Genomic DNA, 60,231 nt, shown 5'->3' on the forward strand with positions numbered 1-60,231 from the left:
TGTAATAATTAGTACCATAACTACCATTAGTACTAATATACCATTGTATAATGTAATATCTCATAAATCACAATGTAATAACGAAATACAGTAAACTAATATAGGTAATTATACGACAGACTCGGCGTTTTGAATTTTTCAGTATTTTGTGTTTTTTAAAATTATTGCTCAAGATTTATATTATTAAATATGGTCTAAAAGCGTCTGTTCAATGTTAACCAAAATTAAAGATTTGATTTCATATACCCATTACCCATATGAATTATGAGTGCCATTTTCTTCAAACTAGAATGACAGAACATTAATAACACATATACCCATAGCAAGGTTATTAAGTATAATTAGAACATTGCACAATAACCAGTCAATGGAACGCTCGACTTTCTTGTATATAATATTATACATACGCAGTTTGCTCTCGACAGTTTTTACGGTACTGTTATACACGTAAAGTTAAATATGAACAATAATTATAATAAACAATTAATATTCAGTGTGACTGTCCTATAAAACTTCATATAGCATGTTTGTTACTTACGATCAAACAGTTTAATAATAATATAACTATAATAGAAAAAAAATGCGAATTGTTTGTTATTGTGCTGAATTAAAACGAGAATTTTAATTTTTGCAACATGTCAGTATATAGGAACTTTATTAATCGTTAACTTAAAATGTAGTTTTCATTCAAATTTTTAAATTTAATTATTTTTTTAAATGATTTTTGTTGAATATCCACTCGTAAAAGTATAAAACCAATTTTCTCGTAAAAATTACACCGCTAAGGCACTATAGCATCATAATATGATTGACATTAATTGCTATTATGTACTCGTATTATTATATATTTATAAAGGTACATTTGGATTTAGAAAATAAGATATACTGTTTAATTTGTTTATTACGAATTGTGATGTATAACATAATACGCGTAATCTTCCAAAGCCAAATTAAAATGAAATGTATTAAATAATATCAATTTGGAAGATAGAAGCTGAACTGTGAACGGTCTGTCGGTTATAAGACTATATATTATGTATAATATAATGACTTTTTTATCTTCTTTATCTTTTTCATCTATTCTAGACTAATATTTCCGGGATAAATAAATATATACATTTTATTGTTCAGAATTGCGAAATATTCGTCAGCTATATTTTTATGTAAGCCTTGTTGCATTTGCAAATAAAAAATAATTATTGTTTAGAGTTTTGTAGTAAAAAATATATTTTATTTTAAAATGGTTTTTTCTATCAATGTTCTTATATTTTTTAAACTATTAATATTTATAGTATAACATACTTTACAGAAAGCATTATTTTTTTCGTCGGTTTATATTTACGATGTACTTGTGTTCAAAATATTTATAAAATATTAAGTATTCTTCGTTAGTAAATGTTTTAGCGATCTTACATATTATTGTATTTTATGTATACCTAATACTTCTTACATTTATTCATATAACTATATACCTACGAGTATATAAGTGAGAATAAAATATTACTTTAAAAAGTAATAAACTTTTTGGATAATTTTCAATAAGTTATGAAATGAATGTACGTAGTATAATATCTATATACATTGTATATTAAACATTTAAGATTGTTTTTTTTTTATTAGTGTTTACTCATTGAAACAGTTCCAATTTATTATGAAGTATCATATCGTATTCTATTTCGGAACGAGCGTAATTGACAAATCAGTCGATAGGATAGAACTTACAAAGTACTAATAAAATGCGTATACAAATGTACGAACATGTTTATATTGAAAATTTAAAGATATTTATTGTTTATTTATTTATCTTTCTAGTCTTTGGCTCCGTGAGATTTATCTAAGTATTTTAAAACATCGACCAAGGAAATGTTATTAACCGAATATTTTCATTCATTTCCCGTATGTGATATAAACGCAAATAGGCACAATAGGAAACCATATATTATTTATCGGCCGTCTTTGTTAGGTGTGATTTTCAACATGTGAAGTATTAAAGTATTACATGCGCGTATATACGATTTTATTATATTATTACGGCGCGATGATCGGGACGTCGGCGTTCGTATTAAGTTCATTGGTCGCGCATATATGTAAATATGGTATTTACATTAGGTAGGTATATATATTGTACAGGATGTTTGTCCTCAGAGTTTAGGTTTGCAGATTTTTTTTTCTACTTGATATTTTTTTAAATGATTAAAACATATATATTAATGAGTCACAGTTGTTAACATTTATATATTGTTTAGTGCAAAAAAAAAAAAATAATTTTTTTTAAATTTTGATAATCTGCAATTTCTCAACGAGTTATTTCATCTAAGTATTAAAATGGTGAATATAACTCATTTCCGCGAATCATTCAAATACAATTCCTTGTTCCATTTTTTACTAACTCTGTACTAACCATAGACCTATTATATGTCTATGGTACTAACTATAACATTATTAAAATAATTCTCCCCTTAAACGTCTTATATGCTTCGAAAACGAGAACCTATATTTATTTTATCTTTTGGCTATCTATCGTTTAATATTTATTAAGATACTGTACACTTCAATCTTATCAATAATAATATATACCTACGTTGTTAATAAGGACAAAATTCCGTTTTATATTATTATTTAATAAAATAAAGTCATCTGTACGGACTGTACGTTTTTAAGTTTAGATATAATGCTGCGGTATAGACTTTATCGCGGTGATGGGTCGTAGGTGCGAGGACATACTGCACTACTACGTTTAGATACCCTGTATGTAATAAGTATACAGTAGGTATGTATATACGTGTATGGTTTTCAAAATATGTTTCATATAATTGTTATTATCGTTATTATAATATATTGTAACAGTGTACGGACGACGCGTGAGTATAATATTTACGTAGGTACACGTAATAATATTATTATTAAAAATCTAGAGTTTCAGCAGTGCACGTATCAAGTATAATAATATAATACTATATTGTAGAGTATAGGCCAGTGGTTGTGTGAACGGGTTCCTGTACAGTTATCCGTCGTCGCCGTTTCTCATGGTGACCTTGTTGTACAAATAATGTATTTACTATTTTGAGACTACGATACACACATAATATATATTATTGCATTACGTTTGATTTGTCATTAAACTAAACAATACTATATTATGATATAGAGCGATTTATATGCTAATTCTGATTTTTCAATCATAATGATCGCCCTCCATTTATGCTTTGATTATAGCAAATAGTATTTATTTAAGTTTTGATTTTTGGGATATTTAAGTAAACTGATAATATTTTCAAATGTTTACAAATATATTTTATATCGTTTAAAGAGTCTTGTGTCATTGTGTCACACAATACATTTTTTCTTTATTACTGTAAATTGTTATAACCATTGAATTTTTTTTTGAAAATATTTATATAAGTATTTAAATCAAAATTTGTACAAATATTTTTAAAGTTTTAAACTTTATGAACTATAGTGTATTATAAAGTTAATGATAAAAATATCTTGATATTTTGAAGGCTATGGTTATGTGTATAAAATATCAAATAGACGTAATATTTAGTTTAGTATTTTGTACACTCGACAATTTATATAAATTATAAAATAGGTATCGTAAATAGATAACTGTTTATTTCTATTATTTCTAGATCATCGTAGTATAAAATATAAAATATTATCCTAATAAATAAAATAATGTAGTCTAATGATTGTATGAGTTCCAATGTAGATAGTTTTATCTATATTTTAAAAATAATCATCTATTTTTACAATTTTTTGTAGAGAAGAGTGATTTTAATTTTGAAAAAATAAGTTCTTATCGCCACAAGATACTCCTTGAATGAAGAAAAAATAAGCAATCTATTTGAAATTATATCGTCTTTAATCTTTAAGTGTGCATAAAAATTCTAAATAGAGTTTGATTAAATGCATATAATCAACGGATAAATTGGGGGCTATAGTATGTTTGGCGAATCACCCTGTATACTAATATAAGATGTTAGTATAATACGTATGTGTATGCCGCCGCAGCTCTTCCTGTCGTAATGTTTGCATTACATACATATTTATTGTGTGTATACATCGTTTTTCCGATATATATATACAGGTACCTAAGTTAAACAGGCATACCTATATGGGTACGATTAAATAGGTACCTACGCCCTTTCCTGCAGCAGTGCGCCGTTGCCAGTCATTCCGAAACGATATTACCGCATGATGATACCTTGATTTGTATGTAAACGATAATTAGTCGGTTTATAATTCGAATCGTATAGGCATTGTCCGCGCTGACGGTCACGGTGTGCGCGAGCAGTGCGACGAAGTCTCGAAATTGGGTCGCCTCCTCCGCCCCCACCAGGATGTCAATTTAGGTTAGATAATATGTTATATATATATATATTATACGAATGTGTTATCGTTTATTATAAATTTAAGTGTGTATAACCGTATATGTGTGTCCATAAACATTTATTATACACTGTCTACCGTGATAATAATATTATCGTCGTCGTCGTCGGCGTATAAATTGCCATTTAATTAACCGTGGCGGTCGCCGAATCCATGATCATTCCGATCACCAAGGTTATGCACGGCTTCCACGCATCCACCAGAAGCGTGTCTCTGGCAGGTACGTCTGTCGGCACTATGCGGTCCTCAATCATACACATGAGTATGTCTTTGATGATCTGAAAGACACATACAAATTACAACAACGATAACGCTTACTATATGATATAATGTTGTTACTTAACGATATAATATTATATACTGTATATAATGCATTTTAATATTCAAGGTGATTATTTCATCTCAGTCAGTTTTTGGTACATTTATATTTTTGTACTTGTTATATTATTTATATAAAGTTGCAACTTATCAACTATTGGTTCGGTATTTGATTTTTACATAAAATGTCTTGTAATACGAGAAAAAAAAAAGGTTTTCGTATACAAAAAAACGCTCGTTAACCGTCGAAAGAATCATCTGGTATGACACGTTTCCACTCGCGTGGCAATAAAATGCGAGATATAATATCATGGCATTATATTATTATTATTATTATTATTATGTAGAGCGACACGAAGAGAATCAAACTGTCGATATAGGGAAAAAAACCATTACCTATTGTATTATATTATATTACCTATTAATATAGGTATACTTTTTTTTTTTTTTTTTGAAACAGTCCCGACCGCAATATATATTTAATATTTATGCACTCGAGTGTCTATCACTGTCATATACATATTTTATATAGTCATAAAATAGCTTATAATATAAAATGTATATAGCATATTATATACTTACCTAACCTAACCAGGTACCTACGACTGTAGCACGTTTCGTGGGATTTCCGTTAGATCGTTTGACACGTCCTTATATATAGATTATAGACTATGTGTATATACTCTACGAGTTTAACACAGTTATGTAATTTTAACGCGTTTCTATGACTCGCTAAAATTTACGACACCCGTACGGCGCACACTTTTGAATCTTCTTTCGTCAATTTTATCACTTTTTTTACGGTGCGATCGTAGGGACTGTGTAATAATTTTACCCTAATTCACGGTTTTTAGTCGTCTATGTTACATATATTCATAATATGAGGTTTCGTTATATTCTATTGGGGCTTTCGATTTATATTACGTATTGTTTTTATTATTAAAAATATTAAAAGCGATAATAATATACAAGCCGCACAAGGCCAAAACATTTTGTTAACTTAAAATTAGTGTTATAGTTCTAGCGGGGGGCTACGACTCACTAATCCAAATGTAGACCCTAGATAATCACAGTTAATTCCTATACGGTTCTATTTAACGATTAGTGAGATATACGAATAAAAAACAAATCTGTGGCTGGGAATATTACTATATTATAATAATTATAATAATAATATTAAATATTATTAATTTCACTTAACTAAAATAATCAAACAGTTTATAATTATTATTTAATCAACGGACCACTGAAAATTTATTCAATTCGTATTATTACACTATATATAGTGACGACAAATTAACATAAATGTAATACATTATAATACTTCCACGTTCAAATATTTAATTTTAATAATTATTTATTAAAATATTATTATTCATAATTATTCGTTTCTTTGTTAAAGTATTGATATGATTATATAATATAATATATTTATATGAATACTTATGTAAACTAGCATTATGATTTACCGAGTCACACTCTGGTTTTCAGAAAGTTGTAAGTTTAATATTTAATTTATTATTTATATAATTTATTCGAATAAATTAAAAATTTCAATAAGTAATGTAAAGTTGATTATTGTGAATAATTTTTAAAACCGTCATGCATAAATCAATCGATTATTTCGTTTAATACAAACGTTTACATCAGATTATTGTAATTCACATTTGCAATATTATGAATTATTATAATTTATATGTAACACTTACTATTGTTAAGGCGAAAGTATTAAATAATTCACGAATAATAATCAAAATTAAAAAAATCGAACCAATATATTACAATATTATACTTTTTTGGTTACTATTTACCTCAAAATGTTCGGCCGTAAGATGGAACTTGCGATGTTTTTCTCCCAAATCCACTAGGATTTTGTGTAACTCATCGGGTGTTTTCAAGTGTTCAATAGCAGAATTAAATGCAAATCCGGTCCTAAAAGAGTGTGCCAAAAAGTGAACGTTCGATTCAAGTTCTTCGAATGGGACATGAGCGAAGCGATCGAACTGTAATTGATATGATGGACTTCTCTTGAAAAGACTTCGCAAAAAAAAGTATATGTATATATATATATATATATATAAAATTCCATACATAATATGTGTAGAGTGTACTTAATATAAATACATTTAGAAAGTATAGAACACTCTTGTATACTTAATATAAAATGTAGTCCAAAAATTATTTGAAACTATCATAGGCCATGATTGTTGCACTAGAATCGTCTGAGACTCGTTCAAAAATCGTGTGGACTTCATAGTAGTTGTGTAAAAAATACAATGAAAGATTAGTAAATATAAACGTACCTATATATTTTATATTATATTATTTTTAATATTGTTTAAGTTTAGATAAGACACGTATAGTTAAGAGTTTAATAGTTAAAAGGAAAAAAATATTATTGTTACCTCACTATCTAAATATGGAAATCGATTCATATGAAATACATAATAAATAGATAAATAACTAGTAGAAGCATTTTCGCTCGTTAAGTATTCATGAACTTTCTGTAAATAAAAATAATGAACCAAACATAGTCAACTGCAGGTTGTCTATTTAATGGCATATTTTCGTTAGTTTGGAAGCTTTGTCATTACGGTGATCTATTAATTAATTCAATTCATACATTATTTCGAAATATTTTCTTCCTTGAGAATTTGTTTAGGAACTTAGTACTTTTCTATTTATAATGATTATTTAATTATCATAGGTTGAACAAATAATTTCCTGCATTATTAGGCATTTGGTCAACAAATACAGTATTAGTTTAGTATTACTGTTTTAAATTTATTTTTAATAAAACATAAAAAGTTTACGATTATAATTTATAATGGTTGTTTTTTTTTTTAATGAATGAGTGTCATTTAACTTTACTACTTTAGCCATTACAGTACAACGATAACGCGATTATTTTCTAAACAACAATAAACCCGCATAATTTAATACATTTAATGTGTCATTTATTTACGATTTATATCAAAGGCCTTATTAAATTATTTATTTGTGTCAATATTTAATTAATTTTTCTAACTAAAAATAATAATACAATTTCAATGAAAACGAAAATGTTTAGGCGATACTGTAATAAGTATATTGTTTACTGTTTGAAACCAAATTCACGTAATTAATTTACATTTTCTGATTACTTTCAAGGTTTATCTATCAAATAATATTGTTTGTTTTTTTTCAGGATTTTCCTGAAAAGAATCAACTTTATACGTTCATGTCGTACATGCACGTTGTTGTCAATTGCGTGTTTACAATACATTGTTGTAAAATTGTAAAGCCGCTTTAAAGTATACAAACATACAGTATTTATACGTTGTCGAGTAATAGTACACAATATTACATGTATAAGGGTATAATGGTTATGGAATTAAAAAGCATGTTGTCGTTGCTGTCTTTGAATTTGAGAAACATATTATCCTATTGTGAAGATAAAGTAAGAATTGTATATACCATTATAGATTTAACTGTTGTAAGCCAGTAAAGTTTTTAAAATGCTGCACTGCTTTTATTTTCTCGTGTGTGCACCTATTTATTGATAGACTATTTAAAAAAAGTTCTCATTATAAATTAATAAATATGTACAATAATATGTATAGTTACTATGCGTAGTTTTTTTTTTTTAAATATTATTTTTGTGGTTATAAATAATTATTTTTTATATAATATACAGTTATTATTGAGTTATTCATATTATGTTAGAATTGTAGAATTTATTTAAATTAATATCAAGAAGATTACTGGGCCTCACTGAGAAAAACTCGTGTAGAGGCCAAGGTTATATTGATTCATTAATATAATATGACCGGGTAAATAGTTCTATGATATAATTTTGAATACAATCATTATACTTTTTATAATTATGTTAGTTCTAATAAAAATAAAAATAATAATTGGAGGGATAATTGATGGAACATTACAACCAGAGATACGTCTGCAAGGCAAAATAACTAAAAAAGGAAATACTCCAAAGATTTGTCGAGTAACACGTGGGTTTGGTAAAACGTGTAAGTATAGATAAAGTATTAAGTAGGTAGTAAGTACATTAAATTCTGACTCTCAGCCAAATTATTCGGTATAGGTATGTATTATTATAATATTTATAGTGTAAAAATGTAAAATAAAGAATTCGAATACGCTAGCTAATGGTTTTCATCTAATGATCTTGTTTTGTGGTCAAGATGAAAACGTGTTGATTTTGTTGTTTTTGTCAACTAGTTACACGTTTAGCAATTGAATAAAATACGGTTCTTTGCATCTAGGTTAGTATTATAATATTTTATCGAAGAATTTAAACAAGAAATAATTATCCACATCACCAATCTCTGTCTGTATTTTTTACACAGTAACAACAGTTCATATTAAAAAATTGTAAATTTGTTTGTGAATCGTTTTTAATATTAAACATTGTATTGATCTAAAAAGTTTTAATTATTTTTAAGTGTTTCGTTTTAAAAGTTTCACGAAAAATACTTCACGATTCACGAATAATCTCATTGATTTTAATATTCAAATAATATTACTACAATATATTATAATCATATTATATAATTTATTTATGTTGTAATTCAACAAGTCGATTTTGTCGTTTAATGTAAACATTAATACAATAAAAACGATATAATATATAAAGATAAACGACGATTAACTCGCCGCGTGAGCAGTAACATCGATTATTTAAAATAATAATAATACATACTTTCATGGTCGTATATGAATACAATTGTCCAGGATCGCGAGAAATTGTCAGATTCGACAAAAACAAAAAAAAATTCAGTATTACAGTCATATGCAATTAAATAGTATTTTGAATTCTTTTCACATACTTACATTCCAAGAGAAAAAGAAGTCATTATTGTTAATATTTTATTTTATTGCACGAAATACAATAATATGTTATTGTATGGTATGTTATGGTTGATATATCATTAAATTATTATAAATTTGTTGATTTTTCCCTATCTGGACGGGATATAAATATATAATAATATGTCAACAATCGATTTGATATACCATGCATAGTAATATAATATACAATCCAATAATCAAAATTAAAAGTAAATACCAGTAGTCAAAACGAATACAATGACCATATTTTATATTATCTATGATCTTTCTGATATCGTTATCGTTAACTCCAGAAAATTTCGTTTTGACTAATGGTTCTTACTTTTGGTTTCGATAAATTTCTCAGTAGCAGAAAGTTGTACGATATTTAAATGTTATTCATAAGTCGCAAACGGATTACTCAAATTAAATATTGCAATCACTGTATCTTTAAAACTATTTTTTTTTCAATATGTTTATAAATTGGTTATTTTGAATTTTTTTATTTTCTGTACAAAAAAATGAAAATGAAATAGTTTAAATTATACGTGTACTATAAGAGTCAATTAATTTCATGAATAAATATTGTTGAGGACACTAGTTATTTAATTGTTCAGGACTTCATGATACACTCTGTATATAATATCGATAAAGGATTTTGTTCTAAATAGTTCGAATATACCTACAATTGGATGAACCTGACAACGGTATTTTAATTCAAACGATCTGGTTTCAATTTCACACGTTAAATCGCGGATAACAATTACACAGATATTTGCGAGTTTTGCTTACGCAAATTATAATGCACTCTGTAATACCATCGAATTTTACATATACGTATACAAAGATTATAGTTTCAATAATAATTAAACAAATAAGATATTAAGAGTTGAGTAGGCGTACGCGTACGGATTTTACCTTACTCACTCTGACGTTGAAAAAAATAATCACAGTATTAAGTATTATCGTTATTTATTATTAAACAATTACGCACGGTACAATGTAAAATAATTGCACATGACATTATTTTAAATTATAGACGCACAATGATTTTTATTATATTAAGTATTTAGAAATATGACTGTAAAATTGTTTATATTTTATTTTAGCGCTTAATTTTTACAAAATTATTTTAATTTTTAAAATATACATCATGTAATGATGTAACGGATAGTGATGTATTCTAGTATTTATACACAATATACGATTTTTTACTAAGATGACAATAAAATATTAGATTTCATTTCTTGATTTAAAGAAAACCGTTTACATTTTTTCTGTACTGAATTGAAAAAAATTAAAAAATAAATACATACCTAGGATACCAAACTGTATAAGTATTATTTCGTATTTAAATCCTAGTCTTTAGCAAAACATTGTTACATTGTTGTACCATATTAAAAATTTTTACCAACATGTATCAATATTATTATTTAATTTTAATAATTGTGAATATTAAAAAATATAATCAAATTTAATGATAACGAATAACGATAACTGATGTGTTAGTGTTGAAGAAGTTACTTAAAATTCTTATTTGCACTTTTTTAGGATTCTTGCATATCATAAAATATTTAACACTTATATTATAATTTATAATTCTGATGTCTAGTTATTTATGTTATTTAAGTGTAGAGAATAACTAATATGTATACTTAAATAAGGTTAAATAAATAAATTAGAATAGAAAATCAGTAAAAATTATATGTTTGATAAACTTGGAGTTTATATTGTTGTTAGGTGTTTTATGAAAATAAGTCAATCAAATTTAGATTCATCAAAATTATTGAGATCATTATTGCATAATACATTTTAAATATTATGGTCAACAAATAAAAAAAAAACTTTGTAACTGTATAAATGTAAAATTAAATATCAAAATAGTATTCAATAGACAATATATCGAAAAGAAACCGGTAGTATACTTTAAGTAGTAGAGGTTTTGAACACAACTGGAATATTTTATTTCTATTGAATACAATGAATAATGATGTTTCAAATTATACTGCAGTATGTCCTAGAATTCGAAAGTCATTATTAACTGTAAGTTAGGAAATTAATATTTTTAAAATCAGTTACATAGAAACTTATACATGACGTACAGGCAACAGCATTAAAGCGTTTACAATAATAAATTGTCATACTTATTGTTTTCCAAAATTTTATTTTTCTGAATATTTAAATAAAAAAAAAAAATAAATAAATGCATAAAATATAAATTCCGACCAACTGAAAGTGTAAATTTTCAAAATTTTTAAATTAAGTAGTTTTTTAAAATAATTTCTTACAATTATTAATAATGTAAAATTTTTTAACTAATAAGTATTAAATAGGTAGGTACATTACATACAACTGAAATTAAGGCATTTAACCAATGATTGGCTGAGTCATTCGAATGGATTTTAAGACTGTTAAAAGTTGTGTTATCGTTTTTAAGTGATCGATATAATCACCCTGAATTAATATTGTAAATTGGACCAATGGACCAACGTTTTTTTTCGAGCTTAATTCGTACTCAGTGTACATTTTATGAATGGTTGAATAAAAGTTCACGAGGATCAAACGAAAAGGGACGCTTAGTAAATTATCATAATGTGGTCGTTTGACCACAGTTAAATATTTCAAAATAAAATATCGAAAGCACACGACATTATCTTACTTTGCGAGTTTGACTGCCAATGCGAATTATCTTTAAAATAATTATAAGTTTAAACGGTAACGCACAAATGATGCAACCTACATAACAATATAATATTATGTACAATTGAATCTGGGACAGGGAATAGGCACGGTCTTACGTCCCATTTCTTTCTATAAACATTTTTTTTTATGCACACATATAATCGACATTGCGAAGTATCAAAACATAGAACAAAAAATGTTCATATTATCGTGATGAAAAACTTTTAAATTATAACTTCCTAATGAATTTATATTTGATCACAATAACAATAGGATAAAATATTTTGTAAACTAGTGAAAGTAGTAGCGTGAACAATGTGTGATATTTCCATGTAGCTAATTCAATTATTATAATTTGTATCAGGTGTTTTTGACCTATTTGTGTGAGGTAAAAATATTTTATGATAATAATGTACACGGAGATTGTTCAGAATTAAATATTTCGACTTCAACTTTAGTTTTTAATTCGTCATTTATTTACTGCGGGTTATAAATACTCGTCGTCGATATCATAATATTATTGTACTGACATTTCCTGTGACGACGACCGTATTATAATATGACGCGTTTATATTTATATTTTTACTTCCGGCGGGGGAGAGGGACTGTTACTGCGTTGTTCCCGGGAAACAGTTAATTGATTCAGATGGCGAGTTGTGTAAAATAAAATATATAGCGACTGGCGAGGCATATATGAGGTGTCGTGGTGATCTGCGGAGGCATGACGAGTGTAACTTTATGCTATGATAATGATGCGGCGGTCTAGTCGAGTGAAATAGACAATTGGGTACTTTGAATATAAAAAACTCATTTCAGAAGCATCGAAATTTGGAGACTTGTCGAAACACTCGAAACCCCAAACTCTCAATAATTAATAGAAAAAAAAAAAAAAAAATTAATTCAATATTGTCTAAGTTGAATAAACAGCAAACACAAAAATTATGAAACAAATTTGGGCAGTACAACCGAATAGCCAAACACACCCACACAGACAAGGCTCATCACGCGGTAGTGCCAAACATATAGACATAATATAGACGCTCACAATATCTCACACACACATATATATATATATATGTATGTGTTATATTATTTTTGTGTTGTTTATAAAATGACGGCGGCGCGTCGGATGTGTGTGTGTGTGTGTGTGTGTAGGAAAGGGGTGGGGGAGAGTGCGCGGAAGGCTGCGTGCGGCCACATAATAATACCGCGCGAGTGCGTGTGCTCCGGGCCCCTCTCCGTAGTCCACCAACCCGACCGCACTTCCGCTCCAACACCGCCACTCTGCCGCCGAACGGGTTCTCCTACGTGGAAAACGATCGTCAAGTGGTCCGCCGTGCCGAGGCGATGTTCAGTTTTAGTGCACCGCGAACAGCAGGTTACCGTGCCGGCGACATGTGCGCGTCTCGACGGTCGTCCGCCCGCTCGTGAAAAACCGCCCGACGACGTCCCGGATTTCCTGCGATTTTCCCATACCCCGTTCCGGCCGTGGTCGTGATCTTCAATCGGACCGTTAGGGTAAGAAACGATTACGAGACGATTATTTACCGTCTTTACACGCTACCTATACGACACATTATATTATTGTTATATGCGATTATCTAATATTTTGTTTCCGATCGCGCATCGATGTTCTCGAAATATTGGACGTCGGTTGCTATACGGACGATTTTCAATTCGATATCGAACGACAGTACCTAAATATTACAATAATATTATTAGCCTCCTTTGCGGGAACTAAAACAGTCGCGATAGGAGTGAATACACGGATCGAGAGTGATTGTCGGTCGTCGTCGAAGATGCAGCGATTACCCATACGATTACGAAAAAAACCATAAGATATACGAGATGAGAGAGATTGCGTTGGGCATGGTCTGCGGGTGCAAAAATTATTTTCGATATCTCGCATTTCGGTCGTGCTGCTGGTAATTGCACAGTATTTTTCAGAGAGGTATTAATCCGATTTTATTTCGATTTCACACGATCGTGTTTTTATAGCGTCGATAATATCATGTACAACGCTGTATGCAAACGACGTCCCATCATGACATACATTTTTATACTCGCGATTTCACACCAATTTTATTTGGCAACAGGCAATAATAACGTTTCGACAAAATAAGCGCGTACACTGTTATATCGACAACACGCGATGTATACCATCGCGTCACTCGTATAAGGATAATATGCACAATACCGTCGCTATTATAGGTTCATACGCAATACCCACGATAGTCGTCAATAGGTGTCTAATTAAATAATGATTTTTATTTTATTTTCGTTCTGAACGTCATCATATCACGCCGAGTTTATTATATTCTTATCACATGAAATTACACGTGTCACGGGGCTTAAATCAATTATCGTTCTCCGAACAATTTGATGTATCAATTACACGTGTTTGATTAGCAATAGGTTGTTGTTAATCATATTTGTATTTCTATTACTAATTACTATGGTGCACTGCGCACTGTCATTGTCAGTCTTATTAGACTCGTGCATATTATTATAATGACGTTTACATAAATGTTTTTGTAGGCATTATTTTAAATCGAAAATCGTATTGTTGAGAACGTCTTACACGCGCGTTTATTATTACCACACAAAACAGAGAAATTTCAAAATTACCGCTCGTAGATTTGTGGTTTTTAATGCACGTAATCTTATGGTCGTACAGCTCTATTCTATAGATAAATAGAGAAGAGTATAGTTCACATAGAGTGAAGCGAATATTACGTGGCCATTAGATACGTTAAAATATACTCTGTACGGCGATTTCGTGATGTTTTTCACTCGAGACTTTGTTATATTTGTCGATGATCGTTGTACGAAGTATATTTTACACGTGCAGAAGCTGAATTATATACCCCACGATGTTTGAATATTTTTCCGTGGCGGGGATTGATATATATATATATTAATATGTACCATGAACATATATTTACACATACACACACACACTTATAAATAAAACGAGAAAACTACATACTCCACATACAAAAAAAAAAAAAAAAAATTGATAATGTGTACAATACACATCTGTTATAATTGTAATTTATACTTTTTTAATTGATTTATAACAAAAAAAACTTAAATCTGTTTTTGTCGTCATAGAAAAGTCACGACCAATATAATATATATTATACTATTAATTCGTTTAAAGCTTATGAAACACTTCACAACAAGATGTTACGGTCGATGAAGAATGTTAATTTATTTTTCACGGATAATTCGTGTTTTGTTACTAGGTATACGATTCTGTATAGTAGCTCGGATGTTTGTTGTTTCCAAGCCTAGCGTTGTAATGTTAAAGGTTAATTATAATTGGGTCTGCTTAACTACCCAATAATTATTAGATTCACGTAGGTACTCGAAAACTCGATAACAGTAGTAATTATCACTCGTACTGCAAACGAATTTCGTTTTGATGAATTTCAATTTAAAGAACTTTATTGTATTGATAAAGAAAAAAAATTAATTATATAATATCATGTTTTTGCATAACAAGTTATGAATTATTTTTATAATTGCAATTATAAACGTTCTGTCGAAGAACCTCGAATGTGGAAACTGTTTATACGATTTTTTACGCACTAGTTTCGAAGGTCTTATTATTATTGAAGCAAAAATCTTTTCAAGTGAAAAAAATACATTTATTTTATACTTTAAGAGTAAATAGCAAAAGAAAAAAAAATAGACATTTTTATGCACTAAACATGTCTACAGTTTTTTTCTATGCGAAGTACCTATACTCGGTATTGTTTCTGAAATGTCACGGAAACAGGTTTTCCAGATATGAAGCCCATTATTGTCAGTATAGGCTGAATTATAGTAATCAGACTTCGTATTGATGTGCGAGGAAATTTCTCTTTAAAATGCCGAGGTGAATGTGCTACATCTCGCCGCAGCAATACATTAGGTATATGTTGTATTTATAGCGTGTAGTGGTCGCGGAATATAATCCGTAGTTCTGCCGATTAATAGAGCGTGCTAAAATCCATTAATTACAGAATTATTCTTTACGGTAGAAAATAATGCTTTTGATAAGTACTAAATCAATTATTTCATTAAAAAAAAAGAAGCATTATGTGTGGCGTTGTTAACAACTCAGAGAAAGCAGATGGCCTTGTTCGGATGTATCTTGATGTGGCCAGAGTGGACATTACTTTCAAAACAACTAGACCTAAATCGGCGGCTCTTTGAGGGTTCTACAATAGCTGAGTGCCCGGCCCGACCGGTTTCGTCTATTGACAAAAATAAATTTTACTTTTTCAATTTTTATGCGTGCACACCATACGCTATGTACAATATACATACACGCATAATATTCTTATATTCTTATTAGAAAGCGGAATCCGACTTGTTGCAATATTATAATTATGTTTGTACATTTTCCATTTTTGCAGACATACTGTCGCAATGAGTACAGATAAACCGCGAAGCCTGTCCGGTAGCAGGAAGGGCAAATTGAGGTATACGCTCAGAGGAGGATTCGACTTCGATACTATGGTAAGTCTGTGGGCAAGACAACCTCGAAACACACCCACCTGGGGACGCCCGTGGAGAGTGGGCAGTGGTTTAATTGACTAAATATTTTAGGGCCATTCAAGATATCACGAACTGCGTAAATTTGTTAAAAAGGGCAATGACTTTTGCAAGGAACTTGGAAACATTATGCAAGAAAGGTAAACAACACACTTGATAAGGAGTGTCGTATTGTATTTATTGTATTGCATGTACATTATAGTACAGTATACGATTGTTTTCGGTTGTTATTTTTTGCTTATATAATATAATTTATAATATTTTTTTTTAAAACAATTTAGAGTGGAACTCGAGTTGCATTATGCAAAAACAATGTCTAAGCTTTCCGTGAAACTTATGAAAGCTGCACAAAAAGGTATCGGCTCCATACAAAAAGCTTGGCTAGTGATTGGAAAAGAGATGGAAACCGATGGTCAAGCACACCGTTGTATTGCTAATTCATTGGAGGATGACATAGTTAAACCACTTAAGAATTTGCAAGAAACACACTGTAGAATAAAAAAAACAGTTGAATGCAATGTCAGCAAAACCAGTAAGTATAATGGAGAAGTAAATAGTAAATACGTATATAGGTATGGTAATATGGGTAATAAATTACTAAATAACTATTTATAATCGTTCGTAGTAAGTAGATATACCTCTATAACATCATTTCTGTATATTAAATTTCCAAATTAATATACAAAACAACTTATACTATATCTTATAGGTCCTCTTAATATTAGCGATTGCATTAAATTAGCTTAAATTTTCTTAATTTTGTTTTGATAATATATTTTACATCAGGTCTTCATCTTAGCATAATTTTAAATGTATTTTAATTAATCTTTATTTTTTTTTCTATTGAGATATTATGTTTGTTATTTGTTCAAAGTATTATGTTAATGAAGTATATTTAGGAAATATACATTATATATTTGAATATTTTTATCAGAAATTCTAGTGGTTAATAAAAAAAAAAATAATTATAAAAAAAAGTTGTAAAATAAATGATTTAATATTATTTAAACAATAAGTTTGAAATGAAAATATATACATATTGGACATTAATAAGTTTTAAATTATTAGAAAAATGTATGAACAAATGGAGAACCGATGAGCGAAGAAGTAAAAAAGAAAGTTTTACGGTGGCTAGAGAAAATGAAAAAGTTCAAGACATGACAAGTGATGCTTCTTATTCGATCCTTACAAGTAATGCGAATTTGGCCAAAGATGCTACTAAAGTAATTGTTCAGCTTTATGTTATTTATTATACACCAAAATAATTAAAGCAAGTTATTTTTTTCTAGTTGGAAAATAAAAAAAGAAAATTGGAAGAGTCTGTAAAAAAAAGCTACACAGAATATTATACGTATTGTGTTCGAACAGCCAGAGCCAAGTGAGAATAATAAATTTAATTAAAAAAAAATTTTTTTGCAAGTTCTGATATACAGTAGACGCCGTTTATAAGACTCACTCTGGGACCAGCACAAAGTGAGTCTTATAACTGAATGAATCTTATAGGCGAAGTGGAAAAAAAAATTAATTACGTATTTATAAATTTTATTTTACTACATATTTTGCTTTAATTTTAATACTTTAACACATATTACACATTACATACTTATTATTGAATAAATTTAATAATCCTGATAAAAAAATCCAGATAATCAGATATCTCACTATAATAACGATAATCGGTGCGATAAATGTGAACTTTTATCTGCGATAAAAATTATTATACGTTGTAAGGTACCAAAAGAAACTAGAGATAATCAACACGAATATTATTTAATTTTTCAATACTAATTTATTTCTAAATTATAAACAAAAAAGTTCACTTATTTTGATATGTCCGGACCGTTCCAGACGATTTCGAGTCTAATAAGCGACTGAACTTTATATCCGCGAGTCTTATTAGCGGCGTCTACTGTAACTACATTTTTTTCATACAAAAATTTGAATTATTTTTCGATTCTGAGGGAAGTAAAAACACTATTGGTTCTACAATGATGTGTATTTTTAATTTTTAAATTGTCGTGTCTATCATATTTTAGAGCGGGAAATTCGCTCCAATTTCCATTCAACACGGATTGTAGTTTTTAACTTCATATTCTCCCTAGTAGAAAAAGGAAGGGGGTTTAGGAAAGTTTAGAAAAATCTTAGTAAGTTTATTAATGGTTGGGAAAATTTGCTTAAGAAATAGCGGTAAAAATGTGATATTCTAAATTATAATACATGAAACTCTAGCTTTTAATAACAGACATTTTATTTCTTATTTTAATTTCAAAATGCCATAAGCTATTCTTAGGAATATTTATTGACTTATCCGTCTTCGTTCAAAATCATATTTTCGTGTATAATAATATATCATTAAATACAAATTTGACATATACATTACAGTGAGTGAACTACTTAATTACGAGTAGTATACATCATTTATCTAACTACCTATACATTCTAAAAGTCTAAATCCATACTGTACAGCAAAAGTGAATTCTCAGTTTTATTATAGTAATCATTTTTATTTTATTACTTTATGTGATTGTAATTTGTAATTTAAGTTCTTAATTTTATACTCCAAAGCAGAACATTAAAAAAATTAATACTTACCAATGTAGAAAGTGTAGTTTTATATAAGAGTTTGATATTGTAATTACTAAAAGTACACGGATGGCGCATGCTCATCATGCTCATCGTCAGAGAAGATAATCACCAATGATTTTGGGACTCTCAGTTTTTCGCCAAAGTGACCTTCGATCATCATGTCCCTTTTTGAACAAATCTTATTTCCACTAAAAGAAATCAATATATTATTTTAAATATTTATAAAATTCCCTGTTTTTTACTATTATTTAGTATTATATAATTTAATATATTTTGATGCTAAACTAGTGATGTTTATAGTATTTAATATTTATATTGTATAACATTTATACGTTATTAATTTAAAGAATTTTTTATTTATGTTTGGAAATACACTTGCAAAGTTATATTGCTTGATACGATTGAGATACTATGTTGGGTGAGGTAAGACGAGGTGAAGCGAGACATGTTTATCGTAATCGTGATGATTTGATGGATTTAGATTCAGGGGTTCTCAAAAAATACCTAAAATATTTTGTTAATTATTTTTTTCGGGAAATCGAAAATTAGAATATAAACTTTGGCAGAAAACAGAAACCGCGAAACAGTCATAAATGGTGACCCTTAAGCAAAAATAGTGAGGCCCGTGGTTTTTTTATTTATATAATGATAAATAAATTACCCTATAAATACTACTTGCAGGCTCGAATGGGAAATGTCTGTAAATGACGCAGAAAAAAATTTCATGGCATTAGAGGAAGAACGTTTGCTGAGGTTAAAGGAATACGCTCACCACGTGTCACAGACGTACCAACAGTTTGTCCCGAAAATTTCGCAGGTAACAAGAACGGAAATACTTCTTATAACTTTTTCACCTACCAATAATAATATACTTATCTTCTCAATTGAATCGTATACATACGATAACTATGTAACTGCCTCGTTGTGTTCTAGTTATCGTCTCGACTCTCCGAACCGACATACGCATGTGACGTGTCGCAAGATTTTACAATCATCACAGACACGGTGAACCGATACGACGAAGATTTGAGCGTCCAAGTGCTGCCAGACTTTTATCCGGAACACACGAATCTGGCCATGAACAAAAAAAGAAGAATATCCGTAAGCAACATTTTACGCGAGTTTTCCGATAACAATATCAATCAAATTTTGTCATGATATAATATTATAGGCGTTAACGAAAATACTGCAGCTGGTCAGACAGGATCTGGACCGAGAGCGGCGCAGTAAAAAAGGCTTGGACACGCTGGCCAACGCGATGCACCACAACGCTTCCGGTTTGAAACACGACGACTCGCACAAAAATATCTATGAAAAACTTCACCACGTTAGTTTGGAACACAATTATTTAATACGTAAACATTGTCCTTATTGGGACCTACCCGAGGGCGGACGTCGGACACACCTTTCCACAAATTCGCGGCACATTCTATTGCGAGTTACAACTGGATCTTCCTTATTCGGAAACGAATAATATACAGGATGATTCACTAAGCATGCTCACTCAATAGTTTTTCGTTAGATAATGAATTATTTCAAATTATTAATTTTGGGATTCTTTAGTATACGTAATTAAAGACCACATTTCCGATCAATTAGATTTTTTTTATAAAACTTAAGAAGTGTCTTACGCTTGAATTATACCATTTATAATATGTTGATTGATTAATGTTATTACACAAATTTTCGTCTTAGCTCACCGTATCTTTCAAACCTATTATCATCCTTAATTAAACATTACAAAAATTATTCGTTCAAATTTCGATTAAGATGCCAATCTATACATAATTTTTAAAATATGTATCTGATTAATAATTTATACTAGGAAAAAATGGTATTAGAAAAAATAAGTTGTTGTCGTCTGTTTAAACCGTCGAATTGTGTACTTGAAAACATGACTCTTACGTTTATTTAAAGGTTCCAGAAATCTGAATTTGAATAAATTCGTTATTAAAAAAAAAAAAAAAACGATGCGGGGTTGATAGCGCTCGGTAAATCACCCCGTACAATATCACAAAAAAACACACCAGTCGTCGTTTAAATAATCTTTTTTTAAGTCATTATATATCTCGCTTTAGCCGCCGTCGATTAATGGCGGTCACGAGCGTGTAGACAGCAGCAGTAAACAACACCACACCCAACGCCTATAAAAATAATAATTATAACGATAATGTGTCATGCGCACTTTGTTTTCAGACGAATTTAATGATACTGTACTTGGAAGCGGTCAATTATAAAGTAGTTACGGCTCTGGCGACTCTAGAAGGTCACCCGCCGGCCGTGTCCAACACGTTCTCGCAGCACATCGAGACGACCAGAGATAAAAACGGACATCAGATGTCCGTGCTCAAAGTACGTATAGTATACGCTGTATACCACAACGGTCGCCGTGACCACACTTATCGTCACGGGCCCTCTCGTGACGCCGATGATTTATTTGTCCGTGTTATTCAGATGCCCGCGTCGGTGTGCCAGAAGTTGACGTCGACAGCGCCCATCGACGTCCTGCACGAGTCCATGTGGTCGGACCGGGGATCCGCGGACGGCACAGATATCGGTGGGCAATTGTTATTGGGTCGCCTTTACGATATGAATCTCGCCGACGGATCGTCAAAGGCTCGTTGCCCTATATGTTCGAACGGACGTGGTACGACGGTCGATAGCAAAAACCCGTTCGTTGGACATTTTTAGGAAAACCGTACAGTGCATATCATATATATATATGCCCGTCGTGTTGTACACGCACACGATCGAAACGTGTTTAGTAGTCTCACGTATTTGTGCCATAAATAATTATGAATTATTTTTTAACACAGCTGATTTATATTTCCGTGTTATTGCTATTATAATGATCGTTGGTTCACCGTTTTATTATTTTATTCGCTCGCTATCAATTTTGCACGTGTATTATGTTTCGTAGTGAAAAACGTTAGTTTTCAAAAAAAAAAAAAAAACAAACAAAAAACACGTATTCGTGTACCCCTGAAATGTATTTTTTATAGTTATAATATTTTAAAGGATTATTATCATGATACTAGATTACACAAGATTTTCCAAAATCGCCTAAGTATGAAGACTCATCATAAGTTTAACCAGATTAATCGCATGGCGATTCAATGAGACAGAAGTAAAATAGTTATAGTTATATATTAACATTCGGTGTCTGAGTGAAATAATTATTGATGAAAATTATTGTCGATAAGTAATGAACATTCATAATTTTATTTTAAAAGCTGTTCGTGGCAAATGTATTCCTAAGAAAAAAATACATAAATCCAAGTATAACATGTATACACACGATTGATGTACTCTTGCATGCGTTATCATTACTTGATATTATTTTAAACTCAGATACACAAGAGTGGAAAACAAATTTGAAATATTTTATTCATTTTGAAACCAGAAGTATATTTTTTGCAACTTTAATAGACAAAAATAATCGCATATTTATTTATGTAATAAGTCAGATAAGGTTTATTTTAAAGTGGTTATTTTCTTAACTAATATGATTCAATACGTCTTTCTTAATCTTATAAACATAACATCTATATAGATTAGATTATAGCTGTTAATGATTAAGTGATAACCATGTACCACGATGCTTCTAATCATATTATTATGTCTTATCAAATGTTTTTAAATACAATTTCAATTAAACTATGGTCGATTGATTAAAAAATACGAAATAAATATTTGATTATTATAATATAATACGTATAGGTATATCATCCTAATATTAAAAATGTTGACGATTTGTAGGTTAGATTCGATTAATTTATACTTATAATATTATGTAGTATTCGTTGTTATTCTATAGATACAGTACTAATTACGAGAATTTGTTTGTAGATGATTTCTCTAGCGACGAAGACGATGCTGACGACGATGACGACGAAAACATAAAAAGTCCTCGTTGTAAGGCTCTCTACCAGTATTCAGCGAAATTGAACGATGAATTAAGTTTAGAACCAGGTAAGTCGAATTTTCGTCGATTTGGTCTATCTGTGTTTGCGGATTAACGAACAAACTGTTAATCTATATTATTTATTTGTTTTAGGCGACGTTATACACATCCACAGCAAAAAGTCCGACGGCTGGTGGTTAGGAGACCTGAGGGGCGCTATCGGAGTATTTCCAGCTACATACGTTGTAGAAATTGACTGAAATGTGTTTAAAATATTTATTTTGTATATAATTATAAGTTTACCAAAGATTATTAGAACCTAACAAATCACACACAGTTTATAACATACCTTATATACAATTTTTGTTAACGTTTAAGTATTAAAACTTAAAAGTATAATCTTATATAGGTATTGATTACAAAAATAAAACATTTTCTTAATTTTGTAATTTTTTTTTGTTATTGTTGAATCATAAAAAAAAATGTCACATGTTATTTATTATGTACTCATGTTGTAGACTGTAGATACTTAAACTATGTCGTACGTTTTAAAAACAATAATAATAATAATAATAATAATACAATACCACGATAATAATAATAATAAAATATTGTATATAAATAAATTACCACAGATAAAGCTCGAGGGAGGATTATGATGGGCCAGTGGTCGGGGAGGGCGATCTGCGGGAGGGAAGATTTAAATCGTCAAAGGGAATGTTTTTTGAGTGACGAATGTGGGGGTGGGACGATTCAAGGGACTGGTTTGATCGTATTCGAGTATATTATAATATTTTACACCTATACAACAATATTTTTGTAATGATATAAGGCGCACGCGCGACGAGATTATTTTATCACACATATATTATAATATTATTATTATTTCGCACCTATAAAAAAAAATAACAATAATGATAATGATATGTGCACGGTCGGGCGGTGGTCATCTCACCACACTTGGCACTTCTTGACCGGGTTCATGTTGGAGCCTAGCGGACACCGGAAGTCGTTGCTGAAGTCTTCCAGGTTGGAGAACGGGCCGATGATCCGGAAACGGCCTGGCGAGTGGAAGCCGGTAGTGATGCGGTTCTTGAGTGTTTCCGGCCTGTACTTGGAGCACCACACGTTGGCGGCACTCACCCAGAACATCTGTTGCGGTGTGTAGTCCTGGAGCCCCGGAAGTCGAGGTTCGACGCCGTGTCGTTTGGTCCACACGTTGTACGCGTAGTACGCCTCTTTCACGCCACCGTTGTCCGCGATGTTCTCGCCCTGCGTGTTGATGCCGTTCAACTGCGGAAAACAAATCGTTATGGGTTAAGTCGTAGGTGTGACAATGGTAGCGGTGGTTGAGATCCACGGGTTTAAATAACAAAGTGTCCGACGGTATAATGAAATTCGCAAAAGTTGTCTACAAAAATCTGTTTACAAAGGCGAAATATTTTTATAAATAAATTTCATCGATGTTATTGGAAATATTCATTAAACCTCAGTGACGATCGGATTAAAATAAGTTTAAGATACTTAAACTATGTCGCACGTTTTAATAACAATAATAATAATAAGTCTTCTGGCGATTCTCGACTGTTCGAAAGATACTGAAAAGGGATCGCGATGTACCAAAGACAATACGATAAATAATTATAATGCGTTTTACTTTATACGGTTTGAATATACATTTATAACCGCAAATTATGGGTAACAATAAGACAATTAGTGCTGCTTTGGTCTATTAATAAAACATGCATTATAAATTGATGTTATGAACGGTATGGTATAATATTTTTTACGCACTAAAACAATATCGGTATATCGTTATTTTCGATAAGATGTATTATGTAATTGATTACACGCGCGTTTATTTTAGTCCGCAGTTTTAAATTTATTAAAATATTATGTTTTCAACCACCTCCAACCACGTCAAATTGAACGACGTTGACGACAATTTGGTGCAGTTTTATAGGTATACATATAATTTTTTACGAAGGAAGTCATTTAACAGCATTCTTTCCGAACGAGTAACGCAATCGCTCGGCAGAATCGATTATAATGGCAATCATTCGAATTTTGAAAACATTTTACAGGCATTCGAAATTCAAGAAAAATTGGATTTTAAACGAACGATAAATTTAACCTCGAAATTAATCCGCGTAAAAACGTCGTCTTAAGAAACTTATTCTGTTTCACACACCTTGAGACCGACTTCTTGAGCCGTGTAATTTCCATACTGTCTGATGATGCACGTCGCCTTTTCCAAGTAGCGTTTCTTCGTCTCCTCCGCCCACCAGTCCACCAGATTACCCTGCTTATCGAACTGTCTGCCTTGATCATCAAAACCGTGGGTGATCTCGTGACCAATTACAAATCCAATGGCGCCGTAATTCATGTATCGAGGACGATCGCTGGAGAAGAACGCGCCTTGTAAGATACCAGCGGGGAACTCTGAAAATATATAATCGCTTATGTTATTTATGAACCGCGGATGTAATAATTGCTATATTTATGTTATAGGTATTTTAATTCCAATTTAAATATTATAGTTCTGTGAAAAGCCCTCTTTAAAAGTATTCAAGTAAACAATTCATTTTTTATTTTGATTTCACAAAATATTGTGTTGAGTGGAAAAATAAAATGAATAAGCTCCTTAGCTATCTCGTTTAAAGTTAAAAAAAAAAAAAACAGTTTGATATACTACGTTGTTCCCAATGGGGCAATGGGTCATCCAAAATATTAGGATAACCCAATACGTTTTGACATTGAAAATAACTATCAAGATATACGCACATAGAATACATTTTGATATTACTTACGGATACTGTTTTCAATAGCACTATAAAATGCATTTACAATTGCTGTTTTACTGTGAGTAATCCAATCTGATTTGTTAACAGGTTGCCTTAATTTTGAAAAGCTATAGTCAGTGCCAAATTTGGTCAAATTTAATACGGATGTGTAATAGTCATTATCGTTGACTTCAAGCTAAGAAAAAAAAAAGACAATAACATACAATTATTAACCAAATGCTCATAACAAAAACGATTTTTGTAAATATATCATATATATCGTATAAATGTGTTCTAGTTAGGTCTTATATAATTTATTACGTTTTCATAAAACGCATTCAATTTGCTGTCGTCCAATAATTCATCCGGATATGCAATGTGACTGGTCATTGACTTTGCTTTGTCTATAGCGTTTTTCCTGTAGTGAAAATTAAACAAAAATAATAATGTCATCATTTTTATTATAGAAACAGATGCTGCAGCGTATATTAGCTGAAAGCGGAACTTTACCTTGTTTCGTCATCCATCCAATCGATTGACGATAATATTTTGTACATCTCTTCTCTGATACCGTTCACCATTTCTAAAGCGTTCTTTTTAGCGTTTTCGTCGAAGTACCGTCTTACGTACAACGATCCGATGGCCAATGAGAAACTTCCGGAACTTATATCCACACATTCCTTCCATCTGGGTTCTCTTTCGGTCCTGCCCGATAGCTCGGTACTGTACTCCAATTGTCTTTTCCTCATTTCTTCAGTCAGATAACTGACGGACGCCGCAGCAGCTCTCCAAATCACGTAATTCGCTTGGATCCTGGCGACAAAATCAAATTTATTAAAGATTGTTTCGGGGTGTTTCGTCTACGTTACGCGTTATTAAGGGGTTTACATAGGCAACTTCAGTGACGTTTGAGCAAAAATATTACATATTATACGTACAATAATTCAATACGTAATTACGTTACGAAAGTGATACGGAAATTAATTTAGAACAATTTAGCACAGATCATACTGCTTTCATTATAAAATTAAATGAAGATAATATTTATCGCATTTATTTTAGGTATCAAAAATTGATTTTCTTAACAGCTGTAACATTTTTTTTTATTTTAAAAACTACGTAAATGTCCGTTGTAGGTATCTAAAAAAATTGATCGGCCGTTATAGTCGTTATACATATTTCCTTCCTATTATTTAACCACATTAATAGAACGAGTAATTTATTTCAGAGCGCTTTTATATAAAATACGACACGAAGATATAACGTCCTCTTGTAAATGTATTTCATATTACACCGTACAACAGTATAGAAAACGGTCTAAAGCCGTACTTGTTCGAATAATTTTTACCTCTTGGGCGTGTTGCTGAGTAGAGCTTCGAGGTCTGACAAGTATTTTGGCGAGTTTACAATTATGATGTCGTCCTGCCGTATGGTCAGCGGGTTCAACAGATTGTTCAGGTACTCTTGCCACGGTATGCTCGGGAACTTTTGTTGTAGATCCGCGATTTTCATCGGGTTGTACAGCTTGGCGGCGTCCCGGCGTTCTTCCAGCGGTAGCGATATCTTCGCCAATCCTATCTCAAAGTCCAACGACTCCCTCAGCTCCTTGGTGGCCCTCTGCCGGTCAGCGCCGAACAGCACCGCGATGTCTACCATGTACTTGTAGTACGCGGCCACGATTTTTTCGTCGGTGCCTTTGACCAGGTACTCCCGGCTAAGTCCCAGCGACGCTTGGTCCAGCTGAAATGTGCGTCGGACGCAAAAACAAAAATACCCGTTAAACGAATTATGTGCACACAATATTTAGACGTAACGATAATAATTGTTTTTTTTTTTTTTTTGTATGCTAAATAACAATATCATATTGTATCAGCTCACGTCAATAGCTCTCGTTGTGGTGTTTTTTAAATCTGTGCTGATGGAGAAGTCGATGAAGTAGTCTACGCTGTAGCCCGCCACTCTGAACTTGTACACGCTGTCCTTCCACGTGAAATCGGCATCGTTCCATTTCTCGGCTTCCAGTACGGGCCATCCGCCCAGGCTTTTTAACATTTCCTTAATAGGTCCCAAGCCAACTTTTTCGATTTTTTCTGTCGAAAAAAAAAATGTATAGTCATTATATGATTATATATATATACGTGTTTGGCGATGACTGTATAATTATTGAAGTTCAATCTTACCTTTGTCCATGCACGATTTATACAATAATTTCGCCATTTTGAATGGTTTCTGTTCGTTCGGTTGAATGGGTTCGGTGATGATCATTCGAAGCTTGTTCAACAGCGAGTCGCTAATCGCGCTGAATGTGGTTTGCGACGTTTTATCGTCGTCGATGATAGTTTCTTTTATAAAATTACCACACGCGAACTGATAGAAATCATCACAAGGATCTACTGATGTATCCATGTTGTTGATTACGGAAGCCGCTACATAACGTTAAACGGTTTTAGTATCATGTAAATCATACAGAGATATAATTGTCAATTAAACAATTTAAACATTCTATTCAATTTAAATCAGTAATCAATAGATTCGCGTAAAAAATGATGCTTACCAGCTTTAACGCAACCAGCGGTGAGACAAATGTTATCTTTTTCGTATTCTCTGTTTTGGAAAAGACTTCTACCTCGCGATTTGCCAATCAAACCATTATTTTCAGCTGATATCGACGGAAGACTCTCTGCGGACGTATATGATCGGTTAAAAATTATTATTATATACCTAATATATTATTATGATATACTGTAATACTAATTAATAATATTAATCATTAAAATACGTATAAATAAATATAAATATGCAACGTGAACAGTATAATTATACTGAATAGTCGACTTAACGTTGTAAACTATTTAAGTACTGATCATATTTTTAGAATATTACAAAATAATAATTAAATCACAGTAATTATGTATAGTTACCATTAAATAAATCGTTTTTTTCACATAACATATAATTACTACTACCTATATAGTATAATATACGTACAGTTGCGATAAACTGTAATGCGTGAGCGCCATTAAGAAAGATACTATACTAACGTCCAACTGGCTCTCACTTTGATATAATTTTCGATCAATTACTTGAAAAAGTATATAAACACGACATGTTTAATGTATATTTCACATGACTAATATTTTCACTTCTGTGCGTATATATAATATTATGGAGAACTAAAGTGTGTAGTGTGGTGATTTTAATTTAATGTTTACAGGAAATGGATAGTAAACATTTTTTTTCTTACTTCTGTAATAAGTAAAATTTGTTTTCATGCAATGTGTTTTGATTGCACTACAATAGTATTAAAGTAATGAATGATATTGTTGTACCTACAGCATATTACTTACTATAGTTGCTTATACAATGAATAGTTTACTACAATATTAAAATACGACAGATAAAATATTAGATAACAGTTTTAAAATGAAATAATACATTAAAAAAACGACCAGAATTATAATTCTTTATATTCTTTATATTTCGTGTATACACGAAAAACTATCTTATGTCAAATAATCGTAATATTATTATAATGTAATAAATTATAACTCGCGTAAAAAATGTGTATAAAATAATCATGTGTTGCATAGAAATGTGATGGCTATTTATCATGAGTCAATGTATTATCATCATTTAATCTTCAAGGTTTTTATATAAGCAATTCAGGTTATGTTTATTTATAAAAAATTAAATTATGAAACGATTAAACGTACATAAATGATAATGATCGTAATAAATTCTGGAAAAAAAATATAATAAACACGAAAATCTTCCGGGATTTCACGGAAATTATCATTAAATAATGTTATTTACGTAATTTTTAAAACGATAACAATATTACAAGAGGTATAGTATAATATTATTCACTGCGGAAATCGAAAAATTATAAATTTCCTGTCAATCTTATTCGACTAACTTCTCCGGTCGTCGTTGCCCGGACACAAGAGTGTTTAATTTGTATTTTCTCGTATGATCAATACTTCGTTTTGCACCTCGCCGCAATAACATTTCTGCGTTAGAAAATTATTACAACCACTCGGATAAGTAATAACTACAGCGAATACAATTTATAAGCTGACAATAATTATTACCGTTTGGCGCCGGCACCGGTTTCTGCGCGAGTCTCTAAGTTTTATTTTAGCCGACACGTTTGTTGCTCGGTTACCGTTATATAGAGTACAACAACGGGTTTCATTTTAAATATTATGCACCATGTCGACAATCGAATGCAGAACTAGTTTACCGGGTAGGTTTTATTTTGAACACATATTATTCACCGGCCACATTATAATATTATGCGATAATAACCGATTCCGTACCGTATAGTGTATATTGTAATATCGTTATAACGTAAATATAATACGTGCATTACAGGAGGGCGGGTCTGGAGGATTTAAAATGTACACACGTATGTGTATATAAGCACACTGAAATTAAATTTAAATGTGTCGTATAGCTGCAGATACAGCCGTTAATCGATATCGCGTGTTTTATTCACTTATATATAACTGTACGATATTTGAATGTTTACGTGTGCCCTATGCATAATTTATAATCGTTTTATCGATTGCGTTTGTGATACCACCGCACAGTGTTCGATTGTAGTTAAACGTCAAACGTTTTTCGTCTTACCCATGTTGCAGCTATGGTTGAAGTACAACGTCGACAGAGCCAGGGCCAGAAATGAGGACGCCAATAGCATTCCGCCGGCGACGATGGTCAGATTCCGTTCCAAGTTCGTCCTCCTCTTCCACCATGTCGGGTTCCTGAAACAGAACGAAAAAAACCAATCGTTATCCCGAGTCAATAAAATATTTAACTACACGCACATAATATGTGTGTGTGCGCGCGCGTACGAAATTTATGAAAAGACGCGTGTATATATATATATATATATATATATATATATATATATATATATATATAGACGTCAAGTTAGGTTAGGTTCAAGTCGTAAGCATGGGCGATGATAAGAGTGTATAGTTAGCTATTTAACAGGTAAACACTTAACGCGTACATTGATAATAAAGTACACGAGCGCAATAATGTAATTATATTATAATAGTGTATGGTAGTATAATGTTGTAAACTTTTTTTTATGTGAAATACAGGAAAACGTCAAGACTACGTTATTTCTACGCGATCGACTGCTGCAAAATACGTCAATATTTATTGTATATATTATTATAGCGTTCCATAGGAAGTATTAATTGCTGGTTATCGTTGTAGCAGACTTCTTACATATTGTGACGAGGAAAAATCGCCAATAAGTTATATTATTTATTAGCATAATTTAGCATAATAATATTTTACAGCTCGCACAATAATTATACTATGACTTTGATTTGTATCATATTTCGTATACCTATATAATATAAGACACGTTTATTTAGTCTACGCGAATGCCTATCATCACAGTGAGTGTCCGGAGGGTTTGATAACAATTGATATAATTGAATTTCATATTTAAATACATTAGCCGCCGATTGTGCTTTATTGGACTCGAATCGGAATCAAAGGCATTATTTGAATCCGTTAATCGAATGCGTCAATAAGTCGACGGTTCGAGAATAAATACATCAAATATTATATAACTATGAACGATTTGTTAGTGAAATCAGACTATGCTGTTACTTATAAATAATACGCATTACTGTTTATTCATCTATTAAGTATTTAATTATAATTTATATTCACTAAATTGTACGTCATGCGTTGGTATTTTATAACTTGAGCTAAATTAATACAAATATTCAAAATTATACTTGTATAATATATATTTGTTATTTATCCAATTATGTATTTTAATAATTGATCCCATTAACTGGTGTAGTCAATCCAGTAGACGGATTTCTTTATAATACGACGTGTTACAGTATGTTTGAGTTTACAATAGGCGAAGGAGTAAATTTAGTGTTTACCGCGAGTCCAAACAGCGACGACTATTGCGTATATTCAAATCTTACAGGTATAGGTGCCGCGTGGGCTGTGGCTTGCACCCATATCAAATTAAATGGCTGTACGTAATATTATGATGTGATGAAGATACTGTATTTTATACTGAATAAATAGAAAGCCTATCCCGTTAAGCCTTTCTCGTCATATAGATCCCGAGAGTTTTAAATCAGTTAACATTTTTAGTTAAGATCAAGTATGGACATCTTACAACCGATTATATTATAATGTGCATTTAAACAATGTGTGCACTGTCAACAATAGAAAACAGGAATATGTAAATACAAGTATACAATATTTATTATATTTATATACATGGGTACTATTTTATTTTGATTTAAAGTTTAGTAAACCAACAGGTCCTGATTAAACCGGATGAATATTTGTTAATTTGTTATACTTAGTACATAGTCAGATTTTTAATTCGTATTTTATATGCATATCATTCGTTTGCCTTATACACACGCGTTCGTTTTGATCATTTTAGGAGACTGATAAAGAAATCATAAGGCCATCGATGATCTAATATAATATAAAAATATGATACAAGTGTCTATAGTGCTCATATTATATATTAGTTCTTTCTTATTGATTAATACTACTAATTAATGGTTATCGAGCAATGCTGATTTTTCAAAAAAAAAATAACTACCATAATAGTATTATAATATTACGATTATTATAATTTATAATAATTGGGCACATGTATACCATATTGTTATTAACACTATTAATGTGCTTAAATGTTAGTTAACCAGTGATATGATGACGTGTACCCATATCGGTAATTATTTATTTTGGGAATCTGTAAAAAACGTTAGGAGGAAATGATCGATGCAATGGATTGTACAGCATTATTACGCGCTAACACTGGTGTTAATATTATATATGATTTATGTAAATCAATTGCAGCGGATATAGCCGTGTATAATAGTAATAATATTATATTCATAAAGCGTATTGTATTCGGTGAAAATTATGACGAACCTGAATACGTGAAATCGACCATGACCAATCGACCATACCCCCATGTAATTAAACGGCCACTATGTACGATTACTTTATTATTTTTTTTGCTGAAAAATCAAAAACTAAAGAGAAAAAAAAACGAAAAAGTGAAAACAGGAAAAGACTCGTACTCACATAATGGTTATAGTGTTATACTAAACGTGATATTATTATCGTGTGTATAGTAAATGCCTCCGCACGCGTACAACGATCATCAAATGTGGTGTCCACCGACCTGAGTAAAGCGTTGTTGTCAAAAACAAAAGCTACCTATAAGTCTTAGGACGAGAACTCCTAATTCATTCGAATAACGGTTGTTCCATAACCGATAGGATTTTCACGGACGTCGAGTAGTAAATTGCAATGCATTAAATGTTTCATTTTGGACGCTCAATGTAGGCTGTAGTCATGCGAACGCGACGTTATGTATTTTGGTCCTATATACGATGGTGATGATGATCATATAAATCGTATAGATAATATAATATTTATCAAATAGTCAATAACCGTTTCCAAACGTATATTAAATGGTTTAATAGATATCGTATAAATTCTTGACGGTTAGTGTCATATATTTATAATAATATATTTTATTGTAGAGTATTATATTATATAGATACATGTTATTTATCTTATAATACATACATTTTTCCACTCCCTCGTCTGATGAAAGTATAAAGTTTTTTTACGACTCGAGTTTAAAGCTGGACAAAAAAAAAAAGATGGAAAAAGCATACGATTTGGCACTATAATTCATATTTTATGATATTGGGTAGATGATTTTATTACACATGGTATTAAGCGCGAAGACATACCGTCCGGACCAGTTTGGACTACTTCAAGATCAGTGACCGGGGAACGGGTTTGGTCAGCACGAAAAAGGAAATTAAATTTAAAAAGCCGTTTGACGTATTCGTAAAAAACTCGAAATAGTAAATATCGCATTTGCGTACAATTTACCGAAATTTAAATTGAATCGTAAAAACTATACGTTATCATATAATTTTACGGGTTGGATAAACCTCTAAGGTTGTCTCGTTTTATATACGTGTACGAGGTTAAAATCGTGTACCAGGTAACAGTAACGGTTTTTACAGTACTCTAATCGCGTCGGGTCGTATGTAAGTATATTCCGACTAATTTGATATCAATATACTGCGACCGAGTGAGTCCGCATCCACTTGGGTGCGACACTGACATCTATCGACTAGACTGACCATACTGTCCATACTCGTTATGTTATAGCTGTTGGTATAATATGTTGAAATACATAATAAATAGATAATATGTATTCGTTTAAATACATTATATTAGATTTAACGTGTATCTGCAATTATACATGTTGATAACATAATATCTCGGGACTGATTCAACGTTCGTGAGATAGTATTATTGTCACGGTTGGAAAACGCTTCCTGAAGAAAATTGTTAAGTGAAAAATAAAAAGATTAAATGAAAATAGATTAGGTAAGTAATACTATACATGTAATATAGTATATTACTGAAAATACCACGTGAAGAAATCCACTTGATTATTGATTAAATATTAATAAATAAAAAAAAAAAATGATTACAGTTTACGTTTTTTTAATATAAACGTGAAATTTAATATGTAAAATGATTGAATTTCCGTAAGATATTTTATAGATATTCGATTAGAAATTCAAACAAGTCATCACGTCAAACGAGTATTATATTATAATTTATAAAAAGTAAGCACGTATTTTTATAGGTATAGGTACTGCAAGTTTAGCAATGAACAACAATAAATAACAATAATATAAAATAAAAATAGATGTTTGTTTTAATTTAATGCGTTTAATCGTATTTTGTTCATTGTGTATAAAGTGTAATAATAATAGTTTAATACTTGTTCCTTTCAGTAAGTTTAGTTTAAAGTCAAAATGTTAATTTCGAGACCGTGAATGTTCATTAATTATTTCATTTATGCGGATTTCACGCATAAAATGTAATTATTATCGAAACGTTCATGTTTTTTTTTTTTTTTAAAAAAGGAACATAAAATTTATACGACGTATTATCTGAATTTGTACTTTTTCAAATGTTAATATATATTTCCGATTATTCTTATCGCCAATACAGAGTACGCGGTCCTTTTAGAAATATTTAATGACACCTCAATTAGGTATAAACTATTAATGCTGTATATAGCTTAATAGCTACGATGTTACGCGCAACAGTATCGCGTGCTAGTTTTGACCAATTTCATCGTCCTTCACTATATTTTCACCATTTCGAGCGTCGACGAATCACATTATTGTTATATTATTATGTTTATAGCTTATTTTAATATATTCTTTCGTAGATTTTTTTCATCAAATCAATTTATCAAATAGCGAAAAAAATAAAAATCCAGTCTCATTTTTTTTTTTATTTCAACGTTATAGGCACCTACTGTTGAGCATTTAATTGTTTTCCATTCTCTCTAATTTTTTCGGAGATTATATAGGTTGGCATTGTATTGTAAGTGTCGTAATATTTCAGATATTAAAAATCTTATACTTCAACAGTTCAACCTGTTGCAGGTTGCAAGTTCAATACATTAATTAACTCATTACACTGAACACAGTAGGTAAAGTCTAATTAAATGTTTTTTTTGTTTTAAATATTGAGTTTAATTACAGTATAGAATGGACAAATTATTATGTTTTGACGACGGACTTCGCTTAAAGCAAAGTATGTTAATAAAATATTTTTATAGTAAACATTGATCTTAATGTGATATTTTAATAATAATAATGTATACCTATATGCATTGAATGTATATATAGAGCGTATGTAAGTACACGTATTGATTTAGTTTTGATTGTTTCGCGTTTTTTTTTTTTTTTTAGATAGGTCGATTGTCGTTAATTCTTATATTTGCCAAAACGATATTTTCAAGAAACCGGTTAAGGTCACTTAATTAAATATTTTCAAATATGTTTCTTATTCTTCGCAGACTTCTCCGAGACGACCTTTGGCCTCAGAATAGAGACGTTCCGGCCAATAATTGCTTTCTATCCTTCGAATCGTGTAGCGCGAAAACCGCCATCGCGGCCTTAACTAGTGACCCGAACTAGTGTTTTAAATTTTTAATTAAACAAAACTACAGTCCAAAACGATATTATTATTAAAACCAAATGAAAACCCCACACGTTGTCGGTCGATATAGTGTAAAATATTTTTACACATTATAATTTACATTTCAATATAAGTATTACAGTGGGCATCGTGTGTCACGATCCTTGATTATTATCATGTTATGTGACAGTAATTGAGAACTGCGTTTAAAATAATATATAGTGGCTTAGGTTATGCACTTATGCCGTCTGTTCGTGTCGACGATAATGCTAATGTTACGATTCGTTGGCCCATAAATATTATATCAAGTTATAACTATAATAATATTGTCTATCGAGAGCTATTATAGATCAAGTATATTATGCTATATGATACATTCTGCATAATAGTAATAATATAATACGTAAATTATGTAAGTATATCGTTAGATAGTCGGTAGTAATATTAAACTATCTATAAACATTAAATAGTTTATTCTGAGGATAAAACGAGCTGTATAAATTATATTCGTTGCACAATAAAACTGTTTTTTTTTTCTCTAGTTTTTATTGATATTGTTGTAACACTATATTGACTTTGTTCTTTCGTTTGGAAAACTTATCGATTTAATTTTCATTAATCGACATTAAAATTAGTAATTAACATATTAAGATAAAATGTTCTATACCATAATACTATAGTGATCGATTAAAATGTGTACTGTTATTAAAAACATAAAAACATTGAAACATTATGACGATGTTCAATTTATCACGGAGTTACAGATGATCACGTATTAAAAATGTGTTTAACAATTAAAACATTAAAAAAATATAAATTTGTGTACGTGCTCCTTTAAAAGATCACGCCAGAATAATCTCAAAAATAATATTATACATCATAAATAATAATAATAATAATTATTAATCATAATAATTTAATAATTATAATAATTGTTACTATATATACGAACTAGCGTATGATAAATCATCCCGTATTCGTAAAGTAAAATTGAAATGGTACTGTTTTACTGTTAAAATTATTAGAAATATCTATATCAATAAGAAATATATATATATTTATTATTTATAATATGCAAAAGTAAAATTAATATTTTATTTTTGTATCTGCTTTTGTTTTTGAATTGAAATATTTATTAAAATCGAACGCACTCACAATTGAAACGCACGACTATGCACATTTTTCATTCTGAGGGCGTTTGACATTGACCGAATTGATAGATTTAAAAACCAAACCAAGAAAAATCGCTCTCTGAATTTTAATTAGTTATAAAATCATCAAACATTTATGATCATATTATTTTACATTAATTTGACGATAAACAATGAGATATACCTAGACAAAATCAAAATGTATTGTTTTCACAAAAAAACCTCAGTTAGTCCATAGCATGAAAATCTATTGTACTAAATGACATTCTCCTGTATATTAGTTTAATTGTTTTAATTCTTAAGAAAAATTGTTAATATAATTTTATTGAGTAACCAAATTGATTAGGTACAACAACTATGATAGCAACCCTTAGGTAAAATAATTGATATTTTTTCTGCCTAAATTCTATTGTTTGAAAAAATAATTTTAATTTAAAATTATTGTTTTTTATATTACTTTTACTATTATTATTATTATTATCATAATTAAACGTCGAGAGGCTTGCCTTTAAAAACCATTTGTCATTGATTAAATATTTAATCAATGCGTTTGTTGTATTTGTGTATAACAATATATTATACTGATATAACGTACGAGTAAAAAATAATACAATGTTATTATGTGTCCTTATAAAACTTTGATAGGTACTTCATATTTAACGAAAAATCTAATGGGTACCCAACCTAACCTATTTTTACTTTTGTCATACCATCGTTTGTTGTACAAACTGCAGTTTATCGTGTGTTAATGGAAAGACGATTATTGATACAAAAAATGCGATTACGATTCAAAAAATAAAAACCTTGTGCCTCACTCGAATTCCAACGTCTAGATTTATATGTTAGGTCATTTGTTAATAGTTATTACTTATTTATTACATATATTTATTTGCCGTGGGTTAAAAGCGATATGATGTAATAATAACAATAATAAAAAACACGTGATAGGCATTTTATTTGTTAAAAAAAAAATATTCGCTCCACATTTTTTAGTTCGCATTAAATGTTCACACGAAAACCATATAACTACTTCGGTAATTAAAATAGCGAAAATTAAACGGAAATATAATTTGAAATCGATAACAATATATTATATACGTTGCCGTCGTAAGGCTTCGACTTAATTTGATTATTCAAACACGAACGTTTGTTTGTATGATATTTTTAAGTTTTTATACATAAATGTGTACCTAATACTTAATATGTGTAGGGTTTTAAAATTTCATGAAATATTTCATTGCAATGAAAAATAAAATATAAATTATTATATCTTAAAGTTTATAATCACGTCAACTAGCAAGTGAAAATTTTCAAAAGTTGGTTTTTTGGATGAAACAAAGAAAACATGTTTAATAATAATAATAATAATAATCACCAATAAGGATCTAATTAATAATACAAATGATAAATATCAAAAATGTATATTGCATATTATTGCAAATTTACTATCAATATTTTCTGTACATAATCAATATATTATTTCTAATCAACTATAACCGAACAAATTTAAAAAAAGAAAAATTATTTTTCAATTTTTTAATATTTCAATTGAAACATTTTAAGTGATATTTCAAATTTAAAACCCTAAATATGTGTATTAAATTTACAATAAACCGAATGAGCATGAAATATTCATTTTGAATAGTATTTAGTTCACGCATTGTTTGTAATAATGTTATCTTATTTAGAATTATTATTCCTTTTGTTTGTTCTTTTTTTCCAGTTCGCAATTTTATAATTGTAGTGTAATTATTGTACAACGCAGGTTTTGACGTATTAAAACAATACAAAACATATACATAATGTGCGGAATTGTTTGGTGAAGAACAAACGATAGGTACACGCTGTGTCTACGTTCATATACGGTAATAATTGTTTCGATTTAAATATTCATAAAAGACCTTGGTCCGTTCCATCATGCTCCTGAAACAACAAACCTCACGGTCATAAGGTAAAAATATAATATTGTTAAGTCCTCTGCGGACCCGAACCTTTGGACCATGTCCAAATGTCTCTCATCTCATCGCAATCTCACAAGAAAACCGGATTTATCGTACTCGTTTCAATTCGACACTATTGCAGAGTTCAAACGATACATAAATACAATAAATGATAATCGGTCAACGACACACGAACATCATTAGTTTACGTACCGCATATATCGTTGGCTATAGATTCGTATCCACACGCACAATACAATCCGGACAGCTTTAGGGAATTAAAATTAAATTCGATATATCGAAACAGTGGTTTTGCAAATAATCACGATTTCATTCTTATACTAATATAATAATATAAGCACCGCGCTGTATTTTATCGTCTCGATCGGAGCGTATTATTTTGTATGGATGCGTTGCGGATGGATACTTTTACGTCATACCGTTTGGAATGATGTCAATATAATAAATGTTTAATATTATATATAATATCTCCTTTGATAATATAAAATAATTAATTAATGTTCTTGTTAAATGTTTTGAAAGCTCGTTTTGAAGGTAGGTGTTATAACAACCACAATGAGGTAGATAAGTAAAGGTAGTGAAGGTAGTGAGATAGAGGTACTCACAACCTTTATGTTATTATCGGTTTTTATTAATAACTTATGAATAATTACGATTATAACGTTAGTTTAAAGTTATCACATACTACGAGGTACGAGAATACAAAGTATAACAAAAAAATAAATAAATATTTTCTAACTTAAACAATAAAACACAACAATACAGTTTTTATCGTTGATGTCTTTTTGTCGCAATAGATGTCAACTATACAATTTAATTTCAATGATAAGAGCATAAACTAAAGGACAAATATTATTTGTTGAACAATTTCTTTCCAATTTCCAGCTAGGGCAATCAATAAAAGAGATTTGAATTCACATTAAGTTAGTATAATGAAAAAAAAAAAATACGAAAGTACGTCTAAGTTGGTATCTACTTTTTATTCTCAACTGCAGTTACAACAAATAACGAGACTAGATAGCCTACAATACATGATTTTCATTGTATTAATTTTGTATTAATATATTTGGTATATGATCGAAATAAACAGTTTTAATCACTTTCTCTTCCACTCATTCAAGTCAAAAATATGAAGAACCTATACGGACGTCTGATGTATATGTTTTGTTATAATTTTTTATATAAATATATAGTAATATTGACAATATAGCCAATAACCAGAGGCTTTCTCTAAACTCTCGCTATCTACAGCAAATTCTTTTAATAATATTATATATGAACATAATATTGTTTAAAATTAAATTTATTAGAAAAACCTATCTAATCACGTGTTTTATTGTTAAACGACGATTATGAACGTCTATTTACGATCGATCTCTATAATAAACATATCACATTATGCCATAGTTATGTAAGCAATGTGGGTTTCTACAACAACAATACATACACGTGAAATAACGACGCGAATTTCAGTGATATAATACCGCCGGTGACTTTGCATTAATTTATCAGCTGAATTTTTTGCTCATCGTCTGAAACGATCACTATATAACAATATGACATCATCGAAAGTGCACAACTATAATATATATACCTATTATCGTTGCAGTATTTCTCGTGTCGTAATCTCAATATTGAAAACCAAACGGTTTTAAAACCATTTGTTTCGAAATTTGGCAAATTTGTCGAAGTCTACCGAATAACGTAACATATAGCGCCACCTGCATTTAGTTAAATCGAAACAGTAAACACCAAAATAAGGATTACTATATAATTTCCAGCTAATATTTTCTGGCTACCGATGAAAAAAAAAAAAATCACCACTGGACGACGATGTAGCTGTTTATATTTTAGATGATAGACATTGATAGTATTGAATTCGCGATATAGTTAATATATTGTCTTTATGTCGGACACCTTAGAATAATGGAATGATGGATATCGTCGTGGGGCAAAAGTTTGGTAATGTGAAATATTTATACTTTACACTGCCGAGTGAACACGGTGTTCAGTATTACAGAGAGATACATTTTTCTGACTGTATCCACGTGATGTTATCTTTGATAATGTTGTTATAGTCGTTATTTCTTTAGATGTCGACGCGCGCGATTACCTACAACTAATATACAGCGTCCGTAGGTAACACATAGTACCTGTACTGTTTCGGTAATGTAGGTTAGCAGGTTTCGATACGAATGTTGTATTATACTTACACTTACGTTTCTGTGTTCGTATTTCAATTTCCATTGGTGTAAAACTTTTAGAAAGCATATTATAAGTATTGCATATCGCGAGAAAATATGCATTAAAAAAAGCAAAACAAAATCCATAAAATCGCGGCGTTTTTCATGTTCCATATAACATTATGTGTTAAGTAGGTAATATAATATATCATATATTATATTCTTTCGAAATGCACAGGTATTATGTATATACACGCAGTACACTATACCGCAATATCGTGACAGATGAAAAATATCGAAAGTTTTGTCAGTAGGTGCCTATTGATATGACTATAATATGTATAATTATACTATAATAGATCATAGACGGATCTACATAATAATGAATCCATATTGATGCAGCTAGTGGCGTAGGATTCGTCACGTTTTTCGTTTGCTCGCGGCTACATCTATGTACTTCGCAGTAGGTATAGCCTTCCAAATGCGTACACTGTGAAGTGCGCCAGATTCAATGGCCAAACTTTTTCTGTGTTTTCACCAATGCAATCGCAAAAATAAATTTAAATATATTTACCTACGCCGCGAGTATATGACATATACTATTATTGTTGTTGTTGTTAGGCGGCACTTAAGACACACTATTTATATAGTATATTAATTTTAACGCCTCGCCGCTGTGTTGAAAACCACAGCGCGAGAAAGTCTCTAGTAGTCTAGTGCGACGTCTTGACGGCGATCAAATCCGCCGCCGACACCTCTATTAATTCATAGATGACATTATTATGTACACCGCACTAGTAATATGTACGTTATATTAATATTGTACACCGTTCACATGTAGGAACTTTTGAAAGCGAAGGTTTACGCACACGCACCTATTGTATTAGGTATATTATATGCCATTAATTATTTTTTTGTGGCCATACTACTAATTGTGAGGTGCCTGGCTGTGGATGCATATTTTATCGACGGAGAGAGAGAGTCCAGCTTACATATAAATATATAATTGAAACTGTTCTACTGAAATGATCAAATCTATACGAATTTGATATCAATCAATTATACGAAGAGAAAAAGTTTAATTATTGAAGAAGTGATTCATTCTATATTAGCTCCGGCACTCATAGTATTTAAACGTTGCAATTAGTTAATAAATAATTCAGTAAAGAAAAATCATCGTGATCTTTCTTGGGTTGACGAGTTATTTTTTGTGCGTGAATTGCTCCCAAATGTCTATGCGTCATATTATATTAAATCGTTACAACCCGTAGGAACATCAATGCCCAAATAGTATTGCTGTATTCGTGCAAAACTACGAACGGTTGTGAAAACCGAAAAAAAAACAATAACAATGGCTAAAGCGATAAACGACGATTAGCTAATCAAAATCACCTACCTATATAACATTATAAATACGCACACGAGCCGCAGACGGATGTTTAAATCGTTCAGAACAACGGCCAGAGAAAGATTTATTTACTATTTATATTATTTATTATTTTAATCTACAGTACCGGTATTAGATTTAGGGATAATATTTTATTTAACAATTCCAACAGCAGAATCTAGTCTTCGATAATAAAATTGTGTATGACGATAAAGTGGCAGGTGAATAATCGATGAAATAAGCGACTGGAACACACCGTAACAATTATATAACTATTTTAATGTTTACAATATGCGTACGGCGCACCTCGTACGAATGGCAATAGTACCTAAGTTGTGTGTACTTAGGCTGGCAAAACTTCTTGTTAACAATATTAATCAACCACGGAAGCATTATATTGAAGTTATGACGGCAATGCGTTTTGGACTTAAAGTAATATATTTTTTTATATCATAATATTTTTTTACATGCGCAGTTTGTTTTACTAATCGGTGACTGAGAAAATTGTGAAATGCGAGGCTACAGCTTCGTTTGATGACATGAGTTTAGACTTGTCTACGGCGTGATATAAAATATATAATAAAGTGCGCTGCTGTGACACCGAAGACTGTAAAATTAATATTTTAATAACATTGTGTGATAGTCGATAACGCGTCTATAAAAGTAAAATAACAATTATTATAATTTGTGACTAGGTTTGTCGTTCCGGATAAAATAGTAAAACTATCTCGGTGATATATAAGTACATCTAATAGGTAATATGCATACACATTTCTATTATGCACACCTAGCATTTACATACTTAATTGAGCCAATTGTAAAAATAGAACAAATTTATAATAACAAGAGTAAAAGAAAATAATAAGTTTTTTAGACCAGCCGACCGACATAATTACTCAATGACCAAATGACCAATCAAAATAATAACTATATAATAGAAATATGACCAAAATTGTATTCCAACATCTAGGTGTTTAACTTAAGAAATATTTTAGTTTAAATAGTAGGTACCTCTTATGGGGGAGAGACTAACTCGTTGGGAAATACGCGTATAGTGTTTACTGAAAAATTGAACTATGTATTAAAAATTATATCAGAAAATTAAATGATAAAATAATATTGTATTGTAGGTAGCACGTTTAATAAATTTAAAATAAAACAAATAAGTTACAGACTTTCAATTAAATATATCATCACCAAGTGACATGTTTGTTATTATTGTGTAGCATTGTACAAAATGAAATTGTTTTAAAATTGTACAATTTATGATGCTATATTTTAAACAATAATCAAATAAAAAGTTACACACTGTAAAAAAATCAAATAATTCGTCCGTGAAAAAGTGCGTTAAGTTGAAATTTGTTTTTACACTACTGAAAAAATTTAGAAAAAGTAGCTTTTAATAGAACGCCCACTAGGTTCAGTTTTTGATGTTTTTTTTTATTTTAATTTTAAATTGTCAAGACTAATTGTTTTTACAGTCTAATAATAAGAAAAATTAATTTTTTTTAAATTACCTACATCAACTCGACGATAAACATAATTTTGTAAGAACGTTTTTTTTTTTTTGGACCGTACCACCGTAATCTGATCCGACCTCTAAGAGCGATGTTGTTGTGATGAAGTGATTTTTTTATACTTTATTATATTATTCGCGTCGCATTTAACGGAGCGACTCACGAAGCTTTAGTCATCGGCCACCCCCAAAGGTATAATAGTATACTCCGACACGCTTTGACACATAGGGCATACCTATATAGATAATATCTTATGTTTATCTAAATATAAAGGAACATTGATATATTGTATAGTTGTATGTATTTTCTGTATCCTGAACTTAAAAACGTATGTGATTATATTATACCCAATACGAATAAATGTAATGGGAATTAATATTTCAGTTTTTGAAATGTAAAATCAAACTAGTTTTATAAAATAGATATCTCGTAGAACGGAAAAAAAATCTTCAAAACTCGATTATAATTACTAAAAAAAAGTTATGAAACGATCGAATGTACATGATATTGATTTTTACACGACGGATTGCCATATACCAGTTTAATATTTCTAATCATTAGAATTAAAGATTAAACATGTCAAATTGCTTTACATTATTACAAAATATTAACATAATTTTTTATTTTTTACATTCTCAATACATTATTACAACATAGTATTACAAAATAAATGTAGAGTAGTATGAAGTATATTGTTGGTCATGAATTCATGACACGGCCACAAGATGAAAATCTCAAATCCAATAATCTAATTTTCAAGTTAGTTTTCAATCAGGTAAATTACAACTATAGACAATTATATTAATCACCACAACATTTGAGCAAAAATCGCCAAACGTACGGTCTAAAAAGTAATTAAATAGAGAAATAGGAAATATGTTCTTAATGTATAATAAATAAATAAGTAAACTGTAAATAGTGTAAATATATGAAAATAGTCGATTACAATTTTTTATAACTTAAGACTACGCAGCGGTAAAGCTTTAAAACGACAAAAAACTATGCGAATGCGACAGAGTTTGAGCTCTAGTTATATATATATATATATATATATATATACTACCCACTTAAACAATAACTATAAATTATGAAAAAAATTGTATATTTACTTGATCACTATGGTCGGTTGATTGGTCATTTCGAACGAGGGCGGTGTCGTGCAATGCGATGTTATCCCTGTCGTCGTGTCGCTGTACGCTGTCGGTCACCGTATATATTATTATTACAATAATAATATAATGACTGCAGCACGCGGCTGACGGATTCCACGCTACCTAACGATAGTAATATTACAATGTTTAACAATTTAATATAAAATGTATACCAATAACAATAACAATAGCAACAACAATAATAATTGTACGACGACACGCGGTCTTTGCCCGTCCGTCTGTAAACGGAGCGGGTCGCCCGTAAGTTTTAATAAAAATTATTTGAACGTTTTCGAAAAGATCGGACGGCGGATCTCGCCCGACGTACGCAATACCATTGGGCGTAGACAGTGTGATACGTCATATTAATATTATTATATTATACTCAATAGTATGACGATAAACAGATTTTTTTTTTTTTAGTTTTTCGACAAAAATATTGTTATTACACACCTCGGAAAATAATCGAAAGAGGTACGTCTACGAAATATATATTTTCACGACAATATTGCAGTGGCTTCGCGTACCGGCGGCGGTGGCGCGTCGTTGGCGGAGCGCGCGGTGTTATTGTCGCGTAGTTGGTGCAGCGTGATGTTATATACTGCGTCCGACGGCCGGCGTGACGAGAGTGACGGCCCGAGAGACTGCGACGACGGACGGACGCGGCGCGGTCGTGTCGCGACGGTGCAACGGCAGCGGGAGAGTGTACACTCGTATAATATTTTCGTCGTATTTGATGGTTTACGCGCCTTCCGCAGACGTGGCCGCACCTGAAACTTTCGGGTCCAAAACGCCTACCCCCCCTCAACGACACCCCACTCCGCGGAGACCGTCCGCCGACCAATTTATATATACGCGGGTACATTTTACATGATGTTATTATATGCGCGATGTGGTGTACTTATCGGAGTAGTATAGTTACTATGTGTAGTGGTGAGAGAGTTTGAAGGGTGTGCTTGTCCCCGCCACATTTTAACCCTTTGTCGAATCTGCCATTTTTTTATATATATACATTTTTTTTTTAAAACAATTTTCAGATAATTTTTTCTACCTCAAAGTGGTGAACTTTACATGTTATTATTATGCTTCGATTTTGCAAGACAATAATAATATATTTTTTTTCTACTATGATCACATTTTTATACACTATTGGTACGATAAAAACTATAAGTGAAACGAATTTCCAGAGGGTAGCTGTTCGTACAGGTTTATAGGTGCGATTTAAAGGTTTAAATCTTAAATAAACCTTTGTGTATATGAGTTTAAGATAATAAAATATTTTGAAACGCCTCATTGATAATAATTATCATATTTATATTTATATATAATATAGTATATAATTGTCATGTGATCATCAATTTTATAAATATTAATTAAATATTTATCAAAAAAAATATACAGTTGAAATTATTTAAAAAAAATTAATTTTATATGCACATAAATTGTTTGTACACATAAGACATAACTAAAAAACAAATTTGAAAAATATTGTTCTTCGATTGAAATGTATGGCTACGCCATTACACCAATCATCATTACAATGCAGATCTCTACGATCTCGACATGCTGCGCTGGGGACTTATTGTCTCTATACAGTCCTGCAGGAGTGTCAAACCTATTGAATATTATCCAAATTTTAACAGAAATTAAAAATATTTTTATCCCGTTGTTAAATCATTTATTTCAAAATAATATAGTTATTAGTTTTGAGAGTTCAGAGCTCACATAGAAAAAAGTTGTCCATTTCATAGTATATTCAATGTTTGCAGATATTTATTTTATTTTAAACAAAGAACATACGATAAAATATAAACATTAGAATACATTAAAGAGTGAAAATAATACTGTTCATCATTTTTTATTAAAAATTTAAAACTAACGAAATACACATCCAATATTAAAAACATATCTAATGATAAATAAGCGCAAAGATCACAAATATACTACGACGTAGTGGATAGGAAAGTTCAATTATCAATTAAAATGGAAATTATATAAAAATATTGTTAAATACTATATGTTTGTAAAACTCTCGATCACCTCGAATATATGTATTTTTTTTTTTTTTTGATAAATACCTTCAAACAATAGTCATATGTTATAAATGACACGAAAAATATGTTTAAAGTTCTGAATAGGTACACAATTTCGGAATGTGACCAGAAAAAAATTAACAGCTTACCATTCCCGATGTTTATGCTATGTTCTTAAGTTATAATATATAATCAATTATGTCTATAAGTATTCGCATTTGTATGAGTATGTTAGATCACTTAAAAACTTGGTATATTCGACCAATTGATATAAAAGCCCCGATGTTTGACGTTTGTGAATTTTCAGTTGTGGATGAAAATCTGATCTGTTTCTTTTCTAAAAATTTTTAATTTTTCACTCAATCCGAGTTGATACCACATTAGGGAATAGGGGATCTAATATAATAATGTACGAGCAAATAAAAAAAACATATTTTATTAATTTAATATACGATAACAATTAATATTAGGTGTTTAGTTGTAAATAGTAATATATTATATAAATTATAAGTTAACAAGGATAAAATATTTTTCTAAATGCAATTATTTTATTAGGTCGCACATTTTCAAATTATTATATTATATTATTATACTCGTGATATTGTAATTTAAAGTGAATACCTACGTTACCAAAATGAAAAAAAACGTAGATTTACGTGTAAAGTGTTATGATGTATCGGTAAAAGTGCATGTAATATTTATTTTAAATTTTTAAAATAATTTTTGGTATATTTTAAATAGGTATTTTAAAACGTTCTTATAAGTTATAATGCGCATCTACGTTTATGCGTTTGATTTCTTTTTATTTTTATATTTTAAGTAATAAGTTATAACCGTATAATGTTATAGTTGTACTGTGAGTTAGTTGGCCCATAATAATTACACACAAAATTCTACTTTCGTAACATATAATTTTTTGTGTCCTCGTACGCAATTGATGAGTACCTACACCAACACATTAGTGTTGCATGTGTGCACCTATGTATTTGAATAGTAAATACGCAAGCCACATAAACACGCATGCATATGCGGTAAATTGTTATCAAACGCGAGCGTTGTACCTATTTGTTTTTTAAACGAAAATTAATTCAAATTACTATCCGCGAGGAGTTCACGGATAAACAGTTTCATGTGGGTACTGACATTACATAGTATTGCCATACCTGTACGAAAAACGCTTTAATTCACAAACAATAAAATATTATATTATTTAAAAAAAAATGTTATTTATTATCTTTCATCATTTTTAAGTGTACACGGGGTAATAAATACACCAAACATGTTCACTCCCATTTTTCATTAATAATACATTTATTTAATTATTTATGATGTTTTTAATCTTTAAATATACGTGAGGATCATAATATTTTCAAATATTTTTATTCAATAAGTGTATTTTGATGGTACAAAATGTCTCTTATTTTTAAACGAGAACAAGTCTTTTTCTCGCATATTATTAGGTATAGGATTTTTTTTTAAATGTTGATTTATCTATAGAAATTAAAATTTGAACTATTAATCGTTTCGTTTAATTTTTGTACCTGTTGCATTGACATGCCTTTACATACAAAAATAAATCATGAATAAAGTAAACTAATATGAAATTAACTGATCCAAATAATAAACAAATAAATTCAAAGTTCTACAGAAATCAATGTTAAAATAAAATCTTATAATTTTAAAATATTTAACATAAAATATTGTAGAAGACTTATCTTATGCATAAATAATTGGAAGTAACTTCTTGTACAATTATATATTATACACTTCAAAGATAATATTATTATTTATTTACTTTAAATAATAATACTAAAATAAAAACCTATAGCAAAAAGCTACAATCATATTGATAAAAAACTATGTTTGATTGACAGTAATTTTGTTAATTTAGAACTAGTTTCTATAGAGTTAAAAATAATTTATAAACAAAATCTAATTAATATATTTGAAATAAATAATAACTACTCTTTAACACAATACATACTTATATGTAGATTTAAAAATAAATATCTAAAGGAATAACCATAAATAAAAATAAAACCAAATGTAGAAGAAGCGATACTGCTTCTCTTACACTTAATCCCTCAAATTAGTGATAGCCGATAGGTATACTATATATCAAATTATCAATAAAGATTAATTACTTGTAAAAATGATTTAATAATTAAAGAAATTATTTTATCATAAATCTGAATATAAAGATACAAAAATCAATCTATCGAACTTAATATTATAATGTATGATAAAACGTCATAATCGTTATAAAATATAAATTCCCAAATTATTGTTTTGCTTTAATAAAACAACTTATTTAATCAGAAATTCAAACCACTAAAATAGTTCTAATTAAAAGTAATTTAAATAATACTGACATATTATAGATTGTTGAAAAACTAATAAACATGTACTCAATAGTAAATATAATACGCAAATTCAAACGAAATAATTATAATAACAAATATACATTGGATAATGAAAATCATAATATACACGTAGTTTTCAATAATTACAAACCAGGTGAAAACTTCACTAATGAATGATGATAACTATATTGAATATATACTATTTACAATGCATTAAATGACGTCCACAACAACTAATATTTTAGAAATAATAGGTTTATATAAACTTCCAAATTATTGGTAGCTTCGATTGCGAATCATATTATTCATATTAGTTTTGATTTTTTTCATTTTGATACATATAGTTTTGATGTTACTAGTAATAGCGAAATAATTAACTATTGGGAATACGATAATAGACTTTTGGTATTATTATTATATAATGTTAACAAAATTCACGCACTGAATACCAAGTAAAAAATTAATAAAACCATCAATAAAATACCCATTAAATTCATAAAAAAAATTAATACGATTCCATTACTATTCCAGTAATTGTGAGTGCATTATAATAAAAAAAGAAATTAGGCTCGATGAAATGATATTCACATTATTATTGAACAAAGTTTCATGAATAAATATTATAATAACATAATTTAATATATTATTCTTAAAACCAATAAATCAACTCGCTGTACCTCGTAGTATGTATTATTATGATATATCAATTAAAATTATGATTTAATATTGTTATGTGTATATTTTGTAACTTGTATGACAAATTATGACAATCTTACACCCATGTACATTTGAAAAAAAACAACATTTTTAGGCCATGGTATAAGAAAGATCAAATTTAACACGCATATTCATATTATTATTATGATAGAGATAGAGTCTCGCATACTAGCACATTTTATCAATGTTTTCGATACACTTTACTGTAAGCAGATACTGTTTTTATAATATTTCAAAATATTAAATAGCTATAAAAGTAAACGATGTGCTAAATAAAAAAATATTTCAAAAATAATGCATTTATTTTAAAAGAATCTTTACATATAAATATCGATTACCAAATGTTCATTAAAACTATTTATCTATCCTTTTTTTAATTAGCATATAACTCTTAAGTGTTTGACATTGAAATAACTATAGACAATCAATACATAATATTATTATTTATTATTAAAATGACTAGAATGAGGTAAAAAATAAGTCTTTGTAAAACAATTATTTTTTGTGATAGTAGGTATACATAATATTGTTAAGTAATTTTTAATGTTATTTCATTAAGTATTTACATTATTACGATGTTGACAATATATGTTTATAAATAGTAATATTTTTTAATTACACTCATATAATATAGTTAACAATCAACCTAATATCATAAAACATGTATTTTTCGTGTTGACAAATCGAGACAAAATAACTCTACATCACATGCAGTTAATATTTACATAATACCGATGAAGTAATAACCTATACGAATAAATCACCGGAATCGGATTGGATCATTTGAGATACTTTTATTGTTGTTTGGAAACTATTTTTCCTAATTTTCTAGAAATCATACTCACATAATGTCAGAGTAAAAAGTGTTGTGAATTTAAGCCGTGATAATACTTTAATATTTTATCGTCTAAACATTTATCGAGGCCATTAAATATTTTAATTATAGGTCAAACATAAAATATTTAGTGAAAGATTATTTTCGTATAATCTTAAAATACTAATTTTGGAAATAAGATTAAATTTTTATTTTCTAATACGATTAATAGTTAATAGTTTAAGTTAGTTTGTAAACTAACGAATAATCAAAAACGTTATATTTTAATTTTATTCAAAGAAAACTATTGTTAAATTAAATAACTTTATTTTTTTGTTGTAATAGTTTTATATCAAGTATAGTGGGAATACAGTTGGTTTCGTGCAATTGCTTCAAAAGTGTATCGACGTTGTACATTTATATGAAACATATTATTATACATATTTCATCAAAGGTCTAAGCTTGATAATTTTTATTATTTTCAATATTAGGATGAAATATAAATTAAAATATCAACCATCATTTAATATTTTATGTTTTTAAGTAATTATTTATAGCTTTTTAAAATTTTTTTGCTGTGAGGAGGTAACAATAATTTATAAAATTGACAAAATCTCTAAAGATCAAATCGACAAATAGGTAACTATATATTTTTAAATATTTATGTATACATATTTTATCCAAAAAACGATTACACTAATAATTGTTTCAAAAAAAATTATATTTTGTAAAATAAAAGTATAATGAACATTCTACGAATGTCTATGTTATATTATTTTGAACCTAATGTGATACGGAAAAGTGTTATGAATTTATGACGCATATAAAAAAAAAATCAAATATAATTAAAATTTATTATTAATGATACAAATAAAACATTGGACAATTCCTAAATTAATTTTATACGCGCGTGTTCTGTATTATATATTAATGAAAATCAGTATTATACTAAACAATTTGAATCGCCATTTTTTCTCTTGAATAAAATCCAAAAAAAAAACAATTATATTCGTCGAATTAAATAAATACGCAATTATTCAGAAACTAAAAATAACACAATTTGTAAGTGTATATTCATATTTTAATAAATTATTTTATTTTACTACGGCTATGTAAATATATAATAAATTAATATTTAAATTTATAACTTTATACTGAAGAAAAAATAAAAATTGCAATTGTAAAATGCACATTTTTCACTTAACATTACAACATTATAACAATGTTGAATTTCGTTAAACATATTATAACTAAATTTGTTGAATGATTGCAATTCATTGAACACTATAGAAAGGCCTTCAAACTGTTAAACGGCTTATTAATATCCTTGAAGATTAAGTCTTGACCGAAAAATCAATTTTTAAATTATGGAAGACGTATACAAACTTTTTTGTGTGTCGACTAAATATTCGTATCCGTGGTATGTTTAATTAAAATTTTAATAGTTTATTTAGCGCATTGAACATATACATATAATAATAATAATAATAAACGAATATTTTTATAAAAATAAATACATAAGTTTTAATAAACTTTTCCACCGTTTAACTATACATTAAACTAGACCATTGGAATAATTTGATATTATGTAAAATTATATAATAGAATATAAATTATTATTAAAAAATATAACAATGCATTGTTGATTGATATTTTTGAACTTAATTATTAATATAATATTTTAATTGGTTGTAATGTATGATATCGAATAATATTAAAAAGAATCCTTTTTGCTATGGCGTATTACTATATATTAATATTTATATTTCGTACGGTTAAGCATTTATACAATGGAACTTTGCATTTATAAATAATAATTGTTTTATTTAGTTTATAAATACGTGTTATTATGTATTTCGATATTTTAATTTAGGTATAATTATAATAATTTTAAATCGGGAATTGAATTTATTACAATTTCACGTACTAAGAAAAATTAAAAGGCTAGGCATAAATGTAATTGTAATGGATATTATGTCTTTCGTACAGAATTAAAATTGTTTAATTTATTGGATTATAATTTGTTGATTAGTTTAATAACTGTACCATTTGTACCTATACAATGATGGTTTTTGATAAATATTCTTTTACATTTAAAATTTTTGTGATAAAAAAATTATTAAAAATTATTACAAAACACATAGTAAATAATTTGAGGGGTTCTGTATAGGCAATTCCAATGAAGATTTGAAAAATAGAATATTTTGTTAGAGCCTAAAAACTAATATAAATTTATGACGATAGTATTTTATTTTTTAGCAGAACTGTTATAGATTATCATAATACATCAATAAGTCTTTTAAATTCCTGATTCGAGTATGTAGTATATTAAATTTATCCATCAGTGTGGTTAGGGAGTAATGTTGAATGAGATAAATAAATAATTTAACAAAGAATATTGTTACTTTTAAAATTACACCGAATTTATTAAAATCAAATGTCTAAATTAAATAATTTAAATAGAGTTTAAAGAAAAGTTTACTACACTATGCGTATTACTGCACCGAAAAACTCTACAACTCATCAGTTCACACATCATAATAATTCTACTTAGACTAGAATGTGCTAAGACTGTGTTCTGTGGCTCTCATTCACGCGGTCATCGTATTTCTTATAAATAATTTTAATATTAACCATGCATGTACAACACAAATTATATTTCAGATATTGGTATCAATTTTCATGTTATCGTATGATGTATTACAATGTTTGTATAGATCATATAGTAAATATTGGTTAACGTTTATTAATATTATTATATACGAAATTTTATGAATGTTAAAATAAAAAATATAAAATTATTTTTACGAGATACAAATTGTTAACTTATGTTAAAACAGAAATTTAATTAATGTTGTACATGTATAGTGATGAGCGATATCCTAAATTTCACACAAATTATTTCGTTAAAAATAATATACTGTTTTACATATACCTGTTTTGTAGGCTATACTAGGCTACCTATATTTTATTTTACTGTATAACTTATTCTGATAATTATATTACATCATATCGAAACAATAATCAGTAGTCACAAGTAAGTAAGTCACAAGCTCTAAAGAATACCTACTTCCCGTTAACATAACTAATGGAATATGAAAAAGTGATAAAAATATATTAAACGTAAATGAACATAATTTTATACATTTTTAAAGAAAGTCAAAAACTTATTGAATTTTATAATATAAATTCATGTTTAATTTTTTTTTATTATAAGTCGTTCATATCGATAATATATTTATTATTTATATTGATATTAATTTTTATACTTAGCATTATCTTCAATATAAGTTGGTGATAAACTAATAACAGTTAAAATAAAAATAAATGTATACCAATAATTTAAATATTTTTCAATCATATATAAAGTTAAAATAAAACCCCATATTATTATTTTTTATATAGTTATATATTGTTTAATATATACTTACAAACTAATTTATGTATAGGTTTTTTTATGTTTAATCTAAAAACGAACTTTTAGATAATATTCATACAATTTTATAACTTATAGAAGCAAAATCAATTTTTTATATGGCCCCGTCTTTTACCTACATTATTTTTTGTGTACAACACTTGGACATAAAATCAATATTAACTAAAGAGGGTCTAAATTGTCTGGCTGATTGTGTGGCTGTAATATTTTGTAATTAATTATAGAGTTACCGATAAAAAAACGTTTTGAAATTTAATTTAATTTTTTGATTTTCTAAGACTTAAATTAGATTAGGCCATACTGTTTATTACTAGTCATTTTAATTATTTGAATTTATTTTACAAAATTATTTTACTCATTGAATGATGTTAGAAAAAAAAAATCCTGTTCAAACTGAATAGATGTAACTATGTAAGTAGCTTTACACTCTGTAACTCTATAACTAAGTTGAGCAAAATATTATCTAGATAATTATTCGAATGATTTTTTTTTTAAATTAGGTATTCGAATAAAAATATAATTGAATAATTTTCAACATAACGCTAATACAAAATACAATTAATTTATTCGAATTATTTACTCTCTAGTTTCTTCTTTAAACTTTTAAGATTTTCATCTGAGCATTTTAAATAGGCATATACATGCAACGATTGTCATTATGAATAAATAGTTTTGAAGACAGGCTAAGAAATAATTTTACATTGTACTATAATAACATTATCGATGATAATATTTGTATAAGTTCTCTGACATAAGGTGCATTCGATATTTGTAAAAAAAAAAAAATAAGATAACAGTAGTTTAGCTCACTTCATAGTTGTAGAATGTTTGTAAATAAATAAATTAACATTTACATATAAAGTATATAATATGTACAGTGCTTTTTAACAATGACGACCAATAAATGTACTGTTTTATCTCGTTAAAACCTGTTCCGTAAAACTAAACTTCTATAACACGTAATGTCTAATAGTGTCGTGCATTTGAACTCTATTCGAATGTTGTATAGCATATTATTGGCAAAAAAATATACATATTGTATTTCTACAATATGTGCCTTAATTATTTCTAGGTAAACAAAAACAAATCGACCTACTATATTGCATTCGATTTTCTTTGAACGGTATATTGTTTTCTTTTTAATATTTTTATTATCATTATAATTAGGCTACAATAGTACAATAGCATCATTACTTATTAGCCAAAAAAAATGTACTCATAAGCAATGTGATTTTAACAATATGCTCATAACGTTGATTGGTATATTTTTTATGTTTGTATTCAGATTACTTATTTTTGAAATTGATAATTTTTTTTTTCATAATTTCTCCTGAGACAATTACGTTGAACCTTAGTATCTTAAGAAGTCAAACAATTTTTAATTTCTTGTTCATGAATAAGGGGCTTGTAAACTGGTTTCAGAAGGTCGGTAAACCTTAAAGGCCTTGACAAAATAATATTGGTCATCGGACCACCAAGTCACGGGATGACTGAAAGAAATATTGACTGCCGCAGGTCGTGTTTATTTTTCAATTAACTAACTGTAGTGATTTTAACTGTTCTAAGCAAGTAATGTGAAATATTAAGACACACAATAGACAAATTATGTTTATTATATTATAAAAGTTCTACAACATCTTATGTTATTTATACAAAATTAGAAATATGGAAAAATGTAAAAGTGTATATTTAATATTTATGTTAGTACTGGTACCTATAATATATTAGTTACAATTACATTATGATCTATGTTTAAAATGAAGAATTGAGAAACAATAAGCAAGTATGTGAATTGTATAATAACCAACAACCATAAAAAATAAATAAAATATTAATATTATATATTGTGAGCAATTGATTTTTAAATCTATTCAAATATGTCTTTCTATATTTTCCATATATTATGTATTATATACATATAGAAAGTTATAATTTGTATACATATTATTTTTTGTGTAATATTATGTAATTAATAATTATACCCTACACATTGTAGACAATTGCCACTTTGGAGGTAACACATTTTAAGGATACCATATTTTATATCCTGAGCAAAGCGATGAATGACGAATGCATTGATTTTAAAATGGTATGGATTAATTGGATTATAATTTTAATTTATGTTATTTTTTTATATCTGTGTACACGATAAGTAGATTTTAGAGAGGTCAAAATTAAAAATACCCAATATTTTTCAAAATAATCGATAAAAGAAAGTACAAAATCGAGGACGTATTGAATTTCCACACAAAATCAGGTATGAGAAAATTGATTTTGTTTTTGTTAGCTTAATTCATTACTCATCGACAATTTTCATCAAATTTTCATGTTACTGATTTTTACATAAGATATAATTTTCAAAATATTTTGACTTTTTTGAGGTACATATTTATGGACATTTAAAAATGTCTATTGTTTAAGTTTTATTTCTATAAATGTCAATAAATAATTTCCTCAGTCAAAAAGCTTAATAATTTAATACGAGTTATATAAAAGTTATATATCCTCTATATAAGTTCTTCTTAAAGATGAAAAATATATATTTAAAACACAGAGATGGCACATTTTATTTCTATGAGCTTTCAAAGTTGAAGTTTTGATAGAATTCATCAAAATCTCGAAAATTCACAATTTTTTTGCATTTATAATTATATTAAATATTTTATTTTGTTTATTTACTATTTAATACAAAGTTCCTCATAAGTGAAGCCCCCTATCATTGTTTGCTAATTACAACGAACATTGATAACCATTTTAAAGTCATTTATAATAGTTTTTATAAGATTGAAAGATTGTACGTTATAAATTATATTTAAAATAGAGTATTAAATACTAATTATTAAGAATAATCGGTCAGACTAAAATCATTACGTAGTTAATATAAACATTCACATTTTCGATATTTATAGTTTTACCTAATCGTGTAACATATATTATAAGATATATCATATATTTCTATTCGGAGTACAGATATTTAAATAATTTATTACTATTCTAATAGTTTAAAACGAATTTTTATCAGCTAAAACACCTTCGGTACTAAAAATAAAACACACTTTATTGAAATTGGCTTATAATAATAATTATTATACAGAATCTCTTTTAACTATAGCAGTATTGATGCTATTTTACATTAATTATTCTTACCGGTATGATGAAGTCGATTGGAGGAATTCATTTATAGAACTAGTTTTTGATATTATAATTTATAATTATTTATATATTGAGCGGATGTGTAGCAGATTTCAGTTGTTTCAGTTACGTTTAACTGTTAAAAATATCTGTTTATAAAAAGAAACGGCATATGAGTTTATATATTTATATAACTATATAATGACAAAGTTCCCGTGTAAAATATATCAACTTTAATGAACTATATAATAGTTCAACTGACACTTACACATACAACGTTATTTATATATTTTTTGAATATATAAATATGTTATTTTGAAGAATCATTAAGGTTAAAATTGTATAACTGTAAAGTTGCTCATGTATATTTAAGATTATATTTTTATGTTTATAAATATAACAAAAATTACCATGTTTATAAAACCAGTACTATTAACTTGAATTACCATAATATAATGTATAAATTGTAAATACGGTGTAGAAACCATAAGCAATTATTGCAGTGACAGATTTAAATATTTTATCTGGACAGTATTATTACTTCAAGCTTTTTAAAATGAGGCATAACGCATTTTAAAAAACATTATTAAATTTTATATGATTTTCCTTTTAAAAATATTTATTTGTTTTTAATGTCATGGTCAGTTTTTGTTGACGTGCCTCGAATTAACAATAAAATCCATAGTCATGAATATAATACGACTATATATATATATTTACAATAACTATATGTATGTATATTTAGGTATCTAGGTAGAGGTGCGTGCAACTATACCTATACTATTACTATACAAATAAGATGAAATCTTTTTCATTTAAAATATATACTTTTTTTTTTTTTACTAAATTTCTCTTTTCGGTAAGACAGCTGATTAGGATTCAGTACTGTTTTCAACTTGAAATCAATATGCGGTGGTTACATCTAAATTAAAATAATTTATTTTTTGTAATTGTTTACCTTTTCAAGATTTATATTATTAAGTTTTAATAACGCTAGTTGTTCGAAATAGTTTATAGATGTACAAGACTTGACGAAAGAATAAATTAACTATTAACATGTTCGACGAGACACTGTTCGAACGGTTTGTTCTTGACCAACGATAAAGTGTACACTGCAGTTGCTTTGTCGACATATTGTAGGAATTTTAAAATTACATTTTAATATTTAAGTTGTAAAAAAAAAAATCATGATTACGACGAAATTATTCTGTCAAAAACAATAAGCGTGTTCAAATATTATTATAATATCATAAAATATAAAGTGGTTAACGACTGTAAATATAATTATTGTTTTTGCTTAAATAATACAGGTTTTACTTGCAATGTTATTGTATAGTAGTCGTTGTAAAATATTCCCTTTACCATACACCGGGTTTTCATCTTAATGTGTCGTTATTGCTCGATTCTTTCCACAAAACGATATAAATGTATAAAATGTTGTACTTAAATAAACAAAATTTATCGTATATCTACATAACACACGTCAAAACGGTATATAGTTTTGTTAATACAGTATAATAATATAATAAACAATAAATCTTGCGAGTTTATAGTCTTTAAGTCGCAGTAATTCCATTAGAGCTTGTCGCCTACCGCCTGCTCTGGATGTTCGTTCTGTGTGCTATTAAAATGTATGCGATGTGTACCTACTAGTTATAAAATAAGGTAAATCGTCCATGTTAGTTGACGCAATTAGCAATTTTATATTAATATTGTGAGTATATTATGTTTTTATAATACAACGATCACAGGCGATTGCCAATACATACACTGAGTTATTCTTTATAAAACATCAAAATTATCATTCCGTTTTAAGAACACGTTAGTAAGTACTAGAGCTCTGCACGGTCCGTTATTTTAAAGATCAGACCGGACTTAAAATTTGAGGAAGGGACCGAATTCGGACCAGACCACACTTAAAAGTTTAATAAAAGACCAAAGTCGGACCGAACCATGGCTACGTATTATTTATAACCTAACCCGACCAGTTATTAAATTTATTCATATAGAGTAGACCGGGACCAGACTGTCGGTTCGATCTTAAAACATTTCGGACCGTAAGGTTCAGTCAATATTAGCTCTGACTGGACAATGATGCGTTTTGTATTACAATGGAAAGACATTGTTTTTAAGTGAGCTATCCATAGTATTTATAATCAATGGTATTACGTCAAAATAACTTACTTAGTTTTAAGAACCGTGATTGGGGCCAAATCGAACCGGACTGAACTATTTTCATTTTTTTTTTTTTTTTTAAACCGAAAGGGACTGAAAATAATACATTTTATCTGAGGACTGG

At 29.0% G+C, this 60,231-nt stretch overlaps 3 protein-coding genes across 3 annotated transcripts; 1 reads left to right on the forward strand and 2 right to left on the reverse strand.

Annotated features, from left to right (window-relative positions):
• Nucleotides 1–4,494: 4,494 nt before the first annotated feature.
• LOC113549902 lies at nt 4,495–6,965 on the reverse strand. The gene is made up of 3 exons (XM_026951416.1): nt 6,865–6,965; nt 6,522–6,747; nt 4,495–4,670 (listed from the first exon to the last, which is right to left on the reverse strand). The coding sequence occupies exons 1-3, from the start codon at nt 6,963–6,965 to the stop codon at nt 4,518–4,520; spliced, it is 480 nt and encodes a 159-aa protein (XP_026807217.1). The 3' UTR covers nt 4,495–4,517.
• A 6,586-nt stretch (nt 6,966–13,551) lies between these two features.
• On the forward strand, nt 13,552–23,632 carry LOC113550302 (nostrin). Its single transcript, XM_026952030.1, has 13 exons — nt 13,552–13,740; nt 16,629–16,731; nt 16,822–16,907; nt 17,049–17,299; nt 17,836–17,990; nt 18,057–18,145; nt 20,035–20,170; nt 20,287–20,454; nt 20,525–20,680; nt 21,550–21,705; nt 21,808–21,910; nt 23,203–23,325; nt 23,411–23,632. The coding sequence occupies exons 2-13, from the start codon at nt 16,642–16,644 to the stop codon at nt 23,515–23,517; spliced, it is 1,620 nt and encodes a 539-aa protein (XP_026807831.1). The 5' UTR covers nt 13,552–13,740; nt 16,629–16,641; the 3' UTR covers nt 23,518–23,632.
• A 48-nt stretch (nt 23,633–23,680) lies between these two features.
• LOC113550301 (neprilysin-2) lies at nt 23,681–46,130 on the reverse strand. The gene is made up of 12 exons (XM_026952029.1): nt 45,891–46,130; nt 45,396–45,560; nt 30,673–30,806; nt 28,595–28,720; nt 28,221–28,466; nt 27,919–28,130; nt 27,389–27,780; nt 26,551–26,853; nt 26,362–26,458; nt 26,068–26,236; nt 25,449–25,699; nt 23,681–24,550 (listed from the first exon to the last, which is right to left on the reverse strand). Exons 2-12 carry the CDS (start codon nt 45,422–45,424, stop codon nt 24,209–24,211), a joined length of 2,301 nt encoding a protein of 766 aa, XP_026807830.1. The 5' UTR covers nt 45,425–45,560; nt 45,891–46,130; the 3' UTR covers nt 23,681–24,208.
• Between the last annotated feature and the right edge of the window lie 14,101 nt (nt 46,131–60,231).

Source organism: Rhopalosiphum maidis, chromosome 1 (assembly GCF_003676215.2).
Source record: "Rhopalosiphum maidis isolate BTI-1 chromosome 1, ASM367621v3, whole genome shotgun sequence".
NCBI lineage: Eukaryota > Metazoa > Arthropoda > Insecta > Hemiptera > Aphididae > Rhopalosiphum > Rhopalosiphum maidis.

Coding starts and splice junctions, on each gene's coding strand:
- LOC113549902 (XM_026951416.1), bottom strand. CDS start 6,965: ATGAAGTCCACACGATTTTTGAACGAGTCTCAGACGATTCTAGTGCAA. Junction 6,748..6,864: donor TGGACTACATTTTATATTAA/GTATACAAGAGT, acceptor TTTTTTGCGAAG/TCTTTTCAAGAGAAGTCCAT. Junction 4,671..6,521: donor TTACGGCCGAACATTTTGAG/GTAAATAGTAAC, acceptor TGTGTCTTTCAG/ATCATCAAAGACATACTCAT.
- LOC113550302 (XM_026952030.1), top strand. CDS start 16,642: ATGAGTACAGATAAACCGCGAAGCCTGTCCGGTAGCAGGAAGGGCAAA. Junction 18,146..20,034: donor GTTCGAACAGCCAGAGCCAA/GTGAGAATAATA, acceptor TACTACTTGCAG/GCTCGAATGGGAAATGTCTG. Junction 21,911..23,202: donor CGCGGACGGCACAGATATCG/GTGGGCAATTGT, acceptor ATTTGTTTGTAG/ATGATTTCTCTAGCGACGAA.
- LOC113550301 (XM_026952029.1), bottom strand. CDS start 45,424: ATGACCAATCAACCGACCATAGTGATCAA. Junction 28,467..28,594: donor CGCTGGTTGCGTTAAAGCTG/GTAAGCATCATT, acceptor AACGTTATGTAG/CGGCTTCCGTAATCAACAAC. Junction 26,459..26,550: donor TGGATGGATGACGAAACAAG/GTAAAGTTCCGC, acceptor TTTTCACTACAG/GAAAAACGCTATAGACAAAG.